This window comes from Salmo trutta, chromosome 25 (assembly GCF_901001165.1).
Source record: "Salmo trutta chromosome 25, fSalTru1.1, whole genome shotgun sequence".
Classification (NCBI taxonomy): Eukaryota; Metazoa; Chordata; class Actinopteri; order Salmoniformes; family Salmonidae; genus Salmo; species Salmo trutta.
The window spans coordinates 30,347,588-30,419,676 of NC_042981.1; the positions used below are offsets into that span (position 1 = coordinate 30,347,588).

At 43.0% G+C, this 72,089-nt stretch overlaps 1 protein-coding gene across 4 annotated transcripts; it reads right to left on the reverse strand.

Annotated features, from left to right (window-relative positions):
- Window positions 1-3,433: 3,433 nt before the first annotated feature.
- Window positions 3,434-31,595, reverse strand: LOC115162376 (bcl-2-modifying factor). 4 transcript variants are annotated; one of them, XR_003869530.1, is made up of 5 exons: window positions 31,431-31,595; window positions 27,950-28,149; window positions 27,355-27,548; window positions 8,047-9,066; window positions 3,434-4,276 (listed from the first exon to the last, which is right to left on the reverse strand). XR_003869530.1 is itself a non-coding variant. In XM_029713616.1 (4 exons), exons 2-4 carry the CDS (start codon window positions 28,122-28,124, stop codon window positions 9,007-9,009), a joined length of 429 nt encoding a protein of 142 aa, XP_029569476.1. In that variant the 5' UTR covers window positions 28,125-28,149; window positions 31,431-31,595; the 3' UTR covers window positions 7,983-9,006. The 4 variants fall into 4 exon arrangements, 3 of the variants coding, with proteins under 3 accessions (XP_029569476.1, XP_029569475.1, XP_029569474.1); XM_029713616.1 differs by lacking the exon at window positions 3,434-4,276 and having other exon boundaries at window positions 7,983-9,066; XM_029713615.1 differs by lacking the exons at window positions 3,434-4,276; window positions 8,047-9,066 and adding an exon at window positions 18,832-22,594 and having other exon boundaries at window positions 27,950-28,145; window positions 31,431-31,588.
- Between the last annotated feature and the right edge of the window lie 40,494 nt (window positions 31,596-72,089).

Sequence of the window (72,089 nt, forward strand, 5' to 3'; positions counted from 1 at the left end):
GATGGTCAGGGTCGATTTTTAATGCAGCATAATAATCCGAAAAGTTCCCTTTTGTTTTTAGAGGAAAGTGATTTGTTTCCACGTTTTTTCACAAAGGAGAAACATATAATTCAAAACCCTTCCACTCTGTATACAATCAACCTATTTACTGACACAAAAAAAAGAATCTAAGTTGAAACCTGGGTCATCAGGGGTCATTGCCTGGCTGTTGACCTCTGAGGTCAGCCAAAGTGGAGGGGGCGTTGGGAGCGAGGGGAATTCATTCTTGTTCTCTACTTGTGACTCCGACTGCTGTGTGTTAGAGCACGGGGAGGGGTGTGTTAGAGCACGGGGAGGCCCTCCCAACCCCCTAACATTGTCACCTCTCCCCAAGGGAAAACTGAGTTATACTGGGCTGAACTCGCAGGACAATATCCAGGCTCTCCCCATCACTGTCAATAAAGAATCTCATTTTCTTGGTAAGTTTTGTGTCGATAAAGAAACGCCACTTTATAGTCACAACCTATCTAATCACAACCTTACTGTACCTTTGTGCCAAGTTTAAATGCTGAGATAGACAGAGAGAGAGACAGAGAGAGAGAGACAGAGAGAGAGCTAATACACTCTCACTGACTGTATATTTGCGAGGGGTTCAGGAGTTCAAGATTGTATCTGGGTAGTTTGTCTTGGGTTGCTAACCACTTGACGCCACTCTGCCAACCAGAGCTGGTTTGGGGTGACTGACCATGATACGGCGATCATAAAAATCTAGCAGGCTAGGCCAGTTCAGCCTGAGTTCACACAGGCCTGCAGTCCTATAGGTAGGAGCCTGACAAAGAGAGAGATTTATTTATGTTTATTTATTTTCCCTTTTGTCCTTTAATATTTGCACATCGTTACAACACTGTATATAGCAATAATATAACCTTTGAAATGTCTCTATTCCTTCAGAACTTTTGTGAGTGTAATGTTTACTATTCATTTTTTATTGTTTAGGATGAAAATCCTTCTGTCAATAGCCAGATTAGAGCTGTGGTCCCATGTTAGAACCAGCAGGGTGTGACTCTGTGCAGATTAGATGCTATGCTCTTTCTTTATCATGTCCATGGCTGGATTTATCAAGCGTAATGCTGGTAATCTCTTTGATTATGAGCTAAAGCCATTAGGGGATACTGCACAGGCACAGTGTGGAGAAACAGACAGAACCCGGGATAACACAATCTTATTGTTTTAAAAGGACTACAGCTTTATCGTATGTGCTGGAGAGCTTATCAGACATGCTGTGATCTTGTCAGAAAGAGAGAATTATGACAGGTGAAACTGGGCCAAAACAATGGTGTTATGCCTATTGTTATCGCTAAAACCGTAGAATAGTTTTATTTATGGGATATAACATTGTGTGTTATCTATTTTCTCTCGGGATCAACACTTACCGCCTTTCCCAAGAAACCTTGAAAACAGCTCCAGACCGTGTTTTTATCACAAACACAACATTACTCTCTGTAAACAACACTGATATAAGAATGAGAAACTCAAAGCCATAGAGTGGTTAAACATTCCTATGGGGAAGGCCTGCTTGTAGTCCTACCTTTAGTTTTACTTCTATCTGGAAAAACTCCTCTGCCAGGTAATATTCTCTCCATCAGGTCTAAGGGTCTTATTCCATCTTTGTGGCTGAGAAGACATATCATGTGATGAAACAGAAAAGAAGACCCCAATGAGTGGACTACAGTTAAAGGGACACACCCATCCGTCTGTCTGCCTGTTCTGTTCTGTTCTGTTCTGTCTCACATTGAGAGTCTCAGTGGCCTTGATCCTCCGTCTGTACAAACCACAGACTCACCGCTGTCTCTCCGGCATCGCAACCGTTTGGAGAGCAGGACCCGCCCATACCACACCACACCACACCATACTACACCACACCATACTACACCATACCATACTACACCACACCATACTATACCACACCATACCACACCACACCATACTACACCACACCATACTACACCACACCATACCACACCACACCATACTACACCACACCATACTACACCACACCATACTACACCACACCATACCACACCACACCATACCACACCACACCATACCATACCACACCACACCACACCATACTACACCACACCATACTACACCACACCATACTACACCACACCATACCACACCACACCATACTACACCACACCATACTACACCACACCATACTACACCACACCATACTACACCACAGCATACTACACCACACCATACTACACCACAGCATACTACACCACACCATACTACACCACACCATACTGCACCACACAATACTACATCACACCATAATACACCACAGCATACTATAACACACCATACTACACCACACCATACTACACCACACCATACTACACCACAGCATACTACACCACACCATACTACACCACACCATACTACACCACACCATACCACACCACACCATACCATACCACACCACACCACACCATACTACACCACACCATACTACACCACACCATACCACACCACACCATACTACACCACACCATACTACACCACACCATACTACACCACACCATACTACACCACACCATACCACACCACACCATACTACACCACACCACACCATACCACACCACACCACACCATACTACACCACACCATACTACACCACACCATACTACACCACACCATACTACACCACACCATACTACACCACAGCATACTACACCACACCATACTACACCACACCATACTGCACCACAAAATACTACATCACACCATACTACACCACAGCATACTATAACACACCATACTACACCACACCATACTACACCACACCATACTACACCACACCATACTACACCACAGCATACTACACCACACCATACTACACCACACCATACTGCACCACACCATACTACACCACAGCATACTATAACACACCATACTACACCACACCATGCTACACCACAGCCCTGCATGGCACGGCACCACAATCAAACACATAGGAGCCCATACAACCCAATCTCCATGCAGTAATCTGCAATGCATTGGACACCTGACCTACATAACCTGTTTGTTACGTGTATAAATGTTAGTAAACTGGGGAGACTGATGACTAAATCAGCAATGATCTTTTAGCTTCCTGTTGTGTCTGAGGCTTCAAGTCCATGGGTGAGATGCAGAAAACTGGATGACTATAGCCTAACCTTTATTAAGGAGCTCATTTGTGAACAAGCCAGCAGAAAGTTATCTCCAATAGGATCAGACAGAGAGGTTAATATCAAAGTTACTCACATCTCATGGAGTTAGTATCAGGTAGTCTACACAGCATATAGTCAAGTATTATCACAATGAGAAACCATGGTAAAATTCACTACAGCAATCCAGCAAATCATGGGCATGGCAGTCACCAAAATAAAGTGTCAGAAACAAATGCTACACACTTACACATACCATGTGCATTACTTTTAATTACATTTACACATGTAATGTTCATTACTTTTAATTACATTTACACACGTAATGTTCATGGTAAAATTCACTACAGCAATCCAGCAAATCATGGGCATGGCAGTCACCAAAATAGAGTGTCAGAAACAAATGTTACACATTTAATGTTCATTAAATTCCCAGTTTGTTTTCCTACCCACACTTATCTCTGCTTCTAATTGAAATGCATTTGACTGTCTTCGAAGGGAATCATTTATGAAGAAACCTGTTCATTTGAGTGTCTGTTTTTGTTTTGTTTTGCTGTGTTTCCCAAGTGAATTCAGCTGGGGTTCCATGCCAGGTTATTTTCAGTACGTTTAAAAAAGTCAATATCCAAAGTACAAGAAGTCAAGATGTGTGATTTTGAAAATATGAATGTAATTGCAGGAGTACTACTGTGATGATAACCTTCTGACAAGAAACAGGACTATTCCCCAAAGGTTAATTCATGAGATATAGCGCATTTGTTGTTTTGTTTATATTGTGGAATGTATTCATGTGTTCCCATGGTACAGTGGTGTCATCAGGTTAATGATGAGCAGCCAGCCCAGAGAGGATCATGGGAGTCTGAGTCCATCCCAGGTGGCTTCCAGTTCCAGATGTCTCTGTGTTGTCTCTTAAAAGAGTCTGGGTTCAGGAGTTTACACATGTCCACTGGGTAATAATGCCAGCCCTCAGTGTTAGGGAGGAGCCTGTTGATTGGTTGTGATGGCCTGCGCTGGGATCTCAGCGTGTGAATGAATGACAGTGGGGACGTGATGGCAGCCGTCTGTCTGGTCGCATTCTAAGACTGAAAGGAAAATTTCAAACATTTTCGAGTTCATATTTATCATCTCCAGCACCACCCCAACATCAACGTACTGTATGTGAAAATGGTGCAATTCTATGTGTTGTAGTAAATAAGATAGAGGAAGATAAGTGTTTTTAATGACATCATCTGTCATGTCCTGACCATAGTAAGATGCTTTTTTCTATGGTAGAGTAGGTCAGGGCGTGACAGGGGGCGTTTTGTGTTTTTCTATGTTTTCTATTTCTATGTTCTTAGGTTCTAGTTTTTGTATTTCTATGTTGGTTTGTTTGGGATGATCTCCAATTAGAGGCAGCTGGTCCTCGTTGTCTCTAATTGGAGATCATACTTATGTAGGGGTTTTTCTTCCTGGGTTTTGTGGGTGATTATTTTTGAGTAGCGTTTGTTTCTCCTCTGCGTCACGGTTTGTTGTTTTGTCATTTCAGTTATTTGATGTATTACATAGTTTCACAGAGTAAATAAAATGTGGAATTACACACACGCTGCACCTTGGTCCTCTCCTTTCGACAGCCGTGACATCATCGGTGTGCATCATGTGATTTTGACCAATTATGAGTAGACATAGCATAGTATGAAGACGATAAATATGAAGTAGAAAAATGTAGACATTTTCTTTTAACGCTTCAAGTCAGTGACTGCACCCTGCCTGACCTCTCAGACTGACAATTCTAATGTCATTTTTCTCCCTTAAATCAGCGTCTTGTGAGAGACAGTTAAGCCTTGTTCACACTGCAGGCCTTAATGCTCAAATCAATTTTGTTTTTCAAATCTGTTTAGGAATAATTCTGTGTTCAGAGAGCAGTCATTTGCTGACATGGCTATGCTAGTTGCCATAGTAATGACGAGTATGTACTCCTGTACTCCTGTTTCCTATCAATCAGAAGTTATGTAGCAGGTGACAACAATGTCTGCCATGGACGTTTCCCAGTTGCTTTGAATGTTCAAAATCATAGTGTAAGAACCCCTTTAAAGCCTCAAAGGATAAGATTATCCAACTTTCAAAACAAGTCATTTTTGGCTAGTCATAGCAGTCATTAGTTAGCTAGGTAGCTGTTTAACTTTCTGGCACATTCACTACTTTGTTTGTAAACAATTAGCAAGCTAGTTATCTACCACATGTTCTTGTCAAACTGTCAACAGAGTAGCTAGCAAGCAACAAGATATGCCAAATAACAGTCTAAAAACCACTTGAGCGCAAATCAGTCAGATTTGACCGTTCAGACTGTCGTATGGCCAGGAATCAGATTTGTATCTGACTTCAAACCACCTACGAAGGAGGTTTGAAATGCAGCTTGAATTATCTGATTCTATATGTCGTTTGGCTGTTCAGACTGCAAGAAAAACAACAGACTCTAATCGGATATGCAAAAAAATTGTATTTGAGTCACTTCAAACTGCCAATGTGAACAAGGCTTTAGAGAGAGAGAGGTTGTCATATGCTCTGCTCACCTGTGTGTAATAATCAATTTATGCATCATACACATACGCACAATTCATGACAGTATGAAAAACTAAGAGTCCAGCACTTTCCTCACAAGAGTTTGGCGCTTATGTAGCAGAACGATATGCAGTGTTTAACTATGATGTCTAAATAAGTCCACCGCACAGATGATGATGGTGCTGGCGATGTCCAGAGCTCTGGGCTTGGTGCTGGGGTCTGTGGGATCTATACACAGCTGCTGGCCACATGGGGCCTGCTGGGGGTTAGAAGTACAGAGAGAGCAAGAGAGCCAGTCTACTACTTCGTTTATTGCCATCAGAACTTGGCTCTGCAGGCCCTGCAACTCGTGCAATTGTTTGAGATGAGCTGGCAGCCGTCCAAGCCTGGAGTAAATCAGCACTGTCAGTCAGTCAACAACAGCCAGCACAGAGAGGAGGGGGAGGAGAGAATGTGTATGTGAGAGAGAAGGGGGAGGGAAGAGAAGGGGGAGCATGGGTGGGGGAGGGAAGTCAAGAGAGAGCAAGGGTTTGGTCTGCTGTTGTGAAACCTGAGCTGGGTAAAATGTTTAACACTTTCCCCCAATGTTTTTGCAGTTGTTACTGTTAGGAGGGATCGATTGCGTGAGCAGGCACACGCAAACCCAGAACCGTACAAACATACATGCAGAGCCCCAAACACTACCTCTGGTGTGCTTGTTTTTCTCTCCCCCTGCCCCATCCCAGCCACACTTCTGTTATCAAGGTGAGGCACACACTCACACTAACAAGCCAGCCAGACGTCTCTGACCTGGCGCCCAGCCAACTGTCTCCATAAAAACGTTGCACCCACTGAACCGGACCGGCTTCTGCCAGGAGGCACTATCAGCTCTTTATCTGCGGCCTCCCTGCCTGGAACGACAGTCACTGTCTCCCAGCAAGAGCCTGTATGGAAACTGGCTGTGAGGAAACGCTGCTACTGAACAACCCAGTATCACAGATTATTGTGAAATAGACACAAACTGCTTATAAGAAATTGGTAACACGCACATGAAAAAGTAATTTATTTTGTGTGCAGTACACGGTTTTGTACACAGTGCATTTCAATCACAGAAAAAGACAGTAGGTTATGTAAGACAGAAATTATAGAAGGGAGGTTGGTTGGGGAGGATGGGTGGGCGTATACCGCAAACATCTAGCAACCCAAAGGTTGTGTGTTTGAATCTCATCATGGATAACTTCAGAATTTTCTGTAATTAGCTACTTTGCAACTACTTAGCATGTTAGCTAACCCTTTCCCTAACTCTAACCTTAACCCTTTAACTTAACTCCTAAACCTAACCCTTTAACTACTTAGTTAGCATGTTAACTAACCTAGCGTGTTAACTAACTAACCTTAACCCCGATCTCCTAAACCTAACCTTAACCCCTAACCTTAACTTCTAGCTTAGCTACTGTTAGCCACCTAGCTAGCCTAGCTAACGTTAGCCACAACAAATTGGAATTTGTGTAATGTACACGAATGTGCTATGAAGAAAGAAAATCATGTAATACACACAAAATGCGTTGTGATGAAAATCATGTAATACGTGTGCCTTGCACGAATTTCAAATAAGTCATTTGTGTCTATTTCACAATAAGCTGTGATAACGTGTTGGAACACCGCATGCGGACGGGGCACAGAGGGTTGAGACTGATGTGTCCTCAGGAAGCCATGGTGACTGTCATATTTTCATCTGAGAGAAACTTTTTCCTGACAATTAGTTCTCAACATTCCCCCGGCTTGTTTATGTCCTGTATATTGAGTGACATCTACAAGCATAACTGGACCTGTGCTTGAGTCTCCTGTGTCTCTGTGCTTGAGTCCAAAGCATAGATGAAAGTCTGCAGTTTAAATCCTTTAATTGGGGCCTAAATGTCATCAGAAGAGCTTAAAGCTTTGTGAAAGCGATAAAATGGAAAATGTTGTCCAGAAAACAATAGCAGGCAAAGACAAAAAAGACAAGTTCACTAGGTTCATGTTCTTTGCTTGGAGGATTTTAAATCCCTCCCCTTGACCGCAGGATATGGCTAGAGTTTGTGAGTCAGAGATTTTGTGTGTGTGTGTGTATGTGTGTGTGTGTGTGTGTGTGTGTGTGCGTGTCTGTGTGTGTGCGTGCGTGCGTGCGTGAGTGTGTGTGTGTGTGTGTGTGTGTGCGTGTCTGTGTGTGTGCGTGCGTGCGTGAATGTGTGTGTGCGTGTGTGTGCGTATGCATGTGTGCACGCATACTTTTAACTGTGTGTATGTGTGTCAAGAGTTCGTGCGTGTGCGTGCACATGAATGTGTGTGCTTTTACTTCTGCTTGCGTGTGTGTCACAGCTGTGTGGCTGGGAGTGACTGGCGCTCAACAAAGGACTGGGCTCTTCTGGGTTGCTCTTGGTAAACAGAGGGGAACTCACAGTGCCACACGCTGATGGCACAACTTCTCTTTTAGAGTAATTGTACAGAGACGGCTTCAAAAGAAAATAAGAATTAAAGGGGCAACACAATACAGAATATGGACAGAGAGAAAGAGATGAATTCTTACTGTCCCAAATCACATGCATTTAGAAACACTTGTAGTCTAAGACTTTCTCAAGCCTAAGTCTCTAAGCATGAATTAAATGCATCTTTGCCTTATTTATACCACTATAGTACATAACTTTCATACATATGTAGGATCTTAATTTGATCACCCTGTTGCAGGACAACTTTCCTTGTAGTGTATTTGAGGCTTAAAAAGGCTTCTGAAGTTTGTAATTTCCACTTTGAAACTTCAGACTTGATTTTCCCTTAAGAAAAATGTATCAACCCCTACAGAAATGTTCATTAATTAAAATCCACATGATAATTCACATTTCCTGTTGCTGCAGGATTATTGTCCTGCTGTAGCAAACTGGCTCAAATTAAGATCCTATATCTGTAGCCTGACATAGAAAATTGAAAAACCGTTTAACTGAATTGACTTAAAGTTTCATGCACAGATATTAAAATCACACACTGTATCGCCTTGCCTTCAATTGCAGAAAAGAAAACACAATAAATACTTATCCTTTCAGTATTGACCAGGAGTCAACAGATCCATCTGCTGATAGTTGTGTTTGCTGTGGCTTTCATTGCAGCTGTAATTTGGTGGCAGAGCTGGGCTGCAGGGAGCTGGGGTCTGGGAGGCTGGAGTTGGGTGCTGGAGGGTTTGGGAGCTGGGGAGTCTGTTCCGAGGGAGGTCTGCTGCCCCCAGCATGCCCGGTCCAGTCCAGTCCAGCTTAGCCCTATGCCCTCACCATCCCATGTGGCTGCATTGGCTTAGCTGGTGTTTCCATGACGACTGTAGACTTTCCTGGTGTTACATGTGTAGAGAGAGAGAGAGAGAGGGGAGACGGAGAACACTTTGAAGAGCCTTCTGTGTTTGTGTTTGTTCTGACACGGCTGAGGTTGTTATTTGATGAGTAGACCATTGCCTCTTTTTTAGAGGGAGCATGGAGATAACTCTGGCAGTGCCAAGCAAGACAGGATGGTGTTACAAATGACTGTCAACTGACTATGACATATGCTTCGTAATACTGTTCATTTGTTATATCACTGCCTATTACTCAGACAACAACACAACAGTGCTTCAGGTAGTGAGTCAGAACCCCTAGGCACCCCCAGTATTAGTTTAGCCAAAGCAAAGACAAGACAATTAATAAAGGCAAAAACCAACAATAACCAATGCTATCTAAAGGACAATCTTAAACAAAAGAGAGAAGTGCTGTAATCATGAGGTTGGTTTATCCCGGTTTTAATATGTCTTTCCAGACAACACCAGTACCCTGCCGTCAACTTCATGCAATCAGGAGAACCACAGAGTGTTTTGGTGCTGTCACTCAGCAGACCTTTGTACTGGTCCCAGCCCCCCTCTTTACAGCCCACTTTGCAGATCCGTTCAGAGGAGGCATGGCTTTACAGAGTAACAGCAGCCACGACATCAAAAAACAGAATAATGAAACTAATGACACTTCTTTTCAACTAGAAAACGTTCCACAAACGTGGAGCATATACAGAACATATACAGAAAACGGGTCCTTTGCTTACTTGAGCCACAGAAATCATTATTTGTTGTTGACTGTTGGAAATTACTCCCAACAGCCAGACAAGGTGTCACATTGCATGACAGAGAATAAAAACAATAGAGGTACTAATGTCACGACATCCGCCGAAGTCGGTCCCTCTCCTAGTTCGGGCGGCGTTCGGCGGTCGACGTCACCGGCCTTCTAGCCATCGCCGATCCACTTTTCATTTTCCATTGGTCTTGTCTTCCCTCACACCTGGTTTCAATTGCATCAATTACATGTTGTGTATTTAACCCTCTGTTCCCCCCATGTCCTTGTCCGGAATTGTTTCTTGTAGTGCTTGTGTATGTTATGCTGGTGGATACTGGGTTTTGTTTCACCCATTCATTGATTGTTCTGTTTACGGTGGTTTTTATGTTTACTAAACGACACCGTTGTAAATCAGTTTTCGCTCTCCTGCGCCTGACTTCTCTGCCGCCAGTACGCACCCCGTTACAGAATTCCGGACCAAACCTATGGAGTCAGCAGGAGCAGGTACCCCGGGTATAGGGGTGGAGGAGCGCGTTCGGGAGCACGTAGCAATGCTCTACCATTTTGGCACTGCCATGGACCGCGTTGTCCAGACAATGGACCGCTGGGAGAACCGCCTCCACCAGCACAACCGGGGTCTCCACTAAGCACTCCTCCTTCTCCTGGTCACAGTGGGATTCGCCTCTCCCTGCCCCAGGAATACGATGGGACGACTGCGAACTGCCAGGGGTTCCTATTACAACTGGACTTGTACCTGGCAACCGTCCACCCGGCTCCTTCGGGCCGTGAGAGGGTGTCCGCCCTCGTCTCGTGCCTCACCGGGAATGCCCTGGAGTGGGCCAATGCCGTGTGAAGAGAGGGAGATGCGGCGTTGGACCAATTTAAGGAGTTCACCCGCCGCTTCCGGGCAGTCTTCGACCACCTGCCGGAGGGTATAGCAGCGGGTGAGCGCCTCTTCCATCTGAGGCAGGGGACGAGGAGCACACAGGAGTTCGCCTTGGAGTTTCGGACCCTGGCTGCCGGCGGGGGATGGAACGACAGGGCCCTGATAGACCATTATCGCTGCAGTCTGTGCGAGGACGTCCGTCGGGAGTTGGCCTGCAGAGACACCACCCTCACGTTCGACCAGCTGGTGGACCTGTCTATTCGGCTGGTGGACCTGTCTATCGGGGTCTGTTGGTTCCATCCCCATGCACCCCCTCTCTGATACCCATGGAGCTGGGAGGGGCGTTGCGCAGGGAGACCGGAGGGGGTTCCAGCTCGTGCACCATCTGTGGCCGCAGAGGTCACACTCCTCTAGGTATCGAGGCAGCCGGCAGGGCTGCCTCGAGTCCCTCTCCTAGTTCGGGCGCCGTCCGTCGGTCGACATCACCGGGCTTCTAGCCATCGCCGATCCACCTTTCATTTTCCATTGGTCTTGTCTTCCCTCACACCTGGTTTCAATTCCATCAATTACATGTTGTATATTTAACCCTCTGTTCCCCCCATGTCCTTGTCCGAAATTGTTTCTTGTAGTGCTTGTATATGTTATGCTGGTGGATACTGGGTTTTGTTTGACCCATTCATTGATTGTTCTGTTTACGGTGGTTTTTATGTTTACTAAACGACATCGTTGTAAATCAGTTTTCGCTCTCCTGCGCCTGACTTCTCTGCCGCCAGTACGCACCCCGTTACAACTAACAATGTCATAGAAGCCACATTCAAATGAGCTGTAGTCACTCGCTTCTCCCACCAGAAAAATGTATTTCTGAAATGTAGCTTAATGAAATGAGTGCGCTGTTAGTAATTACCTCTCCGTTTGGGTGAGATGGTGTTGGGTAGGAGTACAGTGCTTGGGGATGGGGGTTCTGTGGCTGGTGGAACACAGGGGGTGATGAGGTGCCTGTCAGCACTAATTTGCTGTTATTCTCCAGCTCACAGCTACTTTCTTTACTTAATACCGTGCCTATCTGATGCCTTCAGCACCACTCTCAGCCTCTACAGAGAGAAAACAGAACTTACCAGAGGATACATAGACAGAATGAAAGGCAGAGATTGACTCTGTGCATCAGCTGAGCACAATCACAAGCGTCTTCTCTTTTTTTCCTCTTGTGAGCCGCCCCACTCAGCCACAAGATCCAGACACGGACGAGTTAACTACGTACTTAGGCTGCACTGTTTTGATTGGCTTTGCAGACATAAACAAGAGCTGCACTTGTGAGTGACCCCTGGGCCTGACCCCAGAGATAGACGTTCCCTCTAATGGGTGCCTCTTTCAGCGGGCGGCCCGGGGAACAAAGAGCCCATTGTCTGTGCCAGGAACAGCCAAGACTCAAGCCCACAAAAGTGCTGAGCCAAGAGGAGCAGACTAGGGAGCCAGGGAACCATGGGGCCTTCCACCTTTTCTTGCTGCAGAGCAGAGCCTCAGCCTTCTACCCCCTGAGGGAGAGTGAACCCAGGAGAGGATTACCACCTCCCCCCTCAGAGCAGACAAAGTACATGCTAACAAAGTACAATCACTGCACTGATAACACCTGGCCTGACTGCTTCACTTGTTTTGGTCAAATACTCTTTCACTTTCACCTTTTGGTAGATTCTTAGCCTCTTGTTGCTTTTTTTAGGATTTGAAGAGATACTTTAAATGACAAACCTATAATATCTACAAGTGTGAACAGTTGTGTGTGTTTTTCCATGGCTGGGATAGCTGTTCTCTAGTCTTGGGCTGAGACTCCTCCACATCCTCTGACACATACGTGAGTTGGGGCCAGTGCCTGAGGCCAGGGAGTTCTCCTGCTGGAAGTGGCCAAACAGGTCAGTCAGGTGTCAGTGGGGTGTGAAATCTTACCTGGCAGCCATGACAATCGGACTGCCACGTGTCAGCCCTGGGGGAGATGACTTTACACAGAGCACAGCTTTGACTGGTCTAGTCAACTCAGCATGAGCTGAAGACAAAATAATACTGGGTTTTACTGTAATTTTTGTAATGATGATCCTTGTAAGATATGGTCCAAAGGAGATAAACTAGGGGTTCTATTAAATCTGTATTGCTGAAGCGTTACAGATTGCGCGATACAAATGTAAAAGTAATTTCTGATTGAGCCAACAAATGCAGTGTTTACCGTGAATACTGTCCCCGCTAACGCGGGAACATTCCTCAACTTCAGTGATACAGATTGAATAGAGCCCTACACCTAAGAAAAGGTACTAAGTAGAACCATACAGGGTTCTTCAGTTTGTCCCCATTGGGGAACCATTTTTGTTGCTGGGTAGAACCCTTTGCAGAGGGTTATACCTCTATGTAGGGTTCTTCAAAGAACCCCATGTATATGGTTCTACTGTCACAGTTGTTGTAGGAAGGAGCGGACCAAAGTGCAGCCTGTGTGTCGTTCCACATTTTATTTTCACTGTGAAACTGTGCAATACATACACATAACTAAAGAACAAAAAACAACAAACCGTGACGCAGAGGTGAAACATACACTAACTCAAAATCAATCTCCCACAAACCCAGGTGGGAAAAACACCTTCTTAAGTATGATCTCCAATTAGAGACAATGATGACAAGCTGCCTCTAATTGGAGATCATCCCAAACAAAAACCCAACATAAAAATACAAAACTAGAACATAACAACATAGAAAAAGTAAATTAGAAAAAAAAACTGTCACGCCCTGACCTACTCTACCATAGAAAATAACAGCTTTCTATGGTCAGGACGTGACAGTACCCCCCCCCCCCAAAAAAAAGATGCGGACTCCAAACGCACCTAAACAAACACGAAAATAAATGAAGAAAAAGGGAGGGTTAGGGAGGGTGACTAATGTCTATGGCGGCTCTGGTGCAGTACGCAGAACCTTCTCATCCCGCGGATCCTCCAGCAGAGGCGGCGGCTCCGCCCGTTGATCCCTCCGCTTTTGTGTCACCGGACTCTGGATCGTCGCCGAAGGACCCGGACCGTGGATCATCACCGGAGGTTCTGGACTGCATACCGCCGCTGGAGGTTCTGGACTGCGGACCGCCGCTGGAGGTTCTGGACTGCGGACCACCGCTGGAGGTTCTGGACTGCGGACCGTCGCTGAAGACTCTGGACTGCGGGCCGTCTCAGGAGGTTCCGGACTGCGGGCCGTCTCAGGAGGTTCCGGACTGCGGGCCGTCTCAGGAGGTTCCGGACTGCAGAATGTCGCTGGAAGCTCTGGACTGGGAACTGTTGCCGGAAGCTCTGGACTGGGAACTGTCGCCGGAAGCTCTGGACTGGGAACTGTCGCTGGAAGCTCTGGACTGGGAATGCACACTGGAGGCCTGATGCGTGGGGCTGGCACAGGTGACGCCAGACTAGTAACATGCACCTCAGGGCAAGTGCGGGGAGCAGGACACCCCGGACTGGGCAGGCACACTGGAGGCCTGATGCGTGGGGCTGGCACAGGTGGCACCAGACTGGTGACACGCACCTCAGGGCAAGTGCGAGGAGCAGGCACAGGGCGTACCAGGCTGGATAGGCTCACTGGAGGCCGGGTACGTGGGGCAGGCACAGGATATACTGAGTCGTGGAGGCGCACTGGAGGTCTCGATCGTAGAGCTGGCACAAACCGTCCTGGCTGAATGCTCAACCTAGCTCAACAAATGTGGGGCGCGGGCACAGATTGCACCAGGCTGTGAATGCGCACTGGCAACACAGTGCGCATCACCGCATAACACGGTGCTTGCTTCGTCACTCGCTCCCCACGGTAAGCACGGGGAGTTGGCTCAGGTCTCCACCCTGACTCTGCCAATCTCCCCGTGTCCCCCCCCCCAAAAAATGATTGGGGCTGCCTCTCGGGCTTCCATTGTTGCCGGGCTAGTGCCTCATATATTCACCGTTCATCTCTTGCAGCCTCCATCTGCTCCCTTGACCGGCGATATTCCCCGGCCTGCCTCCAGGGTCCTCTCCCGTCCAGGATTTCCTCCCATGTCCATTTGTCCTGCTGACCACGCTGCTTGGTCCTTTGGTGGTGGGAGATTCTGTCACGTTTGTCGTAGGAAGGACCGGACCAAAGTGCAGCGTGTGTGTCGTTCAACATTTTATTTTCACTGTGAAACTATGCAATACATACACATAACTAAAGAACAAAAAACAACAAACCGTGACGCAGAGGTGAAACATACACTAACTCAAAATCAATCTCCTACAAACCCAGGTGTGAAAAACACCTACTTAAGTATGATCTCCAATTAGAGACAACGATGACCAGCTGCCTCTAACTGGAGATCATCCCAAACAAAAACCCAACATAGAAATACAAAACTAGAACATAACAACATAGAAAAACTAAACTACAAAAAAATCCCTGCCACGCCCTGACCTACTCTACCATAGAAAATAACAGCTTTCTATGGTCAGGACGTGGCATCTACCTTGAACCCTCTATGAAGGGTTCTGCCTAGAACCCGCTATGAAGGGTTCCACGAGCACTATTAGCCCTTACAATTTAAAAAAATGGACAATTCATTACATATATGACAAGGCCTTTCTTTGAGGGCCTAGTTGTACCCTAACAGAGTTGTGTAAGGAAAGTCCTGGTTTACAGGCCACATCAGGCCTGCAAGTCACATTATGCTGGCTTGCAAAGTGATGTGTAATTTCTATTGGAATCCAACCAGAGTTAGGATATCCAACAAGTGAAATGTTAATGACTGCCAGGGTAGGGAAAAATTAAATACTGAGACTACCTCAATCATCTAAATTGGAAAAACCATCTCAGTAACAGGTGCAATGAATCCAATTACTAACAGATTAGATTAGTTTAGAAAACTGTATGCTATTTATCTTTGTGTAGCATAAAATTAATCAACGAATCAATGTACATTCAAGAACACAGATATTAGAGTAAAACAAACAATAGAGCATGCTGGGAAATATTATGTATGGTTCTATGTAGAACCCTTGCCTTCCAAGGAATTATCAAAGAACCCTTTCTTCCAGAAAACAGTTATTAGGATGTTAATGAGTCGATGTCCGTGCCCCTGCGCAAATCTAATTAGCATAATAACAATCCCCACGAAAATCCCTCAACTAGAGATATTGTTTTTTTTTGCATTGGATGGGTCTCAATCCACCTCATCCGCCGATTTTGCACTTCGGCATCTGCGGTGAAAGGTGACAGACCATGAGACATCCCAAAAATTGGTCTTCTCACAAAATTGTCTGTAGCGTCCAAACGGTTTGGACTATAAACTATTATGACCCCTCTATGGAAAGATGAGAGGTAGGAGCCAGAAATAGTCTATAAATACTTATGTTACATACCACAAGTCTAAAAAAAGTTATATGAACATGTAATTTACTAAAGTGTGTGTTTTATGTTTACAAATATGTTAAACAGCTCTTTAAAAAGTATGACCTTAGATATCTTATTGAACAGGATGATCATCTCTATTTTTTTAGGAGTACCGTCCAACTGAAAAAGCTTTCTTCTTTTTGACTACTAAAATGTCAATTCCTGACACTAAACCAAAGGAATACATGTTTTACCTTGAAAGAACCTTAGATGCCTTATTGAATAGGATGATCATCTCTATAATTTTGGGGGGGAATATCTGTTGTTCCATGTTGTGAATCTGTTATTTAATGCATTTGGAGCAGTAAGGGAAAAACATTTTTTTCCTAAAATATTTTTAAAATATATTTTTTGATACTTCAAGGGGTCTTAAAATTCAAAATCAAATGCTAAATGATCCTTGGTATGACCTTAAAAAATTCCATATAGCTTAGTAGAAACCCCCTCCCCAGCTTAGACAGGGCTTAGACTGTCATGGGTTAGGCTCTAGGTAGAACCTCTTGCCTTACAAAGAAACATTGTCTTCCAAAAAAGGTTATTCTGATCAAAGCGGTTCTTGGTAGAACCCTATCCCGCCACAAAGAACCCTTTTGGAACCCTTTTTATAGGAGGTAATATTGATTATTGCAAGACAAACATTTTCAGGTCTTGCCATAGATTTTCAAGTAGATTTAAGTCAAAACTGTAACTCGGCCACTCAGGAATATTCACTGTCTTCTTGGTAAGCAACTCCAGTGTAGATTTGGCCTTGTGTTTTAGGTTATTGTCCTGCTGAAAGGGGAATTCATCTCCCAGTGTCTGGTGGAAAACAGACTGAAACAGGTTTTCCTCTAGGATTTTGCTTGTGCTTTGCTCCATTCCATTTATTTTTTATCCTGAAAAACTCCCCAGTCCTTAACAAGCATACCCATAACATGATGCAGTCACCACTATGCTTGAAAATATGTGTTGTATTGGATTTGCCCCAAACATAACACTTTGTATTCAGGACAAAAAGTGAATTGCTTTGCCACATTTTTTACATTATTACTTTAGTGCCTTTTTGCATACAGGATGCATGTTTTGCAATATTTTATTCTGTACAGGCTTCCTTTTCACTCTGTCAATTAGGTTAGTATTGTGGAGTAACTACAATGTTGTTGATCCATCCTCAGTTTTCTCCTATCAAAGCCATTAAACTCTGTAACTGTTTAAAAGTCGCCATTGGGCCCACAGTGAAATCCCTGATCGGTTTCCTTCCTCTTCAGCAACTGAGTTAGGAAGGAGGCCTGTATATTTGTAGTGACTGGGTGTAGTGATACACCATCCAAAGTGTAATTAATAACTTCACCATGCTCAAAGGGATATTCAGTGTCTGCTTTTTTTACCCGTCTACCAATAGGTGTCCTTCTTTGTGAGGCATCAGAAAACCTTCCTGGTCTGTATGGCTCAATCTATGTTTGAAATTCACTGCTTGACTGTGGGGCCTTACAGGTAATTGTGTGTGGGGTACAGAGAAAAGGTAGCCATTCAAAAATCATGTCCTGGTCTCCAACAGAGCCCTGGTCCATGTATAGAGCAAAGGAGAGAAGTGCCATCGCTCTGCATTACTGTCACTTCGACAAAGGTCAGAGCCACTGCTGCTGTGCTTGCAGATTACTGGTAAAGAGACACTCTTTACCAGGGTTCTACTGGCGCTCTGAGTGCAGGGGGCTTGATATATTGCCGATGACAGATATAAACATGTCCCTTGTGCATTATTGGGCCCTGTAAAAGTGATGGAATATCATACTTAATGTGATGCCTTATGCTTTAAGGGAAATGTTTAAAAAAATGTCAACTTCATATTCATAATCTCCAGCCCAACATCAACATATGTGAAAATTGCACATTTCTATGTTTTGTAGTATAAAAGATAGTGTAGGATAAGTGTTTCCACTGACATCATCAACTAATTAGTAGGCAATTAGTAGGCAATGCCTACTCATAAGTGGTTAAAATCACACCATGCACACTGATGATGTCATTTGAAACACTTACAGAGTCTTCTGAAAGTATTCACACCACTTTACTTTTTCCACAAATTGTTGTGTTACAGCCTGAATTTGAAATGGATTAAATTTCGATTTTTGTCACTGACCTACACACAATACCCCATGTCAAAGTGGAATTGTTTTTCGACATTTTTACAAATTAATTAAAAATGAAAAGTTGAAATGTCTTGAGTCAATAAGTAATCAACCCCTTTGTTATGAGAAGCCTAAATACATTCAGAAGTAAAATATTTCTTAACAACTCACATAATAAGTTTCATGGACACTGTGTGCAATAAAAGTGTTGAACACAGGTCTTCGGTAGTTGCTATTCATCCTCAGTGTTGCCATCGCCCTGCTAGACAGGTGTGGTGTGTGTGTTCAGACAGAGCAGCTAAGCATTCATCCTCAGGCCAAAGGCCCCATCGCTCCAACCAAATGAATGAACTCTCAGTAGGAGGGATGTGATGAGCACTACCAATGCCAAATGCCTGGCTAACTTCTAATGGTTGGCTGGCTATCCTCAAGATGGTTGGCTAGTTTCAAGTGGCTTCATTTCACAATGATGCTTGTAACACATGGACGTCTTGATGTTTGACATTGTAGGAGGGGAGAGAATAATAAGTTCTGCCTCAGCACAACTTGAGTCATTTATCAAGTAACCACAACATCTACTTTTACCAGGGGACCTTTTTGGGGAGAAAAATAACAGAGAAACCTTTTGCACTTTTAATACCATTTTATTGAAAAAAAAGAGCCAAAAAAACAAGAAGAAATTCAGAAAAAGATTTGCAGAGAAAAGCTCTTATATGTACAGCATATTGCACTACATAACAAATTGTCCTTCGACAACAAAAATGAAACGCTAAAAAATAAATGAGTGCACAGTACAGTCTCGAAAACACACAGTCAATGTTTACAGAAATGCTACATTTTCACTGGGTCTCTTTTCTTGGGAGTACAGAGAGCGTGTGATAATCAAGACTTAGTTGAAACTGAGCAGTTAAAGGCATTTTCCAGGGTGTCAGTAATACATGTACAGTTCATCGGTTCCTTAGAAAGGACCATGTTTAATGGTGATGATGTCAGATATCATATGGTGTACAACACTGAAATACATTTTTAGTTTTGTTGTTGTCGTTGAAAACATGATTACACCAGAACCAGTCACAAAAGGAATGTTTCAAGTTCATTTTTATACGAAAAAGCCCTTGATCTCATTGGACTCGTTAAAAAGATCCAACAAGTATTAAAAAGGATTTAAAAGCCTAAAAACTGTCCATATAAAACCTGGCCCTTTCATATGAAAAGACATTTAAAAAGTTACGAAAGACAATGACCAAGGAAGGTTCTTAATACAAATAATAAAAAAATAAACATACAAATTGAAACCTTCCTCAAAAAACTTCAAATTTAAAGAAAGTGGACTACAAAAATTCAAGACACTTACGGTTTATCCATAATATACAAAACTCACTCTTTTGAGTTCCTGTAGCCTTACACAGTGCTGAGATAGACTTGCCATATACTATCTGCACTACATAGCTTCAGAACCCTCTAACAAATGATTTCTGGGCACCATGGTGGCGTGTTTCTCATTCAAAGAAATCAAAAAATGTCCTATACAGGTTAAAGCTTCGTCAATGGTCTGCTATAGTAAAGACACACTCAGCTAGTTCAGCACCTGACAGACTTGAGAGAACGGTCCAGAGTACACTGTACAATAACACAGGGATAGCTCAGGGAGCCACCAGCTCTACAGACGCAAAGTACTTTCCAGTGCATGTTGATTACAAAAGAACGCTAAAGAAGACAAAAAGGACTGAACCCATAACCAATGCCCAGTGACTAAAGAAAAACGAGGCAAATTATCTGAAGGTTACTGATCCAGCTCCAAGCCATTGACCAGGAAATAGATTCTACTGCCGTCTACTGAATGGATGACGTGACGTGGCTGATTTAGATAAATGCCTTAACCGATTGGGCCCATTTCTGGAGATTATTACCCTCAGGGAAAACCAGACACAGTGCAGACAACCATCGCTCTGCACAGTCAAACAAATGTATCATACACACATCTAGAACCAAAAAAAGGAAGATAAATTGCACACAAAATCTATACAGTAGAAAAGGGTGAATATACAAAAAATAAATATAAAATAAATACAAAACTGAAAACACTAAAAGTCCTAAAGGAAATGGAGGAGCAGTACACATAGATGTAGCCTACAGTAGACTGAGATAAGCAAGTTTAGAAACTGGTCAATGTGCTACAGTGAGACAGGAAGCTACGGTGACTGGCTCAGTGTTCAGGATCTGCAGGAAACAACAACAAACAACACCAACGTTCAGCTGATCTCTCACTGCCCCACATGCTTCTAACGTAGTCCCAGCCATAACAGAGTCATAGCAAGCGTAATCATCTGACCACTCTGTCTAAAGTGTACCTTTGTATCTACGGTGATGTATCAAATGTATTTCAACTGATGCAGACAACAGAATTGGACTTAACCACTCATTTCCTTTGTCCTTCTACTCTACATGGGGAACTCTTACTAAGAGTATTGTATTTTCCCTGGCCCTGAGACATATCTCCAGTATTCTAAATGAAGGGTTGGAAAAAAGCTCTGATTATAAAGACAGATGATGACACATAAGTACTGTAGGACCAAACATAACCGGGTTAATAAGAGTTGTGTCTAAAATGTATACTGCTCCTTCAAAATGGACGAAAGTAAAGTAAAAAGGCAATAAAATGTACAACAAACAGCATCTTCAAGAATACATCAAACAGATTCAAATTTCAACAGTAAATACAGTCTTCCACACTACCAGTTACTTCTAATCTCAGACACTTCCTCTTGTCAATTGGATTAGCAGTGGTAATTTCTTTCAAACAGTTACACCACAGGATCTGAGGACAAAGAACTAATACAAGATCACCCCACAGGTACAAAAAGAAGTATAAAAGCCCATGTAAGAATCCTGAGAGGAGAGGAGAGGAAAGGCTGTTGTTTCACTGGTTTGTTTGCACATTATTTCATTGGTGTCCAGAATACAATTGAATACCTGACAGTGGGTTAAAAAGCACATCAGTTAGAGGGCTAAAAACGCTGGAATTTCCAGCATCACTTGTACCGCAGACTGTTGGTCCATTGGTCAGTTCCTGTGATGATATGTGAATGGAAATGTGACTGAAAACATTGTAATGTTACCATGCGAAATCAGATACAGTTAAACACCTTCATTGAATGACAGAGGTTGGTTTTGTAACCTAATCTACTCCTGACTAATGTATTATAGTGCAAACAATGTGGATCCATAGCTCCACTTGAAGGGCCTGAAAGTCTTAAGAGACTAAAATGATCAGCACACTGTTTCTTACAGTGGCTGGGGTCCAGTTTTGGGACTTATGGAATTAGTAAAAGATCAATCTGAAATAGACTATGATTGAAAATACGGTATTCTCTCTTAGTAACTTGAAGTAACTCGTGGGATCCCCTTTGTCTCGGAAGTTGTATCTAAATTGTAAAAGTCTTTTGTCTGTAATGTCTTTTTCGTTATATGTCGGACCACAGTAAAACTAGCTGTCACCATTGGCGTCGGCTAATGGGGATCATAATAAATCGAAATCGAAATCTACCTTCACACAACAAAGTGGCACAAACCACCTTAGAAGCCACTGAGTGCTCCACCATTTTGTTCTTCTTACTTTTGGTGACACAGGGAAAAACAACAATTAGTGAAATCAATGCAATGAAAGTGACTGGAAGAGCAAAGAAAAATCAACATGTAATATAACAGTATTATGACAGTATACACAACCCCATTGAGGAGAAGGACGAGTTGAGGTGCAAAATGCTTTGTTCTGAGAAACTGTGCCTTTGGAAATTTGTAAGTTGTCAAGTTTGACCGATTATTTCCTGGGAAACTTCAGAAAAGAAAACCCCATGAACCACTCTTCTTTCCCTTCTTCAGATCCCTCCATCTCTTGCTTTATTCTGCTTGGTTCATGTCAACAGTTGTTGGGTTGTGGCAGGAGACATTGATAAGGCATTCCCAGGTCCATGGAGGCCATTCAAGATGTACACATACGGAAGTGCAAACAAATTCAACAGGAACAATGACTGTACAAAATATTACATCACACAATTACCAAAATAAGGACATCGTCCAGTAGAGGAATCTCGTGAAACAACATGGCATCTTCTTGGAAAAAAATCAACCTTGTAAAAAAATGGTTGTCTCCGTCCTGCGGTGACCTTTTCTCTCTCCTTTTCCCCCAACCGACCCTTGTTAAATTTGACAGTGCCATTAGGAGTCCAGTCCCTGTGGGAGAGGGGTGGTCTGGGCTGGTCTTCTCCATCACCTCCACCCTGCTCTCCCCCTTCCAGCGATGGCCTCCTGCTCAAACAGCAGGGTGAACAGAGCTGAGGCCAGGCGCCACCACAAGGGCCTCATGTTCCTTTGGTTTCGGTGATACTGCAACAAAACAAGGGAGAAAAACAACCGAGTCAGAACAGGATGTGGACAGGATAGTCAGGAAACTGGCATAGTCAATGACAAATGATGGCATCATTCACTTACCAGGGTGTTCAGTTGGAGCTCTGGATGGTTGTCGGTGAGTGATGTGTGGTGATTGTCAGTGAGAGGGATCAACAGAGTAAATTGAGGAGGAGTAAGTCAAAACCAGAAACTGGAATGGCGCTGATATTTTCACAACAGTCTGTGCCTGTCCCCAGCACTACTTATTAACGCTGTCTCTTTGTGTGCAGGATTGAGAACCCTATACAGCCAGTGTAACACTAATTACCACCCCATGCCACAGACACATTCATTGCACAGCTCTTGTCTATGGAAGCAGAATCCAACAGCACATCCGGAGCAGCCTCCCTCTCTGGCAAGAGAGCCAACTGGACAGTGTGTGATTCGGAGGATAATGCTATCTCTGCCATTGAAAGGAGGAGATAAGATAATTGCACTAAATAGGATTAGGGAGCACTTGAGGAAGGGCGGAGACCCACAGAAATACATCTCAGTATGACAGCTGAGCTTAGCTCCACAAAGTAACTCATCTACAGACGAAACAGACACTACCGGACCTGATAGCACCATGGCTATTTTTAGACACACACCATAAACTAACAAAGACCAGCAATAGGCTGGATAATACGTTTTGGCAATACACTGTAAGCACATTGCCAGTTTCAGGCAACATTATCCCACTGTATTCCAATTCCACCAAAGCGTGACTGCCGAGTTGACTTGTACCATCTTAACACGACAGCTGAGGCAGCATCTGTGTCCAACCCCAGAGATCAAGCTGTTTATAACTAGCCTGCACTCTCCATTGTGGTAAGACCCAGGTTCTCTGCCACAGCTTAAACCGTTCAAAAGATAGAGACATATTTGTAGGAAGAAAACAGAAACCGCTCTGTTTATTACAACTGTATCTAGCGTTTATAGGAGGTGACTGACATAACCCCGGTTCTATAAACCAAGCGTGATTTTTTATTTTAGTTCCTGTGATCATTTTTAAATTAGGCGACCCCACATAGGGTCGCAACCTTTAGCTTGGGAAACGCTGTTGTAGAGTGTTGCGTAGGCTGGTGCCAGGTGCAAACCGGCTCCTGCACGCTCCACACACACCAATTTTTGTTAAAAAAAAGAAAATAAAACAATCTATCAGGAATCGCCATTGACTATTTGAGGCACTACTGGGGACCTTGATCGTGCTAGTTCTGTGTTGTAGCATTTATTTGAAGCTAACTGAGGGATATTTTCGATAAGTGCATAATAACACTGTCGACTTCATAAAGTCTTCTTCATAAATGTACATTATACGTAGCACAAATTGGACTAGTTCACCTGAAGACACTCTGAGCCCTAACAACAGCTAACATAGCAACACAGATCTGCCTTGAGACAATCTTTCTTTAGATCTAATTACAACTACAAAGGACATTACCAAGCCCATCCATCTGTCTGTGATTACACCTGAACAGGCCAGCTCTCACAGAGGGCAAAGCCCATTACAGGTAGTTGTGACTGTCAGTAATGCCGTACAGTGTTTGTAGGCCTACAGTGAGTAATACCAGGGCAAGATACTTCCAGGCCATCTGTTAACACAATGGGCTCATATCTTTTTATCAACAAACATTGCTTAAACCACACCTAATGATATCAATGTGTACATGATATCTGCTTCACAGCCACAATGTCCTGTCCTCTAAAATCAGCAGCAGAAAGTCCCTGAGTTTGACAGTGACCTTTTCTCCTCTTCTAGTTCCTCCACCCAGCTCAGCTCAGAGATGATGGGGTGTGGGCCAGCCCTGTCGCTCACTCATGAGTCACGAGTCACACCACCAACTGTCTAATATGACTCGGTCAGGTTCTAAATTTAGCCAGCGATAGAGAACAGACACTAGCCAGATGCAGAGTGTCATCACGCCAACACAACCCTAATGTGTTTTATCAGAGCCTCATGATGCTGGCTGTCTGTCTGTCTGTCCTAACACTCACAGAGGCACTGGCTTATAACCTACACAGACAGGCAACGACCAGTGGGCCAGAGACTCAGAGCCACACATCTCAGGACAGGAGTGGACAGCCAACAGGCAGGAGAGGACAGGAATCTAGACATATATATCTCAACAACTGTAGAGAAAGTGAAGTGCCCTTACAGAACAGTGAGAAGATAAGGAATGGAGATCTGAGACACACACACACACACACACACACACCCTAGGGCCATTCAGTGCTTGGGTTTTCAACACTCATCGAGAGCACCAGGAGGAGTCTTGGTGTAACCCAACTCTGCTCCTCGACCCGTGCAGACTGTGGCAGTCTTCCTGTCATTGTGACTGTCATTACTGCCATGTCTCAAATGGCTGCCGTCCTCATGTCATGTCAGTACTGCTCTGCTCTCGGGGCCTCTGCTCTGTCTCTCCAGCCTTCTCAGACAGAGCAGTTTATGTGTCAGCACCAACGCTCCACTTACACACTTAAGTACCTTACTGCCTCCCCCTGCCATGGGCCATGATGGTAGGATGATACGGAAACGGAAGGGGATGTTTGTGAGTCAGGCAAGGAGATGGGTGTCAAACTGCGTTTGAAAGCCTTCTGATGCTCTACAATACATGATTTCAATAATCGATTGACAAGAGTGAGAAAGAAAGGGATGGAGCGAGAGACATATCATTGAAAGGTGGCAGTCCAAGTGAGAGATTGAAAGACTATCACACTCATGCTCACACATGCACGCACACACACACTTCCTCTCATGCACACACGTGTGCACACACACACACACACACACACACACACACACACTGTTCTGCCAAGCACCAGCAGCCTGAGGTGGGTTACCTACCTCACTGCTGAAGACTGCATTACACAACGAAAGCACAGCGCCAGGAATAGCAGCCATGGGCTAAACTAGAGATCACGCATAAAAAAACCACACTGATCTGTATGGGTTAGTCTGTCCAAGCATCACTCAACAGCAGCCAGACATGCAGAGAGAAACTCTCAGCGACTCAGGCCTGTACAACTCCCTGGGCTGAGTGGGCTCTGCAGACAAGAACAGTAATTCTGCCCACTCGAATGACAAGAGAGTAGTCAATAACATCAAGGACTGAAATAACACCTAACTGTTGGTTGCTATATACAGTATGTTGCCAAAGTCAATATTCCAGATCCACTGTTCTCTGGGCTTGAAAAAAAATTAAAAGTTACCTCACAGTTGTTTTTTTCCTTAACTTGCTAGGCTTAGCAGTGTGGAGGAGTGCCCTAGAGCTCTGCAGCTTCAGGATATGACATCACAGTGTTCTCACTCTGACTACTCTCACTTGTTGTTGCATTTACCCAGGCGAGTAAGGAGAGAGCAAGAGCCACTTCCTCATCCTCTGCCCTGGTCTGTCTCTGCTGTACGTCAGTCTGTGTATCGCAGCCCTGATAACATAACGCCTGCCTGACTCTGCCTTTAACTTCCTGTGTCACATCAGATGAGTCACGGTGCAGTGTGGCTACAGGACAGCAGTCTGTGGTATTAATTTAACCTCAGCCGGAGTGTGGGAGAAAATCAGAAACACATCAGCGAATATGAAGTCTGCTTAGTTACACCAATCTGTAGTTTCAGAGCCAAAATAAAGCCTTGAATATCTATCTATATGAGACTGAAGAGGTCCATGCACTTCATGAAAGCGATTTTGAGGAAATTCAAGACAGTTGTCTTTAGTTGGTCAAACCCCTAAGCCCATTAGATTGGGTGTGCATTAAGTGAGTGGGCCCCTCCTGGCCCCTCCTCCAGACACACAGCCCTCTTATTTGGGAGTGTCTTGTGGGTGGTGGGGGCAACTGATCTGCAGGACTGGCTGGAGACTCCCTAACCACATCTGTTCCCCCGGGCTCATGCGCCAAGCTTCAGGTTACAACATGTTTACCTAGTCCGGCCACTTCTGCTTTTTCTCAATGTGAGAGTGTGTTGAGTGAGTTTATGTGTGTAAGTGTGTGCCTTTAGTTTTTTTCTGCTTGATTACTCTCTTAGTGTTTCCTTCTCCTCAAAACGTGCCATTGGTGCTCTGCAGAAAGAAAATCTCAAGATCCACAGTTCTACCACCAATACAACCAAATGTATAGTATGTCAAGCAGAGGAGGCTGGCGGAAGGAGCTATAGGAGGACAGGCTCATTGTAATGGCTGGAATGGAATAAATGGAACAGTATCAAACACACCAAAGATATGGAATCCACATGTTTGACTCTGTTCCATTAATTCCATTCCAGCCATTAAAATGAGCATGTCCTCCTTTAGCTCCTCCCACCAGCCTCCACTGATGTCAAGAGAGTCACAGTCTGAGCTCTTCAACGTATTCAGCAGAGTAACTAGCAATGTCACCCTGACCATAATGTCTGTGGTGGACTCCTTCATGCCCCCTGTGGCACCGTGGCAGCATAGGGAGGAAATGGGGGGAGAGAGGCAGAGACAAATAAACAGGAAGCTGAGGGGGAGGGGCTGCCCTGGTTAAGCTGTGTCTTGGAGGGGTAGAACGAGAGGTCAGAACAATGGGCTAATTCATGTTCACTGGCCAAAACAAACATGGGACACTTAGACATGACTACAACAGATGCCCCTAAAGAAGCCACTTCTGGTGCTCACTCTCTCTGCAGGCCCCTGAGTACAGTAGGCCTATCCAGTGTGCTTTAGCTGTGTTGTGCAGTCAGTCACAGTGGGTATCCTCACCAGTTGAAGGTGTTCTTGGTAGAACTGGTCTCCGATGAGTTGGAGTTTCTGTCCAATGCAGACCTCCATGCTTTGCACTGGCTGCTGTAGAAGCCGTTCCATCCTCCCTCGCTCCCCCTGATGCTGCTCCTGAGGCCCCTGGTCTCCAACCTGCTCAAACCGTGCTGGAAAGTGCAATCGAAAGCCTGCGTTGCCTGTAGGAAAAAGGCCATAGATACTGGTCAGGTCAATTTCATAAGCCCTGCAACAAATAACACTCCAAAGTTTACATACAGTAATCTTCTCAATTACCAGCGTTATCTGTAGTGTGCCAGGACAAAGAGGGCATCACTGACAGACAGCGCCACGGTGTCCTAGTAAAGGGTCAGTTATACAGGTATGGCCTGTCGTCACGTCTGCACAGGCCCAGGCTAAACAACCTGATGTGGCGCCATCTGAATGGGAAAGCAGCTGGGTACACTACACACAGGTCATAAAAGCTTCTGTGGCTCGGACTATCAGGCGCCAGGAGCTGACTACAGCAGAGTTCCACTCTTACCTATTTCTCACACTGTGTTTGTTTGTGTGTGTGCGTGCGTGGGTTTTTAGGCCTCACCGTAGAAGAGTGGTCTGGGCTCCTGGGCCACCCCACAGGGCAGCATGTCGTTGGGCAGTGCCAGGGCAGGGCTGGGTGTCTGGGTGCCTCTGTCCTCGTACTTTATTTCCCTGAAGGCTGTGCGCCAGCAGTGGGAGGAGTCTGGCACAAACACATCATCCTCCTCATCATCCATTCGGCAGAAATCTTCTAAGACCTGCCTAGAGGGAGAAGAGAGAGAGAGTTAAGCATATTGCTCTGCTAAGACTTCCATTGACTACTGTATTGATATTGACAAATTGGGATCTTTACCTTCAAATCAATGTGGATTCTAAACATGTCTCTCTCTGTACTAATGAGAGGACCTAGCCTCAGGCAGGACCATAGAGAACATTTACCATTCTGTAAATGTACTTGGTCATTTGGTCAGAACAATAATTACTATTAAAGACAACCTTTCTAATCCATAATAACTACCCTTCTATAAATAAAGGCCATGCTGGCTGATCCAGCCAGAGCAGAGTACAGCCCATAGAGGAGATCTATGTGGAACAGAAAGCTAGCAGAGCTCTTCTCAGTCTGTGGTTGTGAAGCACAGTGCTGATTTAGACAAATCGCTCAGCTCATCATGGTGATCAAACCACACAGTTGGCTGTGGTTTGGAGACTCGTTGGCTAAATGTACCAAAATGGGGGGTTTGGCAGACAGGGTTGAGTGAGAGGCAGTCTCCATCTCTCTCCGACCTCAACCCAGCGGACCTGTGGCTAGCTTGGTCCCTCATACAGTCCAATGGCTTAAGACTATACCATGCAGAGTAGCTGAGACAACAAAGCCTAGACTTGCAAATATGACAAACAGGCTTAAATGACAAGTCTGACGCTTGGTCTAGAGACTTGCTCATAATGAATAGGTCTACACTTCTAATGAGATTTCTAAAAGAAGATTTGTAAAATAAAAAGGGAAAGAAGGGAAGAAAAAAAGTGAAAAGCTTCTCTACAACATTGCTGCAAGATCAAACTTGAGGATCCCTCCAGTACTGGCAGAGACTCATGCTAGGATCCTCCTGAGGCCCTTGGCTAGCAGAGCAGACAACAATCTCTCTGTTTGGTTAATTCACAGCATCACACAGCCTTCAGCGATATGGCGGTCAAAGAGTTATCAAAATACTGCTGAAATGTAAGTAGCCCCGTGAACCCTTTTAGACCTCTCCATCAATACTGTAATACAGGGTTAGGCTACTACCACACCACTATACACTTCCAAATGAGAGTCTGCCGCAAATGGGTAATGACAGCCTTGGATGAAGAAAGACGGAGCCAGTCTCTTCTTCTCTCCTTGGATTTGTCAACATGCCAGGTTCTGAGGATGCTTTTTCATTTCTTCACCAAAAGAGATTTGCCTCAGTTTCTTTAGTGCCTATTATTCTGTGTAAAGAGGTTTGCTATGGCACCCTGTATACATTTGCAATAAACCCTACATGCAAAACCACTTAGTGCGTTGTTTTGACAAACACAATACCAGAACATGGAAGTTGCACAAAAGTATATTCTGGTGGTATTTTGTTACAACTACCATTCAGTTCTCTGCCACAGACCAAAGTCTGTTCCCTCAAGTGTGTGTCAACCAGTGGCTCCCCCTGCTGTATTGGGCTCAATTGATTCGCAGATAGTCTACTTTCACTCAAGACAACTCTAAACATCACCCCCACACATACTGACAACACACACACGCACGCACACACACAGACTACACCCCCCCCCCCCCCCCCCACACACACACACACAAACCCACTATCTGGAAACCTGACAAAATATTATCTCTTTGTCAAAATGAGGTTATGGATAAGGGGTGTGGTCAAGACGGATGTGTTGAGCAAAGGACACTAAAACTATTCAGGTAACTGACATTAGTAGCCTATAGGCTAATCCTCGACTTTGGCATTTACAAAATAGCCTCCAACACTCTTACTCTGCAAACTGGATGTGGTCTATCACAGTGCCATTTGTTTTGTCACCAAAGCCCCATATACCACCCACCACTGCGACCTGTACGATCTCGTTGGCTGGCCCTCGCTTCATACTCGTCGCCAAACCCACTGGCTCCAGGTCATCTATAAGTCTTTGCTAGGTAAAGCTCCGCCTTATCTCAGCTCACTGGTCACGATAACAACACCCACCCGTAGCACGCGCTCCAGCAAGCATATCTCACTGGTCATCCCCAAAGCCAATCCCTCCTTTGGTCGCCTTTCCTTCCAGTTCTCTGCTGCCAATGACTGGAATGAATTGCAAAAATCGCTGAAGTTGGAGACTTATATCTCCCTCACTAACTTCAAACATCAGCTATCTGAGCAGCTAACCGATCGCTGCAGCTGTACATATTCCATCTGTAAATAGCCCATCCAATCTACCTACCTCATCCCCATATTGTTTTTATTAACTTTTTTTGCTCTTTTGCACACCAGTATTTCTACTTACACATCATCATCTGCACATCTATCACTCCAATGTTAATTTGCTGATATTGTAATTACTTCGCTACTATGGCCTATTTATTGTCTTACCTCCTCGCCATTTGCACACACTGTATATATATATTTTTTCTATTGTGTTATTGACTGTAGGTTTGTTTATTCCATGTGTAACTCTGTGCTGTTGTTTGTGTCGCACTGCTTTGCTTTATCTTGGCCAGGTCGCAGTTGTAAATGAGAACTTGTTCTCAACTGGCCGACCTGGTTAAATAATGGCGAAATATATATATATATTTTTTTTTTTAAATAGGCTATGGTTCATAATAAGTCAAGAGACTGAGCTGTGAGATATGAGAATGACAACCGTCTCTCTCAACTGTCAAGCGTATTGCATAATTTATTGTGCGGCCGCAGATATTCTTGATCCTCTTCTTTATCGTGAGATTCGTGGCACGCTCTGATTATTTTGAAGGAACCTGTCATATCTGTCTTATTACACTTGCTAATTAATTTGTTGATAAACTATGCAAGTTATTAAGCAAATTTGAACGAATTAGACTATATAAACTAAAACACAGATGTGTTATTTCCCAACTTGAGTACTTGGAAAAATTGCTTGCTTGTTTAGAGTTTGAGTAAAACCATTGGAGACAGTGGAAATGCAGACACCGTGCCGATAGACCTAAGCTCTACTAAGAGGGAATGCCAATTCGACGCGCACACAAAATAAAAAAGACTGTTATGTGGCTGGCCACGATTGTTTTGCCATATCACATCAACACGCAACTACTGTCAAGTCAATAGTCAAATATCCATATAATGTCCTATATCGGTGAGAAATATTCACACATAATGAATTGGAATAGTCCCAGCGACAATACCGGGGGTGGTGTGAGAGATAATGTAGCGCGACTCAATGGCACAATGTCCAACATTATACAGCACAGGCAGACCAGCAAAACAAAGATACAATAAAAAAACAACAGGTGAATGACACTGTTCAATTTATTTGATACATTATGACCAGGAACTCACCACAAGATATGTCCTTCGATGATATTACCGGTGTATAGAAAAATGTAAATGGTCTCTGTTCACTGTAAACCCAAGAGGATTTAGTCCGTATCACTCCACCGCAACTTTGATTCTGTGAGACAAATGGCAACAAGCTGATTTCATTTCACAGGCATCAGCTACAAAATCTCTCCGCCCTCAAATACTGGGCGTGAACATAAAAAAGAAGTAAATAAAGTGGTCTTAAAGAAACAGCAGTATGAAGGCAGTATTTAATTGTGTTACCATAGAGTGTCTTTGGCGTTTCAACGTGAGTAGTGTATGGCCCTTTAAGAGCTCTTTAGCATTTTGTTTTCATAACCAATCAGAGGGTTTGTTTTGATCCTGCTTCCAAATCGTGTATTCAGACACGTGGATTGGAAATTCCCTCGTGCGTGAGACAGCTTTGGTTTGTCGCTTACACTCAGCTAACTAAATTGCCATCAATGAAAGTAAGAACAAGTGAGCACAAAGGGTTTATAGCCTAGTACTGCATATTCGATATAAAAAATTAATGTCAGTGATATTATGAATTTGAAAATTTTTTGAAAGTTGTAGGCTACTAAAACTCTAATGACTGGGTTGCAACACTATGCCCACACAATCTTTTTGCTATGACTAGACACGTTTCTAAACAGATGTAGGCCTAATACCAACACAGTCTGTGGCAAAATGTTATGTTCATATTTAGGATGACATTGCCTTTTAAAATGATAAACTTAGATTAGCTAACACAAGGTGCCATTGGAACACAGGCGTGATGGTTGCTGATAATGGGCCTCTGTACGCCTGTGTAGATATATATATATTTAAATCAGCCATTTCCATCTACAATAGTCATTAACAATGTCTACACTTTAATTCTGATCATTTTAATGGACAAAAAAATAGCTTTTCTTTTTGGATGGTAGTGTATATTTTTGTAAAATAATTTTTTTAGGGAGTCGATCAGCTTTAATATTTCAGATAGATTGTGGCTTCCATCAATGTCATTATCTGAATCCTTTCCAATCCCCCATATACAGTGCATTCGGAAAGTATTCAGAACCTTTGACCTTTTTCACATTTTGTTACATTACAGCCTTATTCTAAAATGGATTAAATCATTTTTTTCGCTTATGAATCTACACACAGTAGCCCTTAATGACAAAGCAAAAACAATTTTTAGAAATGTTTGCAAATGTATACAAAAAAATGAAAAATCATATTTGCATAAGTATTCACACCCTTTACTCAGTACTTTGTTAAAGCACCTTTGGCAGTGATTACAGCCTCAAGTCTTCTTGGGTATGATGCTGAAAGCCTTACACATCTTTATTTCAAAATGGTAGTCTCTATAAGCTTGGCACATCTAGCCATTTGGATATTTGACCATTCTTCAAGGCAAAACTGCTCCAGCTCCTTCAAGTTGGATGGGTTCCACTGGTGTACAGCAATCTTTAAGTCATACCACAGATTCTCAATTGGATTGAGGTCTGGGCTTTGACTAGGCCATTCCAAGACATTTAAATGTTTCCCCTTAAACCACTCAAGTGTTGTTTTAGCAATATGCATAGGGTCATTGTCCTGCTGGAAGGTGAACCTCCGTCCCAGTCTCAAATCTCTGGAAGACTGAAACAGCTTTCCCTCAAGAATTTCCCTGTATACAGCGCCATCCATCATTCCTTCAATTCTGACCAGTTTCCCAGTCCCTGCCGATGATAAACATCCCCACAGCATGATGCTGACACCACCATGCTTCACTGTGGGGATGGTGCTCTCAGGGTGATGAGAGGTGTTGGGTTTGCGCCAGACATAACGTTTTCCTTGTGGAGCGTACGGCTTAAAGTGGTCCTATGGACAGATACTCTAATCTCCACTGTTGTCACGCCCTGGCCATAGAGAGGGTTTTGTTCTCTATTTTGGTTAGGCCAGGGTGTGACTAGGGTGGGCATTCTATGTGCCCTTTTCTATGTTTTGTGTATTTCTTTGTTTTGGCCGGGTATGGTTCTCAATCAGGGACAGCTGTCTATCGTTGTCTCTGATTGGGAACCATACTTAGGTAGCCTTTTCCCACAGGGTTTTTGTGGGTAGTTCATTTCTTTTTAGTGTTTGCACCTTACGGAACTGTTTCAGTATTCTCTTTGTTATTTTTGTTTTAGTGTTCAGTTATTAAAATAAGCATGAACACTTACCACGCTGCGTTTTGGTCCGATGATTCATCTTCTTGAGACGACGAATACTGTGACAACTGTGGAGCTTTGCAGCTCCTTCAGGGTTATCTTTGGTCTCTTTGTTGCCTTTCTGATTAATGCCCTCCTTGCCTGGTCCATGAGTTTTGGTGGGTGGCCCTATCTTGGCAGGTTTGTTGTGGTGCCATATTCTTTCAATATTTTAATAATGGATTTAATGGTGATCCATGGAATGTTCAACGTTTCGGATATTTTTTTATAACCCAACCCTGATCTGTACTTCTCCACAACTTTGTCCCTGACCTGTTTGGATAGCTCCTTGGTCTTCATGGTGCCGCTTGCTTGGTGGTGCCCCTTGCTTAGTTGTGTTGCAGACTCGGGGGTTTTCAGAGCAGGTGTATATATACTGAGATCATGTGACAGATCATGTGACACTTAGATTGCACACAGGGGGACTTTATTAAACTAATTATGTGACTTCTGAAGGTAATTGGTTGCACCAGATATTATTTAGGAGCTTCATAGCAAAGAGGGTGAATACATATGCTCACACCACTTTTCCGTTTTTTATTTTTTAGAATTTTTTTAAACAAGTTATTTTTTTTTATTTCACTTCACCAATTTGGACTATTTTGTTAATGTCCATTACATGAAATCCAAATAAAAATCCATTTAAATTACATGTTGTAATGCAACCAAATAGGAAAAATACCAAGGGGGTGAATACTTCTGCAAGGCACTGTATTGCACTTCAAACAATAAACACATAAATTAAATTGTACAACTGGCATCTAAACCCTGACCTTTCTTGCCTTCCTTGATGCAAAGTCATCAATTGCATCATCATAAGATATCTGCCCAGCAATTGCATGGTTAATACTGATGACAGCAAGGCCACTAAGACGTTCCTGTGACATGGTAGAGCTCAGGTAGGATTTGATGAGCTTCAGCTTTGAAAAGCTCCTCTCTGCTTCAGCTACGGTCACTGGAAGAGTAAGACAAATTCTGAGAGCAGTCCACAAATTTGGATACATTTCTGAAAGTCTCCTTTCGTGTATAAATATCAGCAGTTCAAGCAGGGTCATGGTCTTCGATCGCAAGTCAGGCAAGTTCTTCAGTTTCTGTGCAAGCTCTCTGCCATCCAAGTCTGAGTGTTCTTTATAGTGCAGTGTCATACTAAGGGCCTCACATTGTTCTGTCAGCTCCTCATTTGAGAGACTGGAAGGTTGACAGCACTCCTAACTTCTCTCCCATATTTTCCAATGTGGAAAATCTTTCCTGAAATCCCTCACCTCAATCAGTGCCTCCCTCACCACTGCTGCCTGATCCCTCGGCGGCTCAACTCTCTTAACTTTAATCTCCCACCTTGTCTCAGTCCACATCTTCAAAGTAATGTCCACATGTTTTTTTCAGGATGGCCCATCCCTGTGTGGAGCCTGAGAACAAGGTGTACAGTTTGTGTAAGACAGAGCTTTTAGCAGCATCAGCCACAACCAGGTTCAATGTGTGAGCCCCACATGGCACAAATAGAGCTCTTGGATTCATTTCCAGGAGTCTGGCTTGGACACCTTTGTTTATGCCTCTCATGTTGGCCCCATTATCATAGACTGTCCTCTGCCAAGTGTTGGCCTGTGGACTCCTCTGCCTCCAAAAACCCCATACAATGTTCCTTTATGTGGGGCTCCTCCTTCAGTGACACAATTCTAATCCCAACTGACAACTGTTCAGTGTGGCTGACATCTGAGGTGCAATCTAGAATCATAGAAAATAATTTTACCATCTTGATGTCACTCACCATTATTGAAATGACCTTGCTTCTCAACAAATCAATGAGTTCATTCTGTATTTGGTGGCCAAGGTAGCTGGTGGTGTGACTCGAGGTCCCTTTTTGGACATGGTTAAGATGCTCTTTCATGACTGGATCAAATTGTGCCATCAGTTCAACCTCTTTGAGGACATTTCCATTTGATGGAGAGTACAGTGTTTCTGTGTGTCCCCATAGTGACAGATTTCTAATTGCCGGAGACTGCACAATAGCAGTCAGACGTGTCAACACCTCTCTCCATCTTAACCTCTCAGCCTCCATAAGTGCCATCTCATGCTTATCAATTGTTTCCTCTTTTTTGATCCTCATTGCCAGTTCTTTCCATGTTTTCATGCAGTTTTGGTGTTCTGGGCTGCTGTCGTGTGAAGTCAGCAAAGAACTTGCATGTTTCCAGTCTGTCAGTCCTGAGTTTGCTAAATGAATTTTCTTCTTAGAAAAGAGTTTGTTTCTTTCAGAATACACCAACCAACTTCTAGGGATTTTTTCACCACTCAGCAAGGTCTTCCTGAAATACTGGTGGTGGCAACTTCTTCCATCACTCTCATTCCTTGGGAAAACAAAGTTAGGTGGTAGCTCACTTAGTCCTCTGCAAACTAGTGGTGTCCGAATTCTGTCAGTCAGAACTGAAGGCCAGTCAGCAGGGTCTGTAGACAGTGTCTGTAGACAGTGGTTCATCCTCAGCAGCAGGATTTGGTGGGGATGCTGCTACAGGCATTTCTAATGGAGAGCACATGGGGATTAGTTTACACACATTATTCACAGCATTTATAGTGGTGGAACATCCCACATACATACACAGCTCCTCATCTCATTCATTTTGAAGAGGCCTGTGTGGCTGAGGAGGTGGATGGCTCCTCATCCCAAGGCTCCGAGATCCTTTTGAAGAGGCCTGTGTGGCTGAGGAGGTGGATGGCTCCTCATCCCAAGGCTCCGAGATCATTTTGAAGAGGCCTGTGTGGCTGAGGAGGTGGATGGCTCCTCATCCCAAGGCTCCAAGATCATTCTGAAGAGACCTGTGTGGCTGAGGAAGTGGATGGCTCCTCATCCTGGCCAGTGCCAGAGGGTGCTCCAAAATAATTTAGAAGTGACCCTGAATTTGCATTGAAGAACAGTATATGAGTCTGACACTCTAAATACATTTGTTGCACAATTAAATATACCTGTCATTATGCACAATTTATCAAACTTTCAGAATAGGAACCAAATGAACCATATAACCTCCTTGGCTTATTCTAGGCATAAGACACTCCAAAAGAGTCAATATATCACAAAAGATACAAAATATCAGCATAATATAGACATCTTCTAAGTTAGCCTACAGCATTGGAAATTGTCCTTACTGAGCTCAGGACCTAGTCAATACAATCACAGAAAACCTTTATGATGTCACCTCAATGAAAGTTAACCAAATCAATAATGTGCTAGTTAGGTTGTAATTGTTTTGCTGCAGGCTACACACATTATCATGATGAAACTGTGTGAAATGATATCCAATGTTATGTAAGCTAGTTGGACAGAAAACGGAATATTGTTGCCGTATGTGTAATAGCATAGCAAGCAACATAGCAACATAGGCTAACAAATTATACTAGCACAAATTATACTAGTCTATTTCATTACATGCATAATATTATACTCAATAAGAGAGGACATAGCTGCATCTTTTGCATGTTTCTCCTCTTCTTCTTTCCTCTTTTTCCTAATCTGGTCACCTGATGGCTTAGACCTTTTCTTATCCATTTGTGTTGATTTGGCACTCGAGCATCAATACATTACCCATCCTCCAACACTGTCAACCAAGAGTCAAGACTAAACCAATTCACCTTGGTGGTGTGCAGACTGGTTTTATATTATTCTTAACAATTTCGCACAAACCAGAAAAAAATGTGAAACTATATATTCACAGTGGTTTATTTGGTAACATTTCATGGTGTGACTGATTTTACTAATTGCATTAGTACTGTAGAAATGCGCTATTTGATAGATTCCCCCACTCCCCCTCCTTCGGGCTTCCAGTGGGGAGACCTACCCCCGCCACATCTCGTACTTCTTAGGCAGTAGCCTGCCTAGTTCACAAACTAGAATCAGGAAGCCCAGTCCGACAAGGTTAATTGACCCACAGTCCCACGGTGACATGATATCATTGATGTGACGTGCAAAGGAGCGATAGAAAACCAATCACACAAATATCATCATTCTAAATTATTTTTTGCGGGCACCCCGTGCCTCCCCCAGCAAGATGCCACCCTGGGCGGCTGCCCATGTCACCCATACGCCATTGGGTGGAGTTTTTTATTTTACCTTTATTTAACTAGGCAAGTCAGTTAAGAACAAATTCTTATTTTCAATGACAGCCTAGGAACAGTGGGTTAACTGCCTTGTTCAGGGGCAGAACGACAGATTTGTACCTTGTCAGCTTTGGGATTTGAACTTGCAACCTTTCGGTTACTAGCCCAACACTCTAACCACTAGGCTACCCTGCCGCCCCAGTACTGCACATATGGTTGTCCTTCTGGAAGGTTCTCCAACCTCCGGAGAGGAACTCTGGAGTCCTGTCAGAGTGACCATCTGGTTCTTGGTCACCTCCCTGACCAAGGCCCTTTTTCCCCGATTGCTCAGTTTGGCCGGGCAGCCAGGAAGAGTCTTGGTGGTTCCAAACCTTTTAAGAATGATGGAGGGCACTGGGTTCTTAGGGACCTTCAATGAGGCAGAAATGTTTTGGTACCCTTCCCCAAAGCTGTGCCTTGACACAATCCTGTCTCAGAGCTCTACGGTCAAAACTGTTCGCTGCTATGGCACCCCAATGGTGGAACAAACTCCCTCACGACGCCAGGACAGCGGAGTCAATCAACACCTTCCGGAGACACCTGAAACCCCACCTCTTTAAGGAATACCTAGGATAGGATAAAGTAATCCTTCTAACCCCCCCCCCCCTTAAGATTTAGATGCACTATTGTAAAGTGGTTGTTCCACTGGATATCATAAGGTGAATGCACCAATTTGTAAGTCGCTCTGGATAAGAGCGTCTGCTAAATGACTTAAATGTAAATGTAAATGTTTTTGCTCTGACATGCGCTGTCAACTGTGGGACCTTATATAGACAGGTGTGTGCCTTTCCAAATCATGTTCAATCAAGTTTTAGAAACATGTCATGGATGATCAATGGAAACAGGATGAACCTGAGCTCAATTTTGAGTCTCATAGCAAAGGGTCTGAATACTAATGTAAATAATGTATTTCTGCTTTTATTTTATATACACTTGCCAAAATGTAAAAAAAAAGGTTTTCACTTTGTCATTATTGGGTATTGTGTGTAGATTGATGAGGGGGAAAATACATTTTAGAAAAAGGTAACAAACATTTTAGAACAAGGTAACAAAATGTGGAGAAAGTGAATTGGTCTGAATACTTTCCAAATGCACTGTATATATATATATTTGTAAATATATACAGTACCAGTCAAACATTTGGACACATCTACTCATTTAAAGGTTTTTCTTTATTTTTACTATTTTCTACATTGTAGAATAATAGTGAACACATCAAAACTATGAAATAACACATATGGAATCATGTATTAACCAAAACAATGTTAAAAAAATCTAAATAGATTTCATATTTGAGATTCTTCAAAGTAGCCACCCTTTGCCTTGATGACAGCTTTGCACACTCTTGGCATTCTCAACCAGCTTCATGAGGAATGTTTTTCCACCAGTTTTGAAGGAGTTCCCACATATGCTGAGCACTTTTGGCTGCTTTTCCTTTACTCAGCGGTCCAACTCATCCCAAACCATCTCAATTGGGTTGAGGTCGGGGGATTGTGGAGGCCAGGTCATCTGATGCAGCACCATCACTCTCGTTATTGGTCAAATAGCCCCTACACCGCCTGGAGGTGTGTTTTGGGTTATTGTCGTGTTGAAAAACAAATGATAGTCCCACTAAGCACAAACCAGATTGTATGGCGTATCACTGCAGAATGCTGTGGTAGCCATGCTGGTTAAGTGTGCCTTGAATTCTAAATAAATCACTGAGTGTCACCAGCAAAGCACCCACACACCGTCACACCTCCTGCTCCATGCTTCATGGTGGGAATCACACATGCAGAGATCATCCGTTCACCTACTTTGCGTCTCACAAAGACAAGGCGGTTAGAACTAAAAATCTCCAATTCTTCTTGGCCCAAGCAAGTCTCTTCTTATTATTGGTGTCCTTTAGTAGTGGTTTCTTTGCAGCAATTCGACCACGAAGGCCTGATTCATGCAGTCTCCTCTGAACAGCTGATGTTGAGATGTTTCTGTTACTTGAACTCTGTGATGCATTTATTTGGGCTGCAATCTGATGTGCAGTTAACTATAATGAACTTATCCTCTGCAGCAGAGGTAACTCTAGGTCTTCATTTCCTGTGGCAGTCCTCATGAAAGCTAGTTTCATCCTAGTGGTTGATGGTTGTTGCGACTGCACTTGAAGAAACTTTCAAAATTCTTGAATTTTTCCGGATTGACTGACTTTCATGTCTTGAAGTAATGATGGACTGTCGTTTCTCTTTGCTTTTCTGAGCTGTTCTTGACATAATATGGATTTGGTCTTTAATTGAAATGTATTCCAGGTGACTACCTCATGAAGCTGGTTGAGAGAATGCCAAGAGTGTGCAAAGATGTCATCATGGCAAATGGTGGCTACTTTGAGGAATCTCAAATAAAAAAAATATTTTGATTTGTTTAACCCTTTTTTGGTTACTACATGATTCCAAATGTGTTATTTTATAGTTTTGATGTCATACAATATAATGTACAATGTAGAAAATAATAAAAAATAAACAAAAAGCCTTGAATGAGTAGGTGTATCCAAACTTTTGACTGGTACTGTATATTTAAAATGGACAACAACACATATGCTTCTACTTCCAGCTTATACAGTACATACTATATACATTTTACAGACATAGTATATTTTACAATATTTATCTTTTGTTTGTTTTCAGTCTCACCCTTCAGCTCCACTCAACCCCTCCAATCTATCTCTGAACACCATCCAGTTTTGATTTCAATTTGCCATATATTTTACAACTTTGCTTTAATGTTTCACAAAAGTTCTTATCCTTTCTATTCTCATAGTTTCTACAGATTGTAAATTAAAGATAAACATTTTTGATAAGAGTATTATTATATTCAAGTCACCCAGCAGTGCTATCTGCAGAGTTAGCTCCAGGTAAATGTTGCAATACTTCAGCTGTTCCTGAACCTGCAAACAAAAACAAGCTACATATGGACAGTAACAAAACAAACGATCTCATGATTCTGTCTCTTCGCAGCAAAATCTGCAGAGATGGTTGTATCCCCCATATATATAACATTCTATTGCTTGCAAGAATTTTGTATAATAATTTAAATGGAAAAATTCTACATTTTGAATATGGTTTCGTTTTGTGTATCATGGAATCCTGACATTGAAAATCTCTTCTACCCTTGTAGGTTGACCAAAATTAGGGTGACTAAATCAAAAAATAAATAAGGAGAATTGCACAGCATTGCGTCAGCTGGGCTGGATGCTGTGCGAGAATGAAGGCTAGCTGACAGGCTCACTTTCCCGTTGAACTTGTCATCTTTCTTCCCGAGCCTGCAGAAGATAAAACAATATAGACATAAGATAGATATAGTTGTAGTCGGAAGTTTACATACACCTTAGCCAAATACATTTCAACTAAGTTGTTCACAATTCCTGACTTTTAATCCTAGTAAAAATTCCCTGTCTTAGGTCAGTTAGGATCACCACTTTATTTTAATAATGTGAAATGTCAGAATAATAGTAGAGAGAATGATTTATTTCACCTTTTAGTTCTTTCATCACATTCCCAGTGGGTCAGAAGTTTACATAAACTCAATTAGTATTTGGTAGCATTGCCTTTAAATTGTTGAACTTGTGTCAAACGTTTTGGGTAGCCTACCATAAGCTTCCCACAATAAGTTGGGTGAATTTTGGCCCATTCCTCCTGACAGAGCTGGTGTAACTGAGTCAGGTTTGTAGGCCTCCTTTTATACACGCTTTTTCAGTTCTGCCCACAAATTTTCGATAGGATTGAAGTCAGGGCTTTGTGACGGCCACTCGAATACCTTGACTTTGTTGTCCTTAAGCCATTTTGACACAACTTTGGAAGTATGCTTGGGATCATTGTTCATTTGGAAGACCCATTTGTGACTAAGCTAACTTCCTGACTGATGTCTTGAGATGTTGCTTCAATATATCCACATAATTTTCCTCCCTCATGATGCTATCTGTTTTGTGAAGTGCACCAGCCCCTCCTGCAGCAAAGCACCCCCACAACATGATGCTGCCACCCCCGTGCTTCATGGTTGGGATGGTGTTCTTCGGCTTGCAAGCCTCCCCCTTTTTCCTCCAAACATAATGATGGTCATTATGGCCAAACAGTTCTATTTTTGTTTCATCAGACCAGAGGACATTTCTCCAAAAAGTACGATCTTTGTCCCCATGTGCGGTTGCACATGGTTTTGGAGCAGTGGCTTCTTCCTTGCTGAGCGGCCTTTCAGGTTATGTCTGTGTAGGACTCGTTTTACTGTGGATATAGATACTTTTGTACCTGTTTCCTCCAGCATCTTCACAAGGTCCTTTGCTGTTGTTCTGGTATTGATTTGCACTTTTTGCACCAAAGTATGTTCATCTCTAGGAGACAGAACGTGTCTCCTTCCTGAGCGGAATGACGGCTGCGTGGTCCCATGGTGTTTATACTTGTGTACTATTGTTTGTACAGATGAACGTGGTACCTTCAGGCTTTTGGAAATTGCTCCCAAGGATGAACCAGACTTGTGGAGGTCTACAATTTTTTTCTCAGGTCTTGGCTGTTTTCTTTTGATTTTCCCATGATGTCAAGCAGAGTTTAAAGGTAGGCCTTGAAATACATCCACAGGTACACCTCCAATTGACTCAAATTATGTCAATTAGCCTATCAGAAGCTTCTAAAGCCATGATATAATTTTCCAGAATTTTCCAAGCTGTTTAAAGGCACAGTCAACTTAGTGTATGTAAACTTCTGACCCACTGGAATTGTGATACAGTGGATTATAAGTGAAATAATCTGTCTGTAAACAATTGTTGGAAAAATTACTTGTGTCGTGCACAAAGTAGACGTCCTAACCGACTTGCCAAAACTATAGTTTGTTAATAAGAAATTTGTGGAGTGGTTGAAAAACGAGTTTTATTGACTCCAACCTAAGTGTATGTAAACTTCCGACTTCAACTGTACCAATTGTAATTTTTTCACTATGCGCTTTTCATATTAATGCAAAATTCTTGTTATTTTTTCGAAGATTTCTCAAAAACAAGTGCTTTTTATTTTCAAAGCCTTTTACATTTAATTCAGCTTGTGTAATGCTAATTTTGCTTTTTGTGACCCACGGGGGGGAAAAAACGACCACCACAACATGTAAAATCCTCAAAAGTAGTTGCTCTGTCTTCAGAGCTCGGTGCTTATTATTGGATGTATTAAGTTACAAAAAAACAACTTTTTGGATATACTGTTAATGAAATGTTATAGAAAGACCGCACTGAACGATTCAGAACATGAATAATCATATATGTCTTCGTAAAATGCATTTTATAACATAAGGAAGTGACATTTCATTACCAAAGCGCATGTCTACCCTTTCTGGATAGAGTGGGTAGACAACCTTCATTTGATTATAACCCCCCAACCCTTAGATCAGGGGTTCCCAAACTTTTTCACTTGGGTCCCCCTTTCTGCACCCATGGGTGTGCACCACATCTATTTCTATGGGCACAAGCACTGTTCATGACACAAACTGTTCACATCCCTCTTTTGCAGGTTTAAAGCTTATTTCTGCAGTTCCACACATTTTGTCATGGGGTGCAAAGAAAATGTGGCAGTTTTAATTTTCTTGCAATTCTATACATTTTGCCATTTCTAATATGTATTCATGTGATGTTTGAGTGACTATAACACCTAAACAAAAAATAGTTGGCTGACATGGGCTAGTTGATCTGGACATTTCTTACACGTTATAAATATCTCTCTAAGGTATGCAATGACTAACATGACAAGAGGAACTTATGATGCACTACCCAATTTGAAGTTGCACCTTGTGCATTCTACTATTACAACTTTCAAAAGTAAGTTTAAAGCCAACTGAGTTCCCCGGCCGACCTCCCCTCTCTCTCTCCCATAGGGGGTGCGCCCCACAGTTTGGGAAGCACTGCCTTAGATCTTCTGCCTTAATTGGACTAAACAACTGAAAAGCTGGGCTGTTTCACACATAAGCTATCCTTGTGTGCTATTATCATATCACCCATAGGCCTGCCATTGAATTTGGTAATGTGTTGAGAGTCCCTGTCTCTCTAAAACAGCTCACTGGGACTGGGACTGAGATTATGATAAATCATATCACCCCAGCCTGTCATGTTACCTTTGTTTGACACTATTATGGCTCATTTGGATGCAGTGAGTATTGAGTCCTGGGCTCAGTTCAGTTTGCAGGGCAGGGCTGGCCAGGGCAGGTGCTGGTTGTTATGATCTGCCTCCCCTTCTCCCCTCAGGGTTATCACTGATCAATAAACACTTGGACAGCTGGGGCAGAGGGTGACCCTGCATTCTCTCACAGAACAAGACAATCACCCTGCCCCCAACTCCTCTAGCTCCCACCCCTATCAACTGTTATGTCCCAGTAGTGAGCTGTGTGAGAAGCCGCGGTTCCCTGGTTTCTCTGTCCACTTTCATTGGGGTAGGACTTTCTGCCTGGATTGGTCCCATTTGCAGTGTGTCCAAGGATCTGGAGATGTTCCGTGGAAAAGAGGATTGGTTTCTCTCTGCGATATTGGACATTGGATCACTCTCGCATGAGCGACCACTGAAAAAAACAAAGCTGAGAGGAGAGTAAGCTTTCATAATGGCAGCATGCTTTGTACATCAATAAAACAGACGCTTTCAATAAATCACTTTCAAGTTTATTGGAGAGCGAAAATAATCAATTTCCTGTAGTAATTACTGCAGAGTAGGTCATCATTGGCCCCTGCAAACCTAGCAGAAGTAGAATATTAAGCCATAAGAAACTATAAACATTTCTTTTGTACATTTTATTTCACCTTTATTTAACCAGGTAGGCTAGTTGAGAACAAGTTCTCATTTACAACTGTTACCTGGCCAAGATAAAGCAAAGCAGTTCGACACATACAACAACACAGAGTTACACATGGAATAAATAAACGTACAGTCAATAATACAGTAGAAAAGTCTATATACAGTGTGTGCAAATGAGGTAGGATAAGGGAGGTAAGGCAATAAATAGGCCATGGTGGCGAAGTAATTACAATATAGCAATTAAACACTGGAATGGTAGATATGCAGAAGATGAATGTGCAAGTAGAGATACTGGGGTGCAAAGGAGCAAGCTAAATAAATACAGTATGGGGATGAGGTAGTTGGATGGGCTATTTACAGATGGGCTATGTACAGGTGCAGTGATCTGTGAGCTGCTCTGACAGCTGGTGCTTAAAGTTAGTGAGGGAGATATGAGTCTCCAGCTTCAGTGATTTTTGCAGTTTGTTCCAGTCATTGGCAGAAGAGAACTGGAAGGAAAGGCAGCCAAAGGAAGAATTGGCTTTGGGGGTGACCAGTGAGATATACCTGCTGGAGCGCGGGCTACGGGTGGGTGCTGCTATGGTGACCAGTGAGCTGAGATAAGGCGGGGCTTTACCTAGCAGAGATTTGTAGATGACCTGGAGCCAGTGGGTTTGGCGGCGAGTATGAAGCGAGGGCCAGCCAACGAGAGCGTACAGGTCGCAGTGGTGGGTAGTATATGGGGCTTTGGTGACAAAACTGATGGCACGATGATAGACTGCATCCAGTTTGTTGAGTAGAGTTTTGGAGACTATTTTGTAAATGACATCGCCGATGTCGAGGATCAGTAGGATGGTCAGTTTTACGAGGGTATGTTTGGCAGCATGAGTGAGGGATACTTTGTTGCGAAGTAGGAAGCTGATTCTAGATGTAATTTTGGATTGGAGATGCATAATATGAGTCTGGAAGGAGAGTTTACAGTCTAACCAGACACCTAGGTATTTGTAGTTGTCCACATATTCTAAGTCAGAACCGTCCAGAGTAGTGATGCTGGACGGGCGGGCAGGTGCGGGCAGCGATCGGTTGAAGAGCATGCATTTAGTTTTACTTGCATTAAAGAGCAGTTGGAGTCCACGGAAGGAGAGTTGTATGGCATTGAAGCTCGTCTGGAGGTTAGTTAACACAGTGTCCAAAGAAGGGCCAGAAGTACACAGAATGGTGTCGTCTACGTAGAGGTGGATCAGATAATCACCAGCAGCAAAAGCGACATCATTGATGTATACAGAGAAGAGAGTCGGCCCGAGAATTGAACCCTGTGGCACCCCCATAGAGACTGCCGGACAACAGGCCCTCCGATTTGACACACTGAACTCTATCAGAGAAGTAGTTGGTGAACCAGGCGAGGCAATCATTTGAGAAATCAAGGCTGTTGAGTCTGCCGATAAGAATGTGGTGATTGACAGAGTCGAAAGCCTTGGCCAGGTCGATGAAATGGGGAGGCTTGGGCAAGTTGCTGTGGGGGGTGCAGGGCGGTTGATCGGGGTAGGGGTAGCCAGGTGGAAAGCATGTCCTGCCGTAGAGAAATGCTTATTGAAATTCTCAATTATAGTGGATTTATCGGTGGTGACAGTGTTTCCTAGCTTCAGTGCAGTGGGCAGCTGGGAGGAGGTGTTCTTATCCTCCATGGACTTTACAGTGTCCCTGAACTTTTTTGAGTTTGTGCTACAGGATGAAAATGTCTGCTTGAAAAAGCTAGCCTTAGCTCTCCTAACTGCCTGTGTATATTGGTTCCTTACTTCCCTGAAAAGTTGCATATCACGGGGGCTATTCGATGCTATTGCAGAACGCCACATGATGTTTTTGTGCTGGTCAAGGGCAGTCAGGTCTGGAGAGAACCTAGGGCTATATCTATTCCTGGTTCAAAATTTTTTGAACGGGGCATGCTTATTTAAGATGGTGAGGAAGGCACTTTTAAAGAATAACCAGGCATCCTCTACTGACGGGATGAGGTCAATATCTTTCCAGGATACCCGGGCCAGGTTGATTAGAAAGGCCCGCTCGCTGAAGTGTTTTAGGGAGCGTTTGACAGTGATGAGGGGTGGTCGTTTGACTGCAGACCCATTAAGGATGCAGGCAATGAGGCAGTGATCGCTGAGATCTTGGTCGAAAACAGCAGAGGTGTATTTGGAGGGCAAGTTGGTTAGGATGATATCTATGAGGGTGCCCGTGTTTACGGATTTGGGGTTGTACCTGGTTCATTGATAATTTGTGTGAGATTGAGGGTATCAAGCTTAGATTGTAGGATAGCCAGGGTGTTAAGCATGTCCCAGTTTAGGTCACCTAGCAGCACTTGCTCTGAAGATAGATGGGGGGGCAATCAATTCACATGTGGTGTCCAGGGCACAGCTGGGGGCAGAGGGTGGTCTATAGCAAGCGGCAACGATGAGATACTTTTTCTGGAAAGGTGGATTTTTAAAAGTAGAAGCTCGAATTGTTTGGGTGCAGACCTGGATAGTAAGACAGAACTCTGCAGGCTATCTCTTTGGCAGTTCTATCTTGTCAGAAGATGTTATAGTTAGGGATGGAAATTTCAGGGGTTTTGGTGGTCTTCCTATGCCAGGATTCAGACACGGCTAGGACATCCGGGTTGGCAGAGTGTGCTAAAGCAGTGAATAAAACAAACTTAGGAAGGAGGCTTCTAATGTTAACATGCATGAAACCAAGGCTTTTATGGTTACAGAAGTCAACAAATGAGAGCACCTGGGGAGTAGGAGTGGAGCTAGGCACTGCAGGGCCTGGATTAACCTCCTCATCACCAGAGGAACAGAGGAGGAGTAGGATAAGGGTACGGCTAAAGGCTATCAGAACTGGTCATCTAGTACGTTAGGAACAGAGAGTAAAAGGAGCAGGTTTCTGGGTGCGATAGAATAGATTCAAGGCATAATGTACAGACAAAGGTATGGTAGGATGTAAGTACATTGGAGGTAAACCGAGAGAGATATTGTTTCTAGACATGTTTAAACCAGGTGATGTCACTGCATATGTGGGAAGTGGAACTAAATGGTTGGTTAACTAGTATGGGCTATGTGGGACGTTAGCGTCAGTGAAATAGCAGGGCGGCAAATTCAAAACAGCAAAAATCTCATAATTCAAATTTCTCAAACATACAACTATTTTACACCATTTTAAAGATACACTTCTCCTTAACCCAACCACGTTGTCCGATTTCAAAAAGGCTTTACGGCGAAAGCAAAACATTAGATTATGTTAGGACAGTACCTAAAAAATAAAAGCCACACAGCCATTTTCCAAGCAAGGACAGGCGTCACAAAAACCAGAAATACAGCTAAAATTAAGCACTAACCTTTGATGATCTTCATCAGATGGCACTCATAGGACTTCATGTTATACAATACATGTATGTTTTGATCGATAAAGTTCATTTTTATATCCAAAAACCCAATTTTTCATTGGCCCGTAATGTTCAGAAATGCTTTTCCTCCGAAAACTTCCGGTGAATGAGCACAACAATTTATAGAAATACTCATCATAAACGTTGATAAAATATTAAACTGTTATTCAAAGAATTATAGATAAACATCTCCTTAATGCAACCGCTGTGACAGATTTCAAAAAAGCTTCACGGGGAAAGCACACTTTGATATTATTGAGTACGGCGCTCAGAAAACAACAGCAGGCAATACAGATACCCGCCATTTTTGAGTCATCTAAAATCATAAATAGCCTTATAAATATTCACTTACCTTTGATGATCTTCATCAGAAAGCACTCCTAGGAATCCCAGGTCCACAATAAATGTTGTTTTGTTCGATAAAGTTTATCATTTATGTCCTCTTTGTTAGCGCGTTCAGTAAGCTACTCCAAATGTAGGAAGCAAGCCGAAAATTTCACGACGAAAAGTCAAAAAAAGTTATATTTACGTTCGTAGAAACATGTCAAACGATGTATAGCATCAATCTTTAGGGCCTTTTTAACATAAAACTTCAATAATATTCCAACCGGACGATTCCAATGTCTTGAAAAATGTAATGGAACACAGCTATCTCTCACGTGAACGCGCCAATGAACTCATGTCCTTTCCTGAGTCAACAACTTCAAACTTCTTTTGTTCGCTCTCTGTTCACCATAAAAGCCTCAAACAACCTTCTAAAGACTGACATCTAGTGGAAGCCTTAGGAAGTGCAAAATGAACCCTAAGTGACTGTTTTACTGAATAGGCCCAGTCTTGAAAAACTACAAACCACTTCCTGGTTGGGTTTTTTCTCAGGTTTTTGCCTGCCATATGAGTTCTGTTATACTCACAGACATCATTCAAACAGTTTTAGAAACTTCAGCGTGTTTTATATCCTAATAATAAGCATATCCTACGTCTGAGCCCGAGTAGTAGGCAGTTTAATATGGGCACGTCATTCATCCGAATTTCCGAATACTGCCCCCTGCCACTAAAAAGTTAAGGTATATTGAGCAGGGCTAGAGGCTCTACAGTGAAATAAGACAATAATCACTAGCCAGGACAGTAATGGACAAGGCATATTGATATTAGGGAGAGGCATGCGTAGCCGAGTGATCATAGGGGTGAGTGGTTGGGCTGGCTAGAGACACGGCAATTCAGATAGCTAGCAGGCCCGGGCTAGCAAGCTAGCAGAAGGGCTTTAGAAGGACGTCGCAACGGAGGAAAGTTTTAGCTTCCACGTGCGGTGATGTCGATAGACCAGTCGTGATGGATTAGTAGGGTTCCGAGTAGCAGAGGGGTCCAAGTCCAATTGGCAAAATAGGTATAGTGGCCCAAGAAATTGGCCGATCTATTCAGCTAACAGTCCAATATGCTCTAGACAGCTAGTCGGCCGTGGCTAGCAGCTAGTGGGCCGCAGCTAGCAGCTAGTGGGCCGCGGCTAGCAGGCTAGCAGATGGGCATTCAGGGGACGTCGCAGCGTAGGGGCCAGTTGAGTACCCCGTCGAGCAGGTTACGTCGGTAGTCCGTCGTGAAGGATCGGCGTGATTCCGTGCCCCGTACCGGCATTAGAAGGGGTCCGGGTATTGTAGCCCAGGAGTGGCTGATGGGCCACTTCAGCTAGCCGGGAGAATGGGCCTAGCATGGGCTAGCTCCAGGCTAATTGGTGCTTGCTTCGGGACAGACGTTAGCCAGGAGTAGTCCCTTGGATTGCAGCTAGCTAGCTGCGATGATCCGGTGAAAAGGTTCAGAGCTTGCGGTCGGAATCCGGGGATATGGAGAGAAAATAGGTCCGGTATGCTTTGGTTTGAGTCGCGTTGTACAAACTGCCGAGAGCTTTCCGAGCTAAAGGTTAGCTGATGACCGCTAGCAGTGGTTAGCTGACTACTAGCTAGTAACTAGTGAGCTGGCTAGCTTCTGTTGGGGGATTCCGGTTCCGAGGTAAATAAAAACACTTTCGAAAAAACAGATCCACACCACATTGGGTGAGACGGGTTTCAGGAGAATATTTTGAAGTTGAGGTTTAGAAAAATATAAAAAATATATGCGAAGAAAAATATATAAAAATATATATACATGGGACAAGACAAGACGAAGGACAAAGCGTCTGACTGCTACGCCATCTTGGATCAAGTTGTGGGGTTTAAAACTGTTTTTTTACTCTGCCTGGCCCTTTGTCATTTGAAAAGTAGACTTTTGACAGTGAAGGTGTCATGAGAGGTGTTCATAATAGCACCTTTCTAATTGTATCAGCAACTCTTAGTTGAGGGAAATGAGTCATGGCTTACGAACAGTTCATTTCATTTGTTTGAATGTCTTGTTCTCTGGAAACCAAAAAGCACACTATTTGACAGCTTTAATTACAGTACTGTATTATGTCAGTTTCTTAAATAGCCTCTCATTTTGTCTGCAACAGCATGTAATTTTAGGAAGCAGGGTGGCTTAGTCTGCCATTACATTTTACAGCCTAAATGACACTGTTGAAGTGTATGAAGGGTTCATATGTTTTCTTGGGATTAGCTTTCTTTCTCTTCTAAAGCTGATGTAAAACAGAAAAATGTGATTCAGTTGGTCCACAGAAGGCCTGAGCTGAACCCAGTCTTGCTCTTGGTCTTGAATCCCAGAGGACAACTCTGGTCCTCGGCCAATTCATCAGGCTATCTCCAGGTTCACGAAGCGGCCACCAATATTTATCTCCTCAATCTGAGGTGATGGAAAAATGCACCGTTTGAAATATCTGTCTTCATATCATTGGTTACTCTCATGGTTTCAGTTCTGTGTTAACCAGTTCAATGGAGAAAAGTGAAATAACATGTTGGATAATCAAATAAGTAGTAATGAATGATAATAGGGGTTGTATGTTATTCAGTATGCTGTAGTTATGTATTAGACATGAAGAGCAGTCAGAGGTTGTCATCTTGTCATCAAGCTACTCCCAGGAGGTATAAAGATAGGCCTATTGCTCGAATATTAATGAATAGAGGGGCATCTCTCTGGCTCCGCTATTTAGGAACATAAATATTGCATTCAACAAGACATTTTATTCACTAGTGGCTCCTGGTTATGGGCATTTTTCCTCCACTATCTATAATGTGTCTGTTTACTGATACAAGCTGGGTTGCAAAAAGGCTTTCTATGAATGATATATGAAAATATTGACATTCACAGAGCTTTTCAAAAGATGACCAGGGTAATCAGTTCCTAATGAAACTGTGGATGATGGGTGCATGGGATGGGAACGGAGACATAACAAACATATCTTGCTGCCTCCGATGGCAACAGGGCCGTCATTGGCTACAAGTGCTTCCTGGAGGAGGGGGAAAAAAGAAACAAGTTCCCATCGAAGCCTCAGAAGCCTGGAGAGGCAATGCCAGCATCACTTTCTGTTGCATCAGACAGCTCTCTCATGCGGGGGTGCGCACGCATGCAAACACACACACATGGCTGCACAATCACATGCTCCACTTCTTCAGCAACTTCAAAAACCTCTCTCTCTCTCTTTCTCTCTCTCTCTCTCTCTCTCTCTCTCTCTCACACACACACACACACACACACACACACACACACACACACACACACACACACACACACACACACACACACACACACACACACACACACAAACACACAGATTCAGTTTCCCACCAAAACAACTCCAACATCTGAATCCTGCCTAGAAACTGGAAAGGGGATTGCATGTGCTCCAATTGGATGTGTTCCATAGCAACTGCATCTGCATGGCCAGCCAGTTAGGAGAGGCATATGAGGCACACTGACCCAATGGCAGAGATCACATTCAAGAAGCCCCAATGACCTGGTAACAGAGGAGCCTTTTCCACTTGTCCTCAGAGGCTGTCCCACCAATGACTTGCCCCTGTGTCATTGGCTCTAGGAAATCCCCAAAGCTCTGTCCCTTCTCTGAGTGCACACCACACATGTTTTTACCACTTGTAAGGATTCACTCAGCTATCTCCTTATTCAATCATATTCTGGATTCCTCCCAGAATTCATCAAAACAGGTAGTGTTTTTCTAGGGGTGTCTCAGGTCTGCGTGACAGGGTCAAGAACACTCAATGTCAACTATTTAAAGTAAATGTCCAGTGAAAATCTCCCTTTTAAAAGTTGACTCGTCCTATACCTATATTTGTGACTAAATCATATATTGGAGAAAAAAAACACTTAAAAAAACCCACCTCAAACTTGTATCTCAAACAGACTGTTTAAAAAAATTCTGGCTATTTCCTCATAGAACATGATGTCATCTGAGCGGGCCAATCAGCAGTCTACTTGCGTGAATATTTTAAATGACCGGTATACACCCACACAATTCTGTTGTTGGGGCATGCCCACACCATTCCAACACAGAAAAGCAGCTTTTTAACATTAATACATTTTTCGAAAGAGAACTATTTCACAAAAAATGTATTATTGGTCATATTTCATAGACATCTTGAAATACTGGGCAGTTACTTTAAGATCAGGCTTAAAGGACCCAGAGCAGAATCAGGGATAACATAACAAGATAGAGCAGTATGGTGTATGAGCATACGCGCACACACTGCTCTGCATAAGCCTTCTGCTAGATTAGCCTCAGGTCTGTTGTCATACCATCAAAGTGATCTGTTGTTTTTTCTTAAAGCTGAGCTCCACGATAGGCAGAACAGCGCCACTGGCCGCCCCAGTTGCATTTATTATTGTTTTTGTTTGGAGGAAATTGGCATCCAGCATTGTGGTAACAATTGTTTGAAGTAACGTCTTTGTTGTTGTAATATCGCAAACGGACGTGGCAGTTTCACCGCTATTGATTTCAGCTTTAAGAGCTGAATGACCTGGAGACATTTACATGCAACATCTTCATCTTTTTCTCATGCCTAGGGTTTAATAAAAACCTGCAATAAAGCATTTTCAAAGATTATATTGCTTCGTAATGCGCCATTATTATTGTTCCAACACATTGCTGCTTTTATTTAAGCTCATGGTATCACATATCAGACATATCAGAAAATTGGTTATGAAATGTTACAGCCCGGCAAAGTGTATGATAACCCTATAGTCGTATATTTTCATCCTGTTGAATGGTATTTATTTCCAGGTTGGTTTACTTTAGCTTACCACAGGCCATAGTGACGCATAACAAACGGAGACAGGGGAGAGGAGACAGAAATGACAAGGGGCTTGTCTGTCTGCACTGCAGCCCCTTGCAGGTGCTCTCAGGTGAAGACAGAGTGAATAATGTAACAGGCAGTAGGGGTATGGGGGTAATGTGTGTCTGACCCCAGACTCTTTCAGACAGAGAGACAGAGAAAGGGTGAAGGTGAGGAGGATGGACGGCCTAGTTATGAAGCAATGACACCTGATCTGGCCTTGTAACCGAGAGGCCAGACACAAACGGCCAACTTTTCACACCGTCTAGTCGGTCTGGTAAACATACATCCATCCCTCGCCCACTGCAGCTTATAGCCGAGTTGGGTCTGACCCCATAGCGCCCCTGTCTAATGTATAAGAGCGCCTCTCTAGATGAGTATCACATTATACAAAGGCCCTTGTTCTTTTTGGAGATCATTGTTTTCCAGTTTGAGCCTTGTGCATTAAGGAGTCATTGCTGGACCCGGTCCCAGCCAAGTCAAAACCATGACACTGCCTTATTGTGAGTCTCTACGGTTTGTAGGAGGTGTTGAGATATGTAACACCACTAGCCACAAATGCCATCTAAGCGACTAAATGATTTTGCTATGAATGTAATCTGTTTGCATATATTTGAAACTCTAATATAATCCCAACAGAGCCTATGAGGTTGTTACACCGGACTCACTTAACACGCAACCACTAGCGTGTTAAGCCTACAAGCTTTGGGCCTCCTCCCATTTTGCCCACAAGCTTTTGGGTTGGGTCACCCTGGAGGTCAGGCCCCCCAGATCAATCAATCTAATGTATTTATAAAGCCCTTTTTACATCAGCAGATGTGACATAGTGCTATACAGAAACCCAGCCTAAAACCCCAAAAAGCAAGCAATGCAGATGTAGAAGCACCATGGCTAGGAAACACTCCCTAGAAAGGCAGTAACCTAGGAAGAAACCTAGAGAGGAACCAGGATCTGAGAAGTGGCCAGTCCTCTTCTGGCTGTGCCAGGTGGAGATTATACGAGTACATGGCCATTAAGGCCAGATCGTTCTTCAAGATGTTCAAACGTTCATAGATGACCAGCAGGGTCAAATAATAATCACAGTGGTTGTAGAGAGTGCAAAAGGTCAGTACCTCAGGAGTAAATGTCAGTTGGTTTTTCATAACCGAGCATTCAGAGGTCGAAGCAGCAGGTGCACGTCATAAACCCTGAAAATATGTAGAATAGCAGGAAATTAGCTCAGAGATTCTTGAAAGTCGGGACAATTCTTGTCCGGCAGGGGAACTTTACTGTTATAATAAAAAAAAAATGTTGCATTATTTGAGCTAAAACTTTACATTTAGAGGAATTTTATATAAGTAAAAATATTTGAAGTTTTCTAAATAATTTAAATTTCAATGTCGGCACTATACTTGGAAATGCCCTTGTCCGGAGCAAAGGTTCCCAATTTCAAACTCTCCAAAAGTGTTTAAAATAAAAAAAATGACTATAATGGATATTAACCCAAAAATTATTGTATGTCGTTTTTTGCATAGTTCTTTGCATAAAATAACATTTGCATAATAACAAAAATGCCATCAAAAACCATCTTTTTAAGCTAGAGATATCATTGGAGATATCATATATGGGCTGCTTCTCAATCCACCACATCCGCCGATGTCAGCCTTCCGCATCTGCGGTGGAAGGTGACAGAGCTACAGGTGTGTTTGTCAGACAAGAAAACAAACCGTTTGGGCTTCAAACGAATGTGACCCCTCTATGGAAAGGTGAGACTCTCATGAACATGTTTATGTTTTGCTTTAGGACACCGACAAACCTCACAAGACTCATTTGAAGATAGCCCAGTACCAGTTAAAATGGAGGTATACTGTATATGGACTGAGATAGTTTGTGTTTATGTATTGATATGTAGGCTACGTGTGCCAATTTTTTTTATGTAGTTCTGTTCTTTAGCTGTAAGACCTTTAAACAGGTCAACATTCACAAGGCTGCGGGGCCAGACGGATTACCAGGACGTGTGCTCCAGGCATGTCCTGACCAACTGCCAGGTGTCTTCACTGACATTTTCAACATGTCCCTGATTGAATCTGTAATACCAACATGTTTCAAGCAGACCACCATAGTCCCTGTGCCCAAGAACACGAAGGCAACCTGCCTAAATGACTACAGACCCGTAGCACTTACGTCCGTAGCCATGAAGTGCTTTGAAAGGCTGGTAATGGCTCACATCAACACCATTATCCCAGAAACCCTAGACCCACTCCAATTTGCATACCTCCCAAACAGATCCACAGATGATGCAATCTCTATTGCACTCCACACTGCCCTTCCCCACCTGGACAAAAGGAACACCTATGTGAGAATGCTATTCATTGACTACAGCTCAGCGTTCAACACCATAGTACCCTCAAAGCTCATCACTAAGCTAAGGATCCTGGGACTAAACACCTCCCTCTGCAACTGGATCCTGGACTTCCTGACAGGCCGCCCCCAGGTGGTACGGGTAGGTAGCAACACATCTGCCCCGCTGATCCTCAACACTGGAGCCCCCCAGGGGTGTGTGCTCAGTCCCCTCCTGTACTCCCTGTTCACCCACGACTGTATGGTCAGGCACAACTACAACACCATCATTAAGTTTGCAGACGACACAACATTGGTAGGCCTGATCACCGACAACGACGAGACAGCCTATGGGGAGGAGGTCAGAGACCTGGCCGGGTGGTGCCAGAATAACAACTTATCCCTCAACGTAACCAAGACTAAGGAGATGATTGTGGACATCAGGAAAAGGAGGATCGAGCATGCACCCATTCTCATCGACGGGGCTGTAGTGGAGCAGGGTGAGAGCTTCAAGTTCCTTGGTGTCAACATCACCAACAAACTAGAATGGTCCAAACACACCAAGACAGTCGTGAAGAGGGCACGACAAAGCCTATTCCCCCTCAGGAAACTAAACATATTTGGCATGGGTCCTCAGATCCTCATAAGGTTCTACAGCTGCACCATCGAGAGCATCCTGACTGGTTGCATCACTGGCTGGTATGGCAATTGCTCAGCCTTCGACCGCAAGGCACAACAGAGGGTAGTGTGTACGGCCCAGTACATCACTGGGGCTAAGCTGCCTGCCATCCAGGACCTCTACACCAGGCGGTGTCAGAGGAAAGCCCTAACATTTTTCAAAGAGCCCAGCCACCCCAGTCAAAGACTGTTCTCTCTACTACCACATGGCAAGCAGTACCGGAGTGCCAAGTCTAGGACAAAAAGGCTTCTCAACAGTTTTTACCCCCAAGCCATAAGACTCCTGAACAGGTAATAAAATGGCTACCCGGACTATTTGCATTGTGTGCCCCCCCAACCCCTCTTTTATGCTGCTGCTACTCTCTGTTTATCATATATGCATAGTCACTTTAACTATGCATTCATTTACATACTACCTCAATTGGCCCGACCAACCAGTGCCCCCACACATTGGCTAACCGGGCTATCTGCATTGTGTCCCGCCACCCATCACCTGCCAACCCCTCTTTTACGCTACTGCTATTCTCTGTTCATCATATACGCATAGTCACTTTAACCATATCTATATGTACATACTACCTCAATCAGCCTGACTAACCGGTGCCTGTATGTATCCTCGCTACTGTTATGGCCTCGCTACTGTATATAGCCTCGCTACTGTTATTTTTCACTGTCTTTTTACTGTTGTTTTTATTTCTTTACTTACCTATTGTTCACCTAATACCTTTTTTGCGCTGTTGGTTAGAGCCTGTAAGTAAGCATTTCACTGTAAGGTCTACACCTGTTGTATTCGGCGCACGTGACAAAATAAACTTTGATTTGATTTGATATCTCTCAGATACACAGTACCAGACAAAAGTTTGGACACACCTACTCATTCAAAGGTTTTCTTTAGTTTTTACTACTTTCTACATTGTAGAATAATAGTGAAGACATCAAAACTAAGACATAACACATATGGAATCATGTAGTAACCAAAAAAGTGTGAAACAAATCAAGATATAATTTATATTTGAGATTCTTGAAAATATCCACCCTTTACCTTGATGACAGCTTTGCACACTCTTGGCATTCTCTCAACCAGCTTCATGAGGTAGTCACCTGGAATGCATTTCAATTAACAGGTGTGACTTGTTAAAAGTACATTTGTGGAATTTCTTTCCTTCTAAATGCGTTTGAGCCAATCATTTGTGTTGTGACAAGGTAGGGTTAGTAAAAGACCAATTTCAAGAACTTTGAAAGTTTCTTCAAGTGCAGTCGCAAAGATCATCATGTGCTATGATGAAACTGGCTCTCATGAGGACCGCCACAGGAAAGGAAGACCCAGAGATACCTCTGCTGCAGAGGATAAGTTCATTAGAGTTAACTGCACCTCAGATTGCAGCCCAAATTCTTCACATTGTTCAAGTAACAGACACATCTCAGCATCAACTGCAGAAGAGACTGCATGACTCAGGCCTTCATGGTAGAATTGCTGCAAATAAACACTACTAAAGGACACCAATAACAGGAAGAGACTTGCTTGGGCCAACAAACACGAGCAATGGACATTAGTCTGGTTGAAATCTGTCCTTTGGTCCGATAAGTCCAAATTTGAGATTTTTGGTTCCAATTGCCGTGTCTTTGTGAGACGCAGAGTAGGTGAACGGATGATCTCTGCATGTGTGGTTCCCACCGTGAAGCATGGAGCAGGAGGTGTGATTGTGTGGGGGTGCTTTGCTGGTGACACTGTCAGTGTTTTATTTAGAATTCAAGGCACATTTAACCAGCATGGCTACCACAGCATTCTGCAGCGATTCCCCAACCCATCTAGTTTGCGCTTAGTGGGTCTTTCACTTGTTTTTCAACAGGACAATGACCGAACACACCTCCAGGCTGTCTAAGGGCTATTTGACCAAGAAGGAGAGTGATGGAATGCTGCAAAGGGCTGCTACTTTGAAGAATCTAAAATATTAAATATATTTTTTGGTTACTACATGTTTCCGTATGTGTTATTTCATAGTTTCTACAATGTAGAAAATAGTAAAAATAAAGAAAAACCCTTGAATGAGTAGGTGTGTCCAAACCTTCGACTGGTAATGTATATCTTTTTTTATAACTAGCAAAATTATCCATGGTATGAACATTTTAAACAATTCCATATTAAATAATATTTCTCAAAAAACTTGAATTAATCAGGAATGAGCAGGGTCAGCTATACCATAAGGACCCCTTAATCATGTCCTCATTACATATAGTGCAACAAGACCACTCATGGTCCGTAAAGTTCTCTACTGTTGATAGATTTAAACAAACAATATTGGAATCCCCATGGTCGCAACCATAACCATCACAACCATCAAATATGTTACATTTATTTAGGTTTTAGAGTCATAAAGCAACTGAGGAAAAGCTATATTGCTGCTGTGTATACAAATTGAATAAAGAAGAACGTTTTCTTTTTGTCAACTCTGTCAGATTTTGTCTAACCTCAACTCCTTCAGTGCTGAAAGATCTGATAGAATTGTTATGTCTTTACTGTGGATTTTCAAATGAATAATTACATATTTTACAAATGTTTGTATTGAGCTTTTATTTGTAGAGGCAAATACAAACTTTTATTTGGCTTGTCAACTCCGTCACTGATGACTAAACCCCTTAAAATACATTTTTTTGTCAATATTCAGAAAAAAATGTTGTAATCACTGTTCTGCAACAAACACTTAAACAATTAAAGTATTTGCTGTGTTATACCTAAGGGATAATGTTTTATTTCTAAATGTTGTAAATCTAGAAACACCAAAATGCAACAACAACACTTTTTTTTAGCCCTGAAGCATTTAATGGTGCTATGAAACAAAATAAGAAGTTTAGAGATTTGTATTACATATTTGAATAATATAATGTTAGAATTCAACAATCAAAGCCTTTAAACACTTGTTGGACAATAATTGTAAAAATAAAATGCCTTTTATGTGTCTGACAGAGTTGACATAAATCCAGTTAATTGCAAAGAAAATTGAGGTTGTTCCTTTACATGGTGTGATAGCTGATACTTTGGTCTATCAAAATATATATTTCAAATTGTGTTAATATTAAGAGAAATGTTTGTAGAAAAAAAGATTGTCATGTCTTTCAAGAATCTATGAGCTCTTAAACTTAAAATGTTTCTCTCTACCCAATGGCAAAAAAAAAAAATTGCAGTTCGCCACCGCACGCAACCCTTTGTCAATTGCTTTACTAGTGTGGGTAACTGAAGGCTTCAAGGTATTTGCTAATTTAATGTATATGAGTCAATTAGCATGGAAATAATTTTTAATCTAAGAATCTGTCAGTGTCCATCTGTTGATATCCTGCTTCTTCCCTTTGTCTCGGAAGGCCGGCTCTGTAATCATGATTATGAATGCCTTCCAACAGAAGACCTAAAGACGGATTTATATTGTGTTTCTAAGAATTATTTGACATTGTTTTGATCTTCCTGTTGACATCTAACCTGTTAGACCTTGCTTATTGACCTCTTCAATCAGGTCAGGTCAATCTCAGGAGAGGATCCATGATACATGAAACAGCATAATTTAAACGAGACAGGACAAAAACAACAACAAAGTTCTGGCCAGACATGCTCTATCTACAGTGTCTTCGGAAAGTTTTCAGACCCCTTGACTTTCTCCACATTTTGTTTCGTTACAGCCTAATTCTAAAATGGATTTAATTTAAAAAAAATGTTATCAATCTACACACAATACCCCATAATGACAAATCAAAACAGGTTTTTAACCATTTTTGCAAATGTATTACAAATACAAAACAGAAATACCTTATTTACATAAGTATTCAGACCCTTTGCTACGAGTCTCGAAATTGAGCTCAGGTGTATCCTGTTTCCATTGATCATCCTTGAGATTTGGAAAGGCACATACTTGTCTATATAAGGTCCCACAGTTGACAGTGCATGTCTGAGCAAAAACCAAGCCATGATGTCGAAGGAATTGTCTGCAGAGCTCTGAGGAAGGATTGTGTCAAGGCACAGATCTGGGGAAGGTTACCAAAACATTTCTACAGCATTGAAGATCCCCAAGAACAGAGTGGGCCCCATCATTCTTAAATGGAAGAAGTTTGGAACCACCAAGACTCTTCCTATAGCTGGCCGCCCGGCTAAACTGAGCAATCGGGGGAGAAGGGCATTGGTCAGGGATGTGGCCAAGAAACCGATAGTCACTCTGACAGAGCTCCAGAGTTCCTCTGTGGAGATGGGAGAACCTTCCAGAAGGACAACTATCTCTGCAGCACTCCACCAATCAGGCCTTTATGGTGCAGTGGCCAGACGGAAGCCACTCCTCAGTAAAAGACACATGACAGCCCACTTGGAGTTTGCCAAAAAGCACCTAAAGGACTCTCAGACAATGAGAAATAAGATTCTCTTGTCTGATGAAACCAAGATTGAACTCTTTGGCCTGAATGCCAAGCGTTACGTCTGGAGGAAACCTGGCACCGTCCCTACGGTGAAGCATGGTGGTGGCAGCATCATGCTGTGGGGATGCTTTTCAGTGACTGGGAGATTGGTCAGGATCGAGGGAAAGATGAACGGAGCAAAGAACAGAGAGATCCTTGATGAAAACCTGCTCCAGAGTGCTCAGGACATCCGACTGAGAGAAGGTTCACCTTCCAACAGGACAACAACAACCCTAAGCACACAGCCAAGACAACTCAGGAGTGGCTTTGGGACAAGTCTCTGAATGTCCTTGAGTGGCCCAGCCAGAGCCCGGACTTCATCCGGATCAAACATCTCTGGAGAGATCTGAAAATAGCTTTACAGAGCTTGAGAGGATCTGCAGAGAAGAATGGGAGAAACTCCCCAAATAAAACGTGCCAAGCTTGTAGCGTCATACCCAAGAATACTTGATGCTATAATTTCTGCCAAGGGTGCTGTAAATATGATATTTCAGTTTAAACATTTTATTAAATTTGCAAAAAAGTCTAAAAACTTGGTTTTGCTTTATCATTATGGGGTATTGTGTGCAGATTGATGAGGGGGGGGAAACTATTTAATCCATGTTAGAATAAGGCTGTAACGTAACAAAATGTGGAAAACGTCAAGGGATCTGAATACTTTTCAAATGCACTGTATATTACTGGAAAACAGAGTCAAAGGCCTGTTGCTATGTGCTATGTGCATCTTGTATTTATCAGCCATTACGAACATCGACAGTTCTGGCTATGTTACAACAACGATTCCTTAGAGGGCGAAGAGAGGAAATTAAATCTTAAATGAAGTGGCATCTTCGACTACGATTCTTCAATTGACTATTCCCTGAACACCATCAGAACGCCCTGTGACAGCAGGCACATGCAACCCTCAGATACCCTCCTCCTTCATCTCAGCTCTGTAAGACATAGCTAAGACCCAAAAAACTTTCCTTACCCCAGGAAACTTTAACTGGTGACTATCCAGGAAACAAAGAAAGTGAGTACTCTTTCTGCAAAGATCTGAAAGATATATTGTCGTAACATAGAAACAAAAGGCTTACGTTTAGTCGGGATCACCTTCATCAGAGTCTTGGAACCTTCATAGTTAGGACCCATTCAGATACTCCTATGTCAGGTGAATCAATAGGAATGCTTTCTCTATCCCCCAAACAGTTCATAGAGTGTTCTCAGATCATGGGGCCACTGGTTACCCAGAGGGAGGAGAGAGATTGAAGTATCACGACATGGTTTAATGAGACCCTGAGTGGTGTGTAGAGCTTTTGTGATCGGCTCTGTCCCGTGAAGATCTGGTGTCTGCATGCACACACAGATAGAGGATGACTGTGGGAGAGTTGACCTGTCAACCTGCCTGAACAAAGACACCCTGTCTGATGTGAGCCACACATTAAAGTAATGCCACCACAAAGCAGGCATGTCCAAACAGCTGTGGACATGTCTTTCTCTCTGAAGTGAGGGAGTAAAGGGAAGACAGCGCAGTGGTGGCTGTGGTGGAGGAGAGGATGAAAAGCACAGAGACCACTCCCTGTGACTGAGTCAATCTCACACCAGGCTTATGACAATACAAAGAGCCCTCAAACCAACAAAGCACTTATTTTTACACAAAGGGCTGTTCTCGCACAAATCTCCACCAATAAAAAGGTGTCATACTGCTCTTTGGAACCTTTTCATATGCTGAAACACTACATGTCCAAGACTATGTGGACATCCACTTCAACATCTCATTCCAAAATCATAGGCATTAATATGGAGTTGCTCCCCCCTTTGCTGCTTTAACAGCCTCCACTCTTCTGGGAAGGATTTCCACTAGATGTTGGAACATTGCTGCAGGGACTTGCTTCCATTCAGCCCCAAGAGCAGTAGTGAGGTCAGGCACGGATGTTGGGCAATTAGACCTAGCTCGCAGTCAGCGTTCCAATTCATCCCAAAGGTGTTCGATGGGGTTGAGGTCAGGGCTCTGTGTAGACCAGTCTTCTTCCACACTGATCTTGACAAACCAGTCATGCTGAAATAGGTAAGGGCCTTCCCCAAACTGTTGCCACAAAGTAGGAAGCACAGAATTATCTAGAATGCCATTGTATGCCGTAGCGTTGATATCCCTTCACTGGAACTAAGGGGCCTAGCCCGAACCATGAAAACAACCCCAGACCATTATTCCTCCTCCACCAAACTTTACAGTTGGCACTATGCATTGGGGCAGGTAGCGTTCTCCTGGCATCCGCCAAACCCAGATTCGTCTGCCAGATGGTTAAATGTTATTCATTACTCCAGAGAACACGTTTCCACTGCTCCAGAGTCCATTGGCGATAACCTTTACACCACTCCAGCCGAATCTTGGCATTGTGCATGGTGATCTTAGGCTTGTGTGCGGCTGCTCGGCCATGGAAACCCATTTCATGATGCGGCCGACGAACAGTTCTTGTGCTGACGTTGCTTCCAGAGGCCGTTTGGAACTCGGTAGTGAGTTTGCAATTAGGGCTGTGACCGTATTACCGCCACACCAGCAGTCACGAGTCATGAATTCAGTCAATTTCCATATGACATTTTAGTCACTGTAATTAGGCATCTCCAAGCTCTGATGCTGCTGTTGGTCATCAGTAGCCTACCAAACTTGCATACTGCCTTGTACTCAGCACTCTATATTGTCCTTCTAATCACTCTGACATCAATGCAAATGTATTTGAAAATCTAATCAAACACTTAATGTGAGCCCATGAGCTCATGTTGTGAAACATTTCTGTAGGCTATGCAATTGCAGGAGAAAACAGAGTGATGGCCTCTATTAAAAAGAGGAGGATCCCATCAGCTTTCTATAGGCTAGGCCTACTATATTTATTTTCTCAACTTTCCTAATATTATGCACATTGCTTATATTTACAAGAGCAGTATAGCCTACCTGGCTGGCATGAAAATAAACAACAGGGAAAAGCGTCCTCCATTAGCTATGTATTTGTTTCAATACAGGTGGATGATAATGGTCGATTCTAAATCAAAACAAATGTCACACATATGTTATTTAGTATATGTAAAGACAAGATTAAATCAATAATAGTCTGATGGGTGACAATATTAGCCTATCACTTGTGAATTATATATTATCACTTTTTGTGACTTTTTCAAATCATAGTCGCACACCTCAAGTAGCCTAGCCCATAGGCCTATATGTTTTAATAAGGTTTGTATCACTAAAGTGGCCAAATAACTTCTTAAAATTAAGCACATTAATACGCATATATAGCTGGCATATATAAGCAGAGCGTGAGTTTCAAGTTTGGGGAAGATAATTTTCACCATAAAAATGCACCTTTATAATAAAAGCATTACATGTATAATTGCATTTGCGGTCACTTTTGACCGCGAACTGAACATTTGCGCTTATAGCCTACTACGATATGTGCATTGCTGTGCTTTTAATGTGAAGAAATAGCCTAATAGTTTATCAACATTTTAAGCTAAAGTTTTTTTTATGCTAGTGCTTGTACTCATTTTGGATCTATTGCATCCCACAACTGTCCCAGACTATGTTTGGAATATTTATTTCTCGCACAGAATAGAATAGGTAAACTTTTGTAATATGGGGGATAGTAGATTGACATAGGCTAGTGCTTTTGCTGTTCGTTAGGCCTATTAATCTTGTTGGCTGATGAAAAGTAAATGTGGACAGTTCTTCCAATATCTTCAATATGCACCTTGGAATTGGAATAGGATGCACACATTTGCCTCCCCGATGTGTCTTTCTTCATTTGTAGCCTGTGAGAAAGCATATAGGAGTACCAATTTCTTTGTTAACCGGTCAACACAGAATAGCCACTGCATGTGCGCACTCCCTCAAATCATTTAGGGTAAATATTTATATTTGAATCAGCTTTGTTCAATTGTATTCTTCATACTATAAAATAATATAAAATAATGCCACGGAATTATAAGAAAATCTTGTCTGCTAAATGAACTAGTGTAACGCACAGCCATTTGACATAGCCACATCAGGACCTAACATAAGGACAACTCAGAGTATGCAATTATTTTCTTCTTAAATAGACTACATTTTCATCATATGATGCTTCTTTAGACCAGTCTGGAGTAAAAAATGGATTTCTTGTGAAGGTGTAGGCTATATTACATGGATTTATTAGACTTCTTAAAATGGCTTGTAGAAGTGTGAAAGCCAGGATATGCTAAATGTCTTTATGTTAATTAACGGTCAATTATCATGAGACCAACACACACTATGAGCTTCAGCACTCAGCAGTCCCTTTCTGTGAGCTAATGTGGCCTACCAATTATCGGCTGAGCCATTGTGGCTCCTAGATGTTTCCACTTCACAAAAACAGCACTTACAGTTGACAGATCTAGCAGGGCAGAAATTTGCATCCTATTGTGCCAAGCTGAAAGTCACTGAGCCATTCAGCAAGGCCATTCTACAGCCAATGTTGTCCGGAGATTGCATGGCTGTGTGCTTGATTCTGTACACCTGTCAGCAACGGGTGTGGCTGAAATAGCCGAATCCACTCATTTGAAGAGGTGTCCACATACATTTGTATATATAGTGTATAATTCTGCATAACATCAGGTGACAGGGTTTAAAAAATATATATATATCTATTAACGATCTAACAAAATATCTCAAATAGGATTTGACAGGCAATGGGCAGAATAGACTATATACAAAATATGTACATTTTAATTTACAGTAGAGACAGATCAGTGCCATGGTCCTGTAAGTAGATCAGTTTGTTTATAGTGGCTTAATTACCTTTGTCTGTCTGAAAGTGGGCCCATGTGGAGGTCCAGGTAAAGTAAAGAACCCAATCTATATGTGTGGAAAAGAACCATTGACGGTATCTCTCATCAGCTTCTAATTAAACCGCCTGGGCCGTGTAGATCCAGTTTCTGCTAATAAATGCTTAGCATTCATATTTAATCACACTTCATTATCTCACACAATGTAGTAAGCAGACAGACCCTTACCTGACACCAGACATGATCAACACACACACACACATTTTTTTATATCACCCACCATCACCCACCAACAGAAATAACACCAACATGCACACACACACACGTGCCCAAGCTCATGCGAGCGCCGACCCAACTTTGCTATTTTGTGACTCTTCTGGCATTTATCTTGACTTTTTTTGCACTAAATGTATCCGCTATAATTTCTTATGACCGAGAATAACTTTGAAACATCAGCTCGGCAGAAACTGACCTCAATTCTGCCTTCAACTTTGACTCATCTGCCTTGGGCTCTTTGTGTAATTCCGATCCAAGAGGAAATGCTGGTGAATAAGAGCCAGGAAAGGGGGAGCCTGGTGAGATAAAGGCAAAGGAAAAACCGGCCACCTCTTCCCTCCATTCTGTTGATAATATTTGCTATCAACGGGACTCTCGTAACTGTAATATTCTCTGCTTTTCTGAAACATGGCTTTCAGACAAGATACCCCCCATGGCTATCCAACTCGATGAATTATCATTTTACAGGGCAGACAGGACATTGGATTCAGTATACACTGAGTGCACAAAACATTGGCTCACATTGGCTCACTGCTCTTCGTACTTGGTGACTTCAACCTCCCAAAGTCTGCCTTCGATTAACTTCTTTCCAACTCTCTTTCCACTCCTTGCCTCTTTTGACCTCACCCTTTCCCAATCCCCTTCAACTCACAACGCAGGCTATACCCTTGACCTCATCTTTACTAGAGGCTGTTCGCCTACTAATCTCACTGCAAATCTCACTGCAGCTCCCGCTTAGCCCAGTCCGAGCTCTTATCTGTCCTGGCACCCCAATGGTGGAACCAGCTTCCCCTTAAAGTTAGGGCAGCAGAGTTCGTGCCCATCTTCTGAAAGCACCTTTTAGATACTCTTCAAAGAGTTTCTTAAATATTGCCCCTCGTCACCTCAAGCCCCCCCATTAAAAAAACGTTCCTGAACCAACACCCCCTACCTCGCTATCTTAAGATGAATGCACCAACTGTAGGTCGCTCTAGATCAGAGCGTCTGCTAAACGACAAATGTAAAATGTTTATGCGTGCCATTCAGAGGGTGAATGGGCAAGACAAAATATTTAAGTGCCTTTGAACAAGGTATGGGAGTTTGACTGTGTCAAGAACTGCAACAATGCTGGGTTTTTCACACTCAACAGTTTCTGTGTGTATCAAGAATGGTCCTCCATCCAAAGGACATCCAGCCATCTTGACACAACTGTGGGAAGCATTGGAGTCAACATGGGCCAGCGTCCCTGTAGAGTACATGCCCTGACCAATTGAGGCTGTTCTGAGGGCAAAAGGGGGAACAACTCAATATTAGGAAGGTGTTCCTAATGTTTTGTACACTCAGTGTATATTCCACCTCAGGACAAGAAAAACAACAAGCTGCCGCTTAACGAACTGTAAGAGGTTATAAACAAGCAGGAGACCATGCACCCGGAGGCTGCTTTCCTTGTTGCCGGTGATTTAATTCTGCACCACTAAGACACGTAATGCCCAACCTCATTCAACACGTCTCCTTCACCACTAGGGGCGATAAAGTCCTAGACCACTGTAACTCTACCCACAAGCAAGCATACAAGGCCCTCCCTTGTCCCCACTTCGGCAAATCAGAGCATGACTCTATACTGCTGCTTCCTGTCTACAAGCAGAGGACTTCCACACAGAAACTACCCCTGACCCGCTCCAATTGAGGAATGGTCCTCCGAATCGGAGGCTATGCTACAAGACTGCTTTGCTAGTGCTGACTGGAATATGTTCCGGGACTCCGCCGATAACATCGATGAGCTAACCATCTCCGTCACCGGCTTCATTAGGAAATGCATCGCCGATGTTGCCCCCACAGTGAAGGTTCACTGCTTCCCCAATCAAAAGCCCTGGATTGATACTGACCTTTGCGCTAAATTAAAGGACAGAGATACCGCACACAGGGCTTTTACAGCCAACCCCGAAACTATGGCTGAGGACTCAAACAAGAAGTCCCGCTATGACCTCAGCAGATCCATCAAAAAAGCAAAAGGACAATATAGGAACAAGGTTCTATTACACCGGCTCCGACACCGGCCGCATGTGGCAGGGGCTACAGTCCATTATGGATTACAAAGGAAGACTCAGCCGTGATCTGCCCAATGATGCCTCTCTACCAGATGAACTCAATGCATTTTATGCACGCTTTGAAAAAAAAAAAAACGGAGCCAGTGCATGATTGCCCCCGCTGACCCTGAGGACTGGGTGATCTCCCTCTCCACCGGGGGGCCGGATGGTATTCCAGTGTGTTCTCAGAGCATGTGCAGAACAGCTGGCAGGCATATTCATAGTCATTTTCAACCTTTCCTTGTCCCAGTATGTAGTCCCCACATGTCTCAAGCTGACCACCATCATTCCTGTTCCCAAGAACTCTAAAGCTACCTGCCACAATGACTACTGCCATGTAGCATTCACATCTGTAATTATGAATTGCATTGAAAGGCTGGTTATGGCACACATCAACTCCATCATCCCAGATACCCTAGACCCATCCACATTGACAGGGCTGTAGTGGAGCGGGTCGAGAGCTTCAAGTTCCTATGTGTCTAAATCACTAAGAAACTAAAATTGTCCACACACACTTAAACAGTCATGAAGAAGGCGAGACAGACCTCTTCCCCCTCAGGAGGTTGAAAAGATTTGGCATGAGCCCTCAAATCTTTAAAAACATACAGCTGCACCATTGAGAGCATCTTGACTGGCTCCATCACTGCTTGGTATGGCAACTGCACCACCCTCAATCACGGTGTATCAGGCGGTGTGAAAGGAAGGCCTGACTCCAGCCACCTAAGCCAAAGACTGTTCTCTATGCTTCTGCACGGCAAGCGATTCTGGAGCAACAAGTCTTACACTAACAGGCTCATGAACCGCTTCTATCCCCCAGCCATATTTAATTTATATTTTTGCACTGACTGTATGCACACTCACACACTCACTCTATGCACACTCTACACCAGTGGTCACCAACCTTTTCTGGGTCAAGATCACTTGCGCAGTCAAAAAGCCAGCTGAGATCTACTGCCCAGATAAAAAGAAAACTACATTAACCTCACACAAACAGTTTTGTAGGAATGAGGTTTGGCAGTAGGCCTAATACATTACCACAGCATATTGGCTATATGATTGGCCTGCCAATATTGTTAATCAGACCATATTATATTTCAAAAGCTTTGATAACAAAATAGATCAGTTGGTTTAGCACTTGTGAGGCACTGTGGAGCATGAATTGAAATAATGAGCTTTTTTATTTTACTGGACTGATGGTACCTGCATCTGATGGTCAACGAGGTCAAAGGACCACGTCAGTGATCTTCAGGTCGAGAAGTCGGAGCTCTAGAAAGACGCCCGAGTTTCCGACTTGGAATTCTGAGTTGGATGACCGTTCAAAACAATTTTTCCCAACCGCCTCTCGCGGTCCCTGCTTTCTCCTTCCTTTCCTCCGGTGAGGCTGACCAGAGAGAGGGAACACCGTCTTCTACCTGATGGTGAAACTCATGTCGCACCTCATCTGCCTCATTTGCCTCATGCACAAGTTCATGTTGTTCCTATGACCAGAGAAAGTTAAATATTCCTTAATATTAAAATCGACACGACGAGCTGTTGATAATAATAAAATGCAGGGCTATCAATACTTGGCTACTCATTCATTGCAGCTGCAGCCCAAGTGGAAGTACGGAGAAGCGCGTTTTGTAATAGTGTTGAATAAAAACAGTGACAGTGCTGAATATAAACTTAAGCATGAACTCACTCAGAAAAACAACAGCTCTTTGCTGTGTATTCTTTGCTGTACATATCTTATCCTACCACTCCAGTATCCCTGCACATTGTAAATGTGGTATTGTCACTGACCCTGGAACTGGCCCTGCATATCGCTTGCTTACTTTTTCGTGTTATTTCTATTTCTCTTGTTTTTTTGTTCTACTTTACATTTTAATGTATTTTTTTATAGTACTACTGATATTTATTACTGCATTGTTGGGAAAGAGTAAGCAAGAAAGGCATTTCACTGTACTTATGCACGTGACAATAACACGTGTACAAGTGAAACACACGCACACACACACACACACACACACACACACACACACACACACACACACACACACACACACACACACACACACACACACACACACACACACACACACACACACACACATACACACACACACACACACACACAATTGCCCTTCTACTCCACCAGACAGAAGTCTAAAAAGTGCAGCCAAAAGTGACTCAAGCCTTTGATGTGTAGAAGCCCTCACAGTTTTTTTATTTCTCAGCAAGTTGTCTCTTTTATCCCAGATACCCTGGCCTCAGAGTTTCTGGTTCAAAGAGCTGGAGAACATAAGCAATGGGAGGTTAATCCTTTGTCCACACAACAGAGAGAGGCAGGTTTTGATGATGGTGTGTTATCAGCTTGGAGTCAGCATAACGTCATTCACTCTCAGAGTAAGTAGTCTAATATTGGACATCAGTTATGATTTTGGTCAGGCCACCTTGGGTTTGATGGGCCATATTATAAGTACAGTATTTGGCAAAATGTGGCAATGCAAAGGATTTCAATCTCATGTAATCTTCCACATCAGCAGTGACTTCTTTAACCATCACAAAACAATAGGATGATTGGACAAGTCTTGTTTGTGTGTATAAGAGAATGTGCTTGTGTGTGTGCACATCTGCACTCTTGTGTGTTTGTGTGTGAATGTGTGTGAGTGTGTGTGCACACATACAGGGGGGATCAGTGAGAGTTAGCTGAGGGCCAGCTGGAGAGCTCCAGTACTCTGCCAGAACCTCAGTGACATGCATCAGCAGGCCCTTTCAAGCCCCGGTCCCAGCAATTTGTACTTACACCGGACTGGATAATTATCCTCCGCTTGTCATTCCAGCTCTAGGATTCCAGCCAGCAGTAACTTTAGCCACTCCTGATAGATGTAGGAGCTATTAAACAAAAGAAACTCTAACATCTCCTTTCATCAAACTGTGAATCAACGAGTAGGCCTGATCTCAATAGGCTGATTTCTCTGTTTATGAGTTTCATTCAGGAGAAAATAATGTATTGAATAAGAGTGGATTATCTAAACATGCTTTCTGAGCTATTCATAGAATGGCGTATATTTTCAATCATCCAAATGGTATTCATGCTCAGCCATTGTAATGCACCACAATGATGCCATGGATGTGAAGCTCCTTTAATTATTTCCTGTGTGATAATGGAAATAGTTTAATAGAAAAACACATAGACAATACACATATACAATGCACTATGTATTGTTTGAGGTAATGCCCTAAGTACAATATAGAATTTTTAGGAATTTGACCAGTTTTTCCAGTAATGGAGTGTTGTCCCGGTCAAATTGATGCAATCTAATATATAACATCATTAAATCTGCATAGTCATTGTCCACTGCTTTATGTCATATTTAAGGCTCAGTATACAGGTGTAGGATCTTAATTAGAATACCCTGATGTTGCAGGAAATTTTCTGCATAGCATGAAATGCATTAGTGTATTCAAGGTTTAATAAGGCTTCTAAAGTTTGTATGCTTAAGAAAAATATAAATGCAACATGTAAACTTTTAGTCCCATGAGCTGAAGTAAAAGATCCCAGACGTTTTCCAAATGCACAAAAAGCTTATTTCTCTCAAATTTTGTGCACAAATGTTTTTATATCCCTGTTAGTGAGCATTTCTCTGTTGTCAAGATAATCCATCCACTTGACAGGTGTGGCTGATTAAACAGGAAGCTGATTAAACATGATTATTACACAGGTGCAGCTTGTGCTGGGGACAATAAAAGGACACTAAAATGTGCACTTTTGTCACACAAAACAATGCCACTGATGTCTCAAGTTTTGAGGGAGTGTGCAATTGGCATGCTGGCTGCAGGAATGTCTACAACAGCTGTTGCTAGATAATTGAATGTTAATTTCTCTACCATAAGCCACCTCCAACTTAATTTTTTTGAATTTGGCAGTACGTCCAACCAGCCTCACAACTGCAGGCCACATATAACCACGTCAGCCCAGGACTAGGGCTGTTGCGATAACCGTATTATCGCCACACCGGCGGTCACGAGTCATGAAAGCAGTCAAATTTCACGTGACCGTTTAGTCTGATGCTTCTGTCATTAGTTGCCTACCAAACTTGCTAACTGCCTGGTACTCAGCACTCTATTGTCCCTCTAATCACTCTGTAATCGAATCAAACACTTCATGAGAGCCCATGAGCTCATGTTGTGCAACATTTCTATAGGCTATGCGATTGCGTGAGAAAACAGAGTGATGGCCTCTATTAAAAAATGAGGATCCCATCAGCTTTCTAGGCCTACTATATTTATTTATCAACGTTCCTAATATTAAGCAAATATTAAGCACATTGCTTATCTTTAAAACAGGAGTATAGCCTACCTGGCTGGCATTAAAATGAACCACAGGAAAAGCGTCCTCCATTCGCTATTTAAGTGTAG

What these genes read in the sequence shown, in the direction of transcription:
- LOC115162376 (XM_029713615.1), bottom strand. Translation starts at nt 28,124, where the DNA reads ATGGATGATGAGGAGGATGATGTGTTTGTGCCAGACTCCTCCCACTGC. An exon ending in GCCCAGACCACTCTTCTACG is followed by an intron (nt 27,549 to 27,949) that starts GTGAGGCCTAAA and finishes TTTTTCCTACAG; the next exon opens with GCAACGCAGGCTTTCGATTG. An exon ending in ACCAAGAACACCTTCAACTG is followed by an intron (nt 22,595 to 27,354) that starts GTGAGGATACCC and finishes GTTTTGTTGCAG; the next exon opens with TATCACCGAAACCAAAGGAA.